The sequence below is a fragment of the Ochotona curzoniae genome, unplaced genomic scaffold, assembly GCF_017591425.1.
Source record: "Ochotona curzoniae isolate NIBS_2020 unplaced genomic scaffold, NIBS_Ocur_1.0 contig_2723, whole genome shotgun sequence".
In the NCBI taxonomy this organism is placed as follows: Eukaryota; Metazoa; Chordata; class Mammalia; order Lagomorpha; family Ochotonidae; genus Ochotona; species Ochotona curzoniae.
The window spans coordinates 13,420,816-13,492,904 of NW_024465573.1; the positions used below are offsets into that span (position 1 = coordinate 13,420,816).

Sequence of the window (72,089 nt, forward strand, 5' to 3'; positions counted from 1 at the left end):
GATTTCAAAGTAACCTCAAGAGGAAGTATAGAATAATACAGATTGTTCTAGTACAGAGCAATCAAATATAGATGATATCAAAATAAATTAGGATGCTAATTGCTTGCAAAGAAGGTATCCCAAGAACCCGCATTGTTAAAAACCAACAAAACTAGCTGGTGTGGTCATGATAGTTGCCTGTGCCAGTTTTTCACTGTGTCTTGCAATTAACTCCTATCATAGTTCTTAAAGCTCATAAAGCCTAATTAAAAATTATTTCTGAATATTTACTTGTCCATATCTTTCCCTTTCATGTTCCAAAATGAGAGTAGCTCCAAAAGTTACTTGTGTTCTAGATAGATCAGGGTAGATTCAAGTTAGGGTTCCCTTTCTCACATGGTCCATGACTTAATGTTAGGAATTAGGGATCTGGACTAGGTTATTAGTCATTGTCTGCCTTCCTGATTTTCCATATTTATAAAATGGGAGTGTTACAATGTCTTTTTTTTTAATCACTTCTCAGTTTTTAATGGCTAAGATCAGTGTACAATGTTTTTCTTAGGGCTCTGAAAAAAAATTGATTAAACTATACTGCTGAAATTTTAGTAATCCTACCATCCAAAAGTCAGCTCATAAGCAGTTAGCAGTTTCTAATGTGTTGTTGCTGTTGTAATCATCTACAAATAAGATATGCATACTTAGGATGGTAGGCTGGAGCTTAGACCCTGTGCTATAAATTCACCAAAGTCCTATTTTTAGCTAATTCTCTTTGTGCTTTCAGAAATTAGACAGTATTTGACACAGCCACAGATTCTAAATGGGTACTTTTTTTTTTTAAAGCAAAATAGAACTACTGTTGAACTTAAAAATACAGTTAAAATAGTAGGCACTTTGAAATAGTTCCAAAGAAGGAAAATGTGATAGATTCAAGATTAGACCAAGTGAAATAGTAGCCAAGATGTATGTTTAGGAGTGACTCACTAACCATTCAGCGGCTCTGGCAAGCTGATGGGCGAGTCTAGGCTTAATATTCCATGTACGTTAAGGTCTGAGTTTTCTCTTGGAGGCACGGAGACTTGCACTACCTCTGCGCCTGAGAGCAGTGGTGCTGGAAGGACGAGCACAGCACATCGCAGCTTGAAGGTTCTAATTTAAATGCTGTGAAATAGTCACAACTGAAGATACTCAAGGTTGCTTTCTGTCACATTTTTAGCCATTTCACTGTCAGTGGTGGGGGTGAAGACGCAGATCCTCATCTCCATAGCCACGGATAAGCAAATGTCTTTCTTTTTGGATGAGAAATTGTCCCTGTTTCTGGAAGAAGCCTCCAGGCAAGTTTGTCTTTTATTTTATGCCAGAAGCAAAAGTGAGGCAATAAATAAGTAAATAAAATAAATAAAACTTCTTTCCCTGGATTGATCTTCACTGTCTACAGCCCAAAATGCCATCAAATCATCCATCAGAATATGGAGTGGAATCTCAAGAAATGGAACTGTATGGAATAACTGACTCCCTCCCTTCTACCTATGTGTTTGCAGAAAAGTTATTTTTCTAGGTCATGATTTTTTTTTGTTCAACTGTAAAATGATAGTAATTATGGCATTCTTCTCACCAAGTTGTTATGAGAAAAAGATAAGCGGTTGTGCTAGATAGGCACTATTTTTTTTTTTGAAAAAAAAAATATATTTGAATTTGAAAGGTAGACTTTTCAGAGAGAGGAGAGACAGAGAGAGGAGTGAATCCATGAGTTCACTCCCCAAATGGCCTCCACAACCAGATCTGAGGAGATCTAAAGCCACAAGTCAGGAACTTCTTCTCAATCTCCTATGTGACTACAGGGGCCCAAGGACTTGAGCCATTCTGTGCTGCTTTCCCGAGCCGTAATCAGGGAGCTGGATTAGCAGTGGAACAGCTGGTGCTAGAACCGGCTTCTCATGCAGGTGTAGGGTTAACTTACTACATCCCCATACCAGCACTTTATGTCAGTATTTTATTTAAAAAGCAGGAAATGGATCTAGCTTTTACTTTCATCAGTAAAAAGACTTTCTGGTACATTGAGTCAGTATCAGCAAGAGGAGCAATGACATAGCTTTCATTGTCCGTACAAACTTCAAAGATGCCAGTAGAACATTAGTAGAATTTAATGAACTCAAGGCATAGTTAACATCAAAACCTTCTCTGGCTTGATTTAATTCTGAGGAAGTGTTCCTGGAATGGGAGTGAAGCAGTTACCAGTTTCTTTCACACATCTACCTTCTTCCAGTTGACAAGGATGACTGAGTGTCAGGGACATGCAGATGACATTGACTCATTGTAACCCACCACCACTTACAGACCTTGAAATAATTCTAGAAACATAGACTCACAAATTGAACAGAGATTTCTGCTCATATTCAGAATTCATTCTTTCAAGAAATGTTTATTTATTTGGATTCCTACTTCGAGCATTCCCTTCCCTTTCCCTTTGAGGGAAAAGGCCGGACATGGGCATTTTAGCCCTTAATCATTGAGTCCATTTATATGCTCCCATTTGCTTGCCCTGAGAAGAATAGCTAAGGGCCACAGGGAACAAAGGAGCTTGCTTCATATGCTTTGCAAAATATGTGGTGCTTTGTCTAACTTAGCCATTGTATCATCATCAAATCTACATGTTTAATTTTAATAGCATCATTCATTAGGAAGCTTTTTTTTTTTGTTCCCAAAATAACATAGCTAATGTGGATATTAGTTTCTGACTTCAATTTCTTCACTTCTGACCTGGCCAGAAAGTCTTCAGGACATCACAATATTTCTATCAAAATCTATGTCAGATCGTAATTGCTGCTTTGGTTCTGAGTAATCTGGCCTTGTAGATGTCAGTGTTGAAGTAATCCAATTCAAATTCAATATGGCACAATGACAAAGAGCATGTTACAAGGTACATAATGCACTTAATCCCTAAATCAATGCAGTCCGGTAAAGAGAAACTGCACACACTCGACATCAAATCAACACAAGTTCCTGCACAGATGACAGTCCTCTAGCCAGAGGAAATGTGGTGGCCCAGATAGTGCAAAGGACATCTTTGGCCTGAGGTGAGCAGGTAGAATGTGCTGTAATTTAGAACACAGACAAGAGGCCGTCCAGTTTTATGCGTTTTTCTAATCTATATTCCTGCATTTTCAGGATGCCAGAACTTATCCCAGGACTACTTTTTCATACTAATATTTTAGAAGAGATAAATTAGGCCATCATATGCCTATTAAATTGGAAAGGAAGATGCTATTGTTCTTTTAAATGTATGTTTATGTTGTCTAAAGATGTATATACCTAATTGATATACTTGCTAACAGAAACTGTTAGTTTCTGATTAAAGTATCACCTACAGGATACATTTACTAACAGGACACCTTGATGTTCCTGATTTTATGTATGTTCACATATTGCTTGAAAGATTCCTCTAACAATGAAATATGATAGACAAGTGATCAAATGAAGATTGCTTTTTTCCCCACTATATATGTAAAAGGTTTATTTTCTGTCATTGAATGTTGTTAATTAAATAATATTTAAGTGGGCTCGGCAGCGTGGCCTAGCAGCTAAAGTCCTCTCATTGAACACGCCTGGAATCCCATATGGGCGCCGGTTCTAATCCCGGCAGCTCCACTTCCCATCCAGCTCCCTGCTAGTGGTCTGGGAAAGCAGTCAAGGACAGCCCAAAGCCTTGGGACCCTGCACCCATGTGGGAGACCCGGAAGAAGTTCCTGGATCCTGGCTTAGGATCGGCATAGCATGGGCTGTTGTGCTCACTTGGGAAGTGAATCATTGGACGGAAGAGCTTCCTTTCTGTTTTTCCTCCTCTCTGTATATTTGACTTTCTAATAAATAAATAGATCTTTAAAAATAAATAAATACATAATATTTAAGTAAATCACTTTGTCAAGCTAATGGGTACCTGTAATGACCACTGAATTATTAGAAGTTAAGAATATGGGTGAATCAAAGGAAATATATGTGTGTATCCTTGTGCTGTCTTGTAAAATACAGAAAAGGCCTTACAATGCATCTCTGTAATTCACAGACACACATTAATGCTTTCTTTTCTCTCTTTTTTTTAAAGATTTATTTATTTTCATTACAAAGTCAGATATACAGAGAGGAGGAGAGACAGAGAGGAAGCTCTTCCGTCCAATGATTCACTCCCCAAGTGAGCACAATGGCCCGTGCTGTGCCAATCCAAAACCGAGAACCAGGAACCTCTTCCAGGTCTCCCACACGGGTGCAGGGTCCCAAGGCTTTGGGCTGTCCTGGACTGCTTTCCCAGGCCACAAGCGGGGAGCTGGATGGGAAGTGGAGCTGCCAGGATTAAAACTGGTGCCCACATGGGATTCCGGTGCGTTCAAGGCCAGGACTTCAGCTGCTAGGCCACGCCGCCAGGCCAATGCTTTCTTTTCTAAACTGCAAAGAGAATGTTTTTTTTTTTTTTAATTATATGTTGGTATTTATGAACATATATCTTATTGGATATATAAAAATAAATACATGTATATTATGGAAATGAACCAATAGATGGAAGATCTCTCATATTCTCTACCATCACCATCTGCACCCCAGCTCTTTGCTTTTTACATAAATTAAATAAAGTATTTAAATTAAAACTCTAACAGTATAGGAAAATGCTAACCTCTAAGTTCTCAAGTTTTTATGAATGGTAACTTGCAAACATCTGTTTTATCCACATGGAAAAATCTGCAACTCTACTTTTTTTTTTAATCTCTGTAGAGATTTTAAAATACAGATTAGAAAAAGATCTGCAGACTTTTAAGAACTGCATTTGGAAAAGAAAACGTATGAAAACCAAGAGGCTTTGACTTTCTTACTTCAATATCCTGGTAATTAATACCAAGGATGAGTCATTGAATATTTGAGCAAATGTACTCATCTGATAAGTGGGTTTCCTTATTTTTAAAATATTAAATTTCTGTAACATATAGATTTACTTGATCATTAAATGAGAGATATGATGAGGTTTAAAAATGCAGAAATGGCCATGGGAAGTACCAAGCATTATTGTCATAATTGAAAATTCAGAGAACTAAATAGCCGCATAACAAGACGGCTTTTAAAGAAAAATCTAGAAAGTTTGTCAATATAACTAAAGTAAGTATGGACAAACAGAATGAGTGTAAAATTCATAAAAGTATTACATTTAAAGAAGACTGTAGAGAATAATTTTTTATGGAAAATATACATTTCCACACATCTGTGTAATAGTTTAAAATTCACAGATGTTTGTGATTTACTATTCCCTAAATAGTAATAGATAAACACTGCTTAGTACTTACATTGTATTGGAAAGGAAAAGAAATCTTGAAATAAGTTAAAGTATATGGACTGATGCGTAAGTTGTATTTAAATATGATATTTGAGGGCCCGGAGCGGTGGCGCAAGTGGTTAAAGGTCCTCGCCTAGCACGCCCGGGATCCCATATGGGCCCCGGTTCTAATCCTGGCAGCCCCGCTTCCCTTCCAGCTCCCTGCCTGTGGCCTGGGAAAGCAGTTGAGGACGGCCCAAAGCTTTGGGAACCTGCACCCGCGTGGGAGACCCAGAAGAGGCTCCTGGCTTCGGATCGGCATAGTATCGGCCCGTTGCGCTCACTTGGGGAGTGAATCATCGGACGGAAGATCTTTCTCTCTGTCTCTCCTCTCTCTGTATATCCGCCTTTCCAATGAAAAAATAATAAAAATAAATCTTTAAATATGATATTTGATATAAACAATCATATTACTATATAAAATTCTGCATTCAAAGAATTGAGTGTCCATGGATTTCTGGAAGTGATTACAAAAAAAAAAAACTAGAGAAACAAATTGTATATAGCTTTTCTTTAAGATTTATTTTTATTTTTATCACAACGTCAGATATGCAGAGAGAGGGTGAGACAGAGAGGAGTATCTTCCGTCTGATGATTCAATCCCCAAGTAACACCACAGCCGGTACTGTGCCACTCTGAAGCCAGGAGCCCAAATCAACTTTTGGGTCTCCCACATGCGTGCGGGCTTCCAAAGCTTTGAGCCATCTCGACTGCTTTTCCAGGCCACAAGCAGGGAGCTGGATGGGAAGTGGAGTAGGGAGGATACAAATCTGTACCCATATGGAATCTTGCGCGTATAAAGCGAGGATGTTAACCATTAGGCTACTGCACTGGGATGCCTAGCTGATGATTCTTTTTCAGACGACTCCCTCTCTGTTACTTCTGGGATAGATGGGATATAAAGTAAACAACCTTCCAGTGACCTTTTGTTATTCTTTAAGATAGATGTTAATAGCTTGCCAGTGCTGTCTGTTCCTGATTAGCCATACTGAATGCTGCAGTGGTAGGAGAGAAATCAGTACTTGTGAGACTTGATCTTCTTAACACTCTAATGGGCACACCCAAAAAATCCAGTGTGTTACTACAGAGACAACCAGTTCTGGCAGCAAAGAGTTTGGAGAATTATAAATGTGCAAGTAAGGAGAAAGTGAAACCTTTATGAAAAAGTAATCCAGAAGCATCCAGTGATAATGCCTGAAATGAAACGTACCCTGATGGATGAAACTCATCACTATTCCGTGTATCCTCCTAACAGGAAGAAACAGGCTCTCATTAGTATCTTTAATCTGTACACTAATCTACATGCTATCTATTTTCTTGGAGATCTTAATCTTAGCTTACATCCAGCTTCAAGAAAAACAAATTGTTCATGCACATAATATGTATAAAACAATGAGTAGCACTCTTTTATAAAGTACATTCTTGTCGAGGATTTATTAATGGTTCTTTATACTCTGAGTAGTGAGCCATTATTTTCTCTCCTTTGTTGTTTCATTTGCATCACAAAGCAGAACACTTTAGACATGTAGAGTTTTCAATTTTGTTTATAATGGTAAGTCACTTTCATATGTTCTTTGTGCATTGATTGCACACACTTATATGGATGTTTTATTCTGTGTGGAGTAGAAAAGTAATTTTATTAATTCATTTGTTATTAATATATTCATCTTTTGGAAACATATTTGTTGAAACTACATTCTGTTCTGCATATTATAATGGCAATTAATCCAGGAATAGGCATCATTTTTCTTATTCTTGTAGTCAAATGTTGAAATACCTGAAATCATTAAATTATTAAAGGAAAACTTCAGCAAACAATGCAAGAACTTGACATAATGAAAGGCTTAGATAAGATCGAAGGAGCATAAGCAACTGAAGCTTGTTGTGTATCAAGCCAAGGAACTTTAGTACAGCAAAGCAAACGCAACAAAGCAATGGAGCAACACACAGAATAGGGGAAAACATTTGAAAACCATGCATCTGACAAAGGATCTATGTCCAGAATATTTAAAGAGCTCTAGAAGTTCAATAGCAACAAAACCACATAATAGTTCAGTTACAAAATGAGCTTATGATAGAATAAAAATAAAACACTAAGGCCCAATAGATACATGGAATATGCTCAGGAACATTAGCCAACAGGGTAACACAAATGAAAACCATTCTAGGTTTCAGGTCACCCCTCATGCAAGGGCTGTCATACAAAAATCAACAAAATCACCAGTTCTGGTGAGGATTTGAAATAAAAGCTACCCAAATATACTTCAGTGCGAATGCAAAATAGTATAATGATCATGCAGGATAAGTCAGAGCATTCAAAAAAATCTGAAAATTAACCTGTCATATGATTCATACACCCTGCTCCTGGAAACTTTCCCAAATGAAATTAGTTAACACATGAAGCCGCTGTTTGTCCTCCCCTGTTAAGAATAGCTCAATTCACAACTAAGATATAGAATGGTGTCCATCAATTGATGACTGGGTAAGACAAATGTGCTAAATCCCATGTTTTGCATACAAATGATTGCACCATAGACTCCTTTGCACTCTCCCCCAAAAGTATCATGTACTTCCTTTGTTGGCAGCTGACATAAGGAGTGTTGAAAAAGGAAATGTATATGAATTGGATTGTCATCCTGTGATTTTATTAGTTTTATAACTTTGTCTATACTGCGGTGAAAGTGATCTTTCTAGTTGCTGAATTCTTTATGGTGGAGGGTTAAACATGTGCTTATGAACTAAATTAAAAATACATTATCCCAAAATTAAATGAAAGCAAGAAAAAAAGGAAGGGTGAGGGAGGGGAGGGGAGGAGGGAGTGTGGATAGGTGGAGAATATCATTATAGTTTGAGATTATATATATAAAATATGGGAATTGTGTTATTTTATGTAAATAAAAGGAAAAAGAGAAATATATACTGCAATGCTAGAGTGTTGCCTTATAAGGACACATACAGAACAAAAGAGACAGAATATCAGCGCCAAATACAGCCATATTTATCGTCAGTTGAAATTTGAAAAAACTTTCTAAGAGTAAAACACAGAGCGTCTATTCAATAAATAATGTTGGGAAAAACTAAAGTTCCATGAGACAGAATGATTTTAGAGTCTACTGAAATAATTTTCAAATAGCAAATCAAAATTGATTAAACACCTAAATATAAGATTTGAAAATATAAAACTAATAGTAAAAAGGAGAAAAATTTAAAAAGTCAGAAATTGTCAGCAGAATAAGTGAAGTGACATTTACAAGCAAAATATACAAGTTATTCCATTTTCATCTGACTCTGCATAGGAAACAAAGCACCAGAGCAAAGGTGGTAGGTATTATTTCAACCCTCCTACTTTTATTATCTGCACGAACAAATCGTATTTCATCTTTTTCTCCAAGTCTTAGAAACTTTATAATTTCAGGAGAATGATTCACTCTTAATTACATTTCACATTTTATTTGGGAATAAAATATCATTTTATCAAATAACAGAAAAAATTCTTTAGCTAATGGTTACCTAGAAATCAAATATGTAAACTTTATCAGCCCACCATAACAACTTATTCATTAAACACCTTATTCATTGATCAATACACAAATATGTATTGATCATGTTATATAGAAGGGAAAAGAACACAAGGAAAAATATAAAAGCTCCAGTTTCGTTGACGTAACATGCAGCATTCACTTCTGAATTTCATTTTTACCTTGCTTCGTGTGTTTCCCCATGTGCGTATTCCATTTTGTTCCAAGTTCTACCATGAAACACATCATTTTCTTTTTTCTTTAATCTCTGTCGACATCTGTTAAAAAAAATCTATGAGTAAATGAATTGCTATTAAAATATATACATAGTTATCATCACATTCAGTTTCACAACACAATTTGGGACTAAATGATCGGAATTATTTGCTAACGGGCAATACTGCATTGTTTTTGACATCGAGATGTCCATTCTATCTGACTAGGAGAGGAAAATCTCAGAAAATCTCTAAGAGAGAGAACAAATGTCTTTATCAATAGTCATTTTACATTGTAAGGGATTCCTCATCCTTGGATCAGTGGGATTGATAACATTTCAGAACTGTTAAAACCACTTTGGCAGAACCCTCGGAGCATGTGCCACATCAGGGACCCTGGGTTGATATTGGTTGACCTTCCCCATCCCTCCGTACTGAGGCAACTGGGAGACTGGGTATGACTTCTGCCCTTGTGTTTCCTCTTTCCCCAGATACATGAAGAAGAAATAGAAAATTTGAAAACAATGTTCACACCCATTTTTCCCTGACCCTAGATTCTTTCTACCTTGATCAACTATATAAACATCATTCCCCCCGAAAATAGTACTTCTTTCCTTTAACTGTTTTTGATCTGTCATATTCTTAGAAAGTTCTAGGAGGGTTATTTATCATGAAACTTATTCATCAGTTGACTCACATCAACATCATTTTTTTTAAATGTATGTGTTCATGTATTTGAAAATGGAATGACAGACACAACAGGACTCATACAGCACAATACACATTCATGCACACACAGAAATCTTCCATTCACTGGCTTACTCCACTGATGGCTGCAATAGCCAGGTCTTATCCAGGTGGAAACGAGAAGGTAGAAACTCTGTCTTGGTCTCACAATGGGTGGCAGGGGCCCAAGTAAGCAAGTAATCTTCCATTGCCTTGTTAGACTTATTAAAAGAAAGCTTGAGTGAAAGCAGAGCTGCCAGGGTTTAGAATCATCCTTCAGATCAGGATGCCAGTGTCACAGTGGTTATATAGCTGTGGCACCATCATGCTGGCCCAATACAATTGTACTTAGTTCTCTGTAAAGTTATGACATGCATAGTAATAATAATAATAATAATAATAATAATAATAATAATAATAATAATAGTTATGTATTCTTTTAATGGTAATCTAACTAAGATAAACCAATATTAAAATAAGTAGATCTGTATAAATAAACTTGAAATTTTCATCTAAGGTAAATACATTTCCTCAATAAACTATATGTTGGAATTAAGTTTCACTTATGTATTTGAAATTCATATTTAAAATTAAAACTTTTTATTCATTTATTCTTAGACAGCAAAGCTCAGGTATCAAATAATTGTATGTGATGCCAACTAACTGGCATGGAGGAATCGCTGAGAAACTGTCTCTCCCACTATCAAGTTTATACCAGCTGCAGTGTAAGACAAGTTCAGTGGCTTTACTTAAATATTGAAAGTTCATTTTCATTTAACATACTCTTTCATTTTATAAACTTGAAATATGAAGGAGAAAAAATAATGACAAAATCATGAGGCTGTTAGTATTTCTGACAAATTTGGAATTCTCCAATTGGCAGGAAAATGCACTTAGTATACACTTGAAATAGATGTCGCTTTAAAGCAACTGCACTTCAAATACTTCTAATACAAACAGAAAAAAAAACAGTATGTCAAAAGTAAATAGAATGGAAACATACTGATAAGGAGCAACGATAACTGCTGTGTTCAAAATTCCTTGTCTATTTTTATCTTTAGGAAATGTGTGCCCTACTGTTCACTATCCTCTCCAGGGACGACAACACTGTATTTTTGACATGCTGGAGCAAAGCTGGGCTCGCCTACTTTGAAGTAACTGATATTTACATTTCATAATAGTGAGGCAGATAGCAAAATAAATTCATATTAAACTAATAGCAATTACACATGAAACTAATATATTTGTTATATTATACCATACAAATTTTGGGGGAAAAGAAAAAAATAATTTGTTTATTATTTTGATTGTTGGCAGTATGCAAGTCTGGGTCATTTTAAGCAGTATTCCTATCCATAACGTGTTATTTGTGATGATTCTCAATTCATGCACTAATTAAGATAAAATAAAAAATACAAAGAGGATAAGCTTTTTCTTTTTTTTGCCCATTTTAAATAATTCTAGATCTATTAAAAATAAAAAAATATATATAATGTGTAAAGAGTTCACAAAAGGTGGCAGAATCAGGAACCTCCAAAATCTGTCTTACAGGAAAAAAAAAAAAAAGAATGTGAGAACTGAAAAAATTTGTCACAGGCAAGATCTTTGGAATTTTGCAAACTGATTAAAAATGTATAGGAACCAGAGAGCTATTAATTAAGAAAAAATGCAGCTGAGTCTTAGGGAGTTTTGGAGAATTTTAAAAAATATTTATTTATTTTTGTTGGTAAGCCTGATTTACGGACAGAGAGGGACAGAAACAATTTCCATCAGCTGATTCACTTCCCAAGTGGTCAAAGTGACCAGAGCTGAACTGATCTAAAGTAAACAGCCAGGAACTTTTTCCAAGTGGATCAGGGTCCCAGGGCCTTGCGCCATTCTCGACTGCTTTCCCAGGCCACAGGCTGGGGAAAGCTGGATGGGAAGTGGAGCAGCTGGAACACAAAAGGCGTACATATGGGATCCTGGCACTTGTAAGGGGAAGATTAGCCAATTGAGTCATCAGGGTCAGAGCCCTGGAGCATTTTTAATTACCTCAGCTTCATTTTTTGATACTCCACTGTGGGTGGTCTTATGACACCAGTCTGCATTTTTAGCAGGTTTCTAATACCATAGCAAGCAAAGTGGGCATTAATTTTTTAAATAGTTGTGGATCTGTCTGGTGGCAACAGAAAAGCATTGTGACAGGGTGAAAAGTTATAAAGTGAGTGTATCCAAGGTCACCAGTTGGGTTAGATTGACCCGCCTCCAGTAGGGAGAACCAGGTCCTGGGAAGGGAGCCCTACAAGAAATGGAACAGTTTCCAGGAAGTTAAACTGTGGCAAGGACTGTAGAATTGCTCATCTTGGCTCTAACTTGTTTGCCGCATCTGTGCCCTTGCTTGCTTACTTGCAAGTGTAAAGGTCACCAGGATATGCGTTTGTTTCCTTTAAAAACCCACTTCCCCAACAGCTCAGGACTGCCTCCCAGCCCCATTCTGAGTGCGGGCAGTCACCAACTAGCTAAATAAAGATTTCAAAAATTCAAAACCAGCTTTGTTGGTCTTTTATACAATGCACCATATAATAGCATTTTCAAAGAGATTGTCTTTATATTGCCTAACAGCAGAATTATTCCTCTGCTGAGTACGCTATCAAGTGACATTTGTCAAAAAGAATTAAAGGCAAATGTAATAGTCATTCCTGCCAAGGCAATCACTACCAGGTGAAGTTAGACTGATTAATTACTTAAACACAGAATTATTATATGACCGATGTTTCTACTTGTCGATATTTTCTAAAGAGTTGAATAATGTATGAGGTTGTTTCAAGAAGTTTTTGTGGAAAATGGAATTGAAAAATGTTTATTGTAATTACATAGAATTTTGAAATTCCTGCATTTCCTTTTTCAAAACATGCATTCTTCGTGAACTTTTGAACGCTTCATGGACGCAATTTCCATTTTTGTCACTAAAAGAAACTTTTTAAATTCCCTTTTCCATAAATTCGTTAAACTACCCTGCTATATTCAGTGTGAAAACACATGTTCAAAGAAACAAGCACTCATATGTGAATGTCCAGATAGCTGCATTTCTTATGTAAACAGCGGAAAAGGGCATCAGTTGCCCCATGATTAAACAATACATGCTTGAAAAGTTTGAGCCTTTGTTGGATGAGAGAAGCCAGCCACAGAAGTACAAGTATTACAAGGTTTCATTCATATGAAGCATCAAACATAGGCAAATCCATAGAGACCGACAGGGTAGGGATCAGGAGATGGGATGAAATGGAAGCAGTGATAACTGGTCAACAACAAGGAGTTACTTCTGTGTGATGAAAATATTCTGAGTTTAAATAGTGTTCATTGCTGCCCAGCACAGCAGGATGCATAAGCTAGAAGTCAGTCATTTCGCACATAACAATCAAGAGTGAATTTTGTGGTAATTGAACTTCAACACAGCTGCATAAATGCCCACACAAGCGTACATGGCAGAGGGCCCAGGCAGAATGTTCAACCTGCTTGCCCATGTCTTCCCCACTGTACTTCAGGTTTATTGGAGACACTGGCCACTCTGCATCTTTGCTGAGCCTGAATTAATGTATAAAGTTTCTTGTCCATAATTTGCCCTTATGGCTCTTGTTATGGCATGTAATTTAAGATTTAGTATCTGAGTGTTGAGTGAAAACTATATTTCTTTGACTGCATTAGAGCAGCATTTGACAAATACAGCACAAACAATTAATTAAGGTTGGGGCGTAGTCCGGGGTGGAAAATTAATACCATCTGAAGTTGAGAAGTTGTGGTTCCATGTGGCTTTCAGTTTCTGGACTTTAGCCCCGTTCTCACTTTCTCACCCAAGTGGTTGCTACATAAGCATTTCTCATAACTATATAATGGAGTTTCCCAGTGTTAATTTTAGCTTGCTATCCAATCATGATGCCTTACTCTTTTTCCATGACATGCTGGTATTTCAACTGGACACTTGCCTCCCTTAAAAGGTTGCAACACCAATACAAATCAAGGAAATTTGGCAATAGCATAGGCCGAAATATAGGTCTTTTAAAACCCATAACAGCTGAACTAAAAAACAAGAATAATTATATTGATGGACTACATTGCTTCAAAATGGATGACCCAATTGTTTTTCTCAATGTCTTCTGGCAATAAGAAATCATGTTGTATTTCCTTTAAAATTTTTTTTTTCTTTTTAACAAAAACTGATCCAATTGTTTTTTGCATCTTCATATTCACTACAAAATTATATGGATTTTAAATGGCTAAAGTAATTGCTTAATCAAGTCAAATATCTGTGTAGGGCACAACACAATATATTTTTAAAGATTTATTTATTTTTATTACAAAGTCAGATATACAGAGAGGAGCAGAGACACAGAAGAAGATCTTCCGTCCAATGATTCAGTCCCCAAGTGACCACAATGGTCAGTGCTGTGCCAATCCACAGCCAGGAGCCAGGGACCTCCTCCAGGTCTCCCACATGAGTGCAGGGTCCCAAGGCTTTGGGCCGTCCTCACCTGCTTTCCTAGGCCACAAGCAGGGATGGGAATTTGAGCTGCCAGGATTATAAGCGGTGCCCATTTGGGATTCCAGGCATGTTCAAGTTGAGGACTTAAGCTGCTAGGCTACGGCACCGGACCCACAACACAATATTTATTATTTAATTTTATTTGTTTAATTTATTCAATGATACAGTTCCATAGCATCTGAAATTTCCCCTCCTATTCCCCTGTACACACTGATTTCCCCTATAGTATTACAATAGTATAGTCCTTCATAAACAGTCATAAGTCCATCATTCTGCTATTTAAGTACATCCTGACATTGTAGATATGGACAATGGCAGAGAGTCCAGTATCCTGTTGTCAAGATATATTTAAGAGTTTCACTCGGAGTCCATCTCTGATTTGGAAGTAGAAATGCATATTGTATTGTATCTTCACATCTGGATATAATAATCTCTATTGCACAGTTACTATACATCCCCTTAAATGAAAAGCCATCTTTAAAAAATGATCAATAGGCAGAAAAATAAAAAATATACAACAGCATGAAGTTAAATAACATGCTACTGAATGACCAATGTGTTGCTGAAAAAATGAAAAAGAAAACAGAAAAAACTCATCTTTTGTCCTTGCTCACTGCTACTTTTGTTAGCAGATTCCTCTCCTTAGGGCTGGTTTCTAAGCTGTGTCGCCCTCCAGTTGATTTTACTGATTGTGTTCAGTAGCTGGTTCTTCATTCTTTCTTTTTTTTCATTTAAAAATATTTTATTTTGCTTTATGATATACTTCCATAGGCTCTGGGGATGTCAGTGTCCTTCCCCAAGGTCCCTCCTCCACCCATTGATTTCCCCCTAGTTTTACAATGGATGTCCTTCATGAACAGTCACAAGTCCATCATGCTGTTATTGAAGTGTTTCCCAACAATGTAGGCATGGCCACTGGCAGAGAGTCCGTCATCTTACTGTTAGGATGTGTTCAGTTCTTTCACTGGGACTCCATCTTTGGTCTGTATGCGTAGAGGTATCCAGCACTCTGTCTCCAAGTCTGAACAGATCAAGTCCCTACCACACTTCCATTATATATGCCGTAAATACAGAAGCAGTGAGCACAGTCACATGTCCCGCTTCCTTCAGACAGTTTCAGTTCCGGGCTTTTGTGCTAGGTTTCTACCACAGTCTTTATAGCCCTAGCCTGAGTCACTACTTCCTACCTGCTGTGATCCTATGCTATAGCCACACTGTTGCCTGTATAGCCTTTCTCCCACTCCTGGTTCAAACAGAGCACAGGATTAGGGAGATGCCAGTTATCCTAAATCACTGGCCTGTCAGTTGTGCTGTTTTTGCTAAAACCCGCTAGCTGTTAGGTTTTACAATGACCCAGACCTATTTTGGGTGGAACTTGTAGGATGTCCTCTGAGACCTGTGCAATGCAGTGAGCTGTAAGTAAGTTCGCTCACATCTCAGCACAGGTGCAGCTTGCTGTTGATTCTGCAGCCCATAGCCTTTACCTCAGTACACAAAATGGCATCCACTGTGGCACTGGTGAGGGTCTGGGTCGTGAAATCCATCCTGTTCCTACAGCTGCCTGCTTGGCTCTGCCACTTTGCTTCTTCCCTCACTAGAGTCAAGCAGATCAGCGAGTGGGCAGTTTCATGTCTGGGTTCACCTCCCGAGCTCTGGGTGAACTCCCCTTACCGGTCATCAGTCGCCAAACCCTGCTAGTGTATGTGGTCACTGAGACACCGCTCTGATGTCTCTGCCTCTTCCCTGTGTCCCTCTGTCATCAGTGTGTCCTCGCCTAACATCCTGGGATGGTAGCCTCTGCTTTACCCTGGCTAATGATTTTCTGCCTGTTTAACTGTGTCCTTATCCTGGTCTGCCATCTTGATTCTACAACTATTTTTTTTTTATTGACACAATTTGCATCGTTTAGATTTCAAAAGCTGCATTTTCACTGTTTCTTTCTGGTGGTAAAAAGAAACAAATGCTGGATTTAGGTAAAGTGGCTTACTGAAATGGCTTATGCGTATCTGTATGCTTAGCAAGGTTTGTAATGAGGTGTAAACTGAGGGATAGGAGATAGCTGGAGAAGAGAAAATATTGTTAACTGGAACCATGGACTCACTCATCCCGAATTTCTATTTTGGCCTATAAAGGAAGCACTCATTTGTACTGACAGGAGGAAACAAAACTAGGAAGGTAACTTCTGTCCATCTTTCTAGCCTTCTGTTAATGTGTCACAATGGGGAGCAGAGTAATTTATCCAATTGGTGAGATTAGTACATATTGCACATAATTAGTTTGGCTTCTTCCTCACCTGTTTTTCAGAGTGGCATGTCCTTTAAAAGAATCCGCATCCCTGCCAGGAAGCAGTATTGTCGCACTGAGGTCTGTGAATACAGCAGAGGAGAGGTAAGGTAGAGTACCTGACTTCTGGGCAAAAATATTCAAAATCCTTTGAGGACACCTATTAGGTGGGAGTAAAGCCGTTATTGTAATTCGTTTTGTCTGAATAGTGTGCAGACTTCTTGGTTGGTTCAGAGCTCCATGAAGAGGAGCCTGATGTAATTAGCAGTAACTAGTCCAGTGAGTGTGCCATGTATGGATTTAACTCCTAGGTAGTTCTCTTAACAGGCATTTCCTTCCAGCAGGCTGTCCTGACATTGGGTGCCCTGCTGTTTAATTTGTTTTTATTATTTTTATTATTTCACAGAGCGTTTTTATGACCTCTGAGATTTGAGGCCATGTACAAAATTATCCTGTTTCAGAAATCAGATGTGCTAACAAAGTCTGCTGTACTCTATGATGAAATAAGCAGCTGCCAACGGAGTTCTTCATGAGCGTTTCTAACTTCTGTTGCAGACATAGGTTATATCATGAATCATAGAAGTAATTGTAAGTCAGGAGTCAGAAAGTATTCTCTCGTTTTAGATTTATTTTATTTCTTTGAAATAGTTACAGAAAGAGGAAAGACAATAAGAAATGTGCTATCCACTGGTCCCCTCACCAAATAACCACATTGGCCACAGCTGGGCCAGATGGATGTCAGGAATCAGGAGCTTCCTCCATGTCTTCTAAGTGAATGACAGAAGCCCAAGAACTCGGAGCATCCTCTTTTGTCTTCCCAGGCACACCAGCAGAGAGCTAAATAGGTAATGCAATGGTACAAACTTTGTTTTTAGAAACACATTCTGGGGGCCCAGCGCCGTGGCCTAGCGGCTAAAGTCCTCACCTTGAACACACCAGGATCCCAAATGGGCGCTGCTTTTAATCCTGGCAGCTCCACTTCCCATGCAGCATCCTGCTTGTGGCCTGGGAAAGCAGTCGAGGACGGTCCAAAGCCTTGGGACCCTGCACTCATGTGGGAGACCCGGAAGAGGCTCCTGGCTTCGGATCGGCATAGTATCGGCCCGTTGTGCTCACTTGGGGAGTGAATCATCGGACGGAAGATCTTCTCTGTCTCTGCTCCTCTCTGTATATCTGACTTTGTAATAAAAATAAAAGAAATCTTTAAAAAATAAAAGAAATACATTCTGGGGTCCAGCGCAATATCCAATTGGCTAATCCTTCATCTCCACGTGCCAGATTCCTTCTCAGTGCTGGTTCGTGTCCCAGCTGTGTGGACGATCACCTCAGCCCCTTTCCTGCTGCCTCGGGGGCGTGGCTTAAGCTTTCAGGCCCGCAGGTGCAGTGTGACCTCCACAGGGCTACGAGGTCAAGGGGAGTATACCTGAACATGACCTCTGACATCACCGGAAAGTCTGGGGAGATGGACATGCCATACAGCCAATTACAGCGTCTTTGGTGGGCGTGGGGTCTGCCGGAAGCTCCCTCCCACCCGCCCCTTCCTTACCCTTTAAACCCTGTAACCTGTGTGTAATAGAGCGGACGGTCCTCGCCAGCTTGTCTCCCGTGGTTCTTGCGGCCCGTCTGCTTCACCTCTGTGACCTCGGGGCCTGCTGGCAGGGCTGAACCCCGAGAACTGGCGCCTGAACGGGGACCCCAGAACTTCAAGACGCAAGACCTCAGGACTTCAGAACAGGGACAACAGAACTTCAAAACGTCGGGACTTCAGGACCTCAGGTAAAATTGGGTTAAGATTTTCCGCACTACCTGTGGGTTCCGAGTTTGCGCCGTAACCAGTAGGCTCTGAGGTTTTTCGCTCCAATTTGTGGGTTCAGACTTCATCCAGAGGCGGACACCCCCAGTTTGTGCTTTTGAGATTTTTACCTTTGGTTTGGTTTCTCTGTTAGAGGATGTTTGCTTGTTTGTGGAGCTCCTAGCACAGGTACTGTTTGCTTGTTTGTGGCCTTGAGGCGTAGGAATTCCAGAATTTTGGAATTGAAAGTGCAGAGTGGAGCTGCCCATTTTGAATTTGAGTGGGAGGAAGTTGAGACGCCACCCATTGGAAGCTTGACTGAATGCTTTGCTCTGGTAGCAATTCTTGGGGTGTTGATTCTGTTACCGGGGCCTTCTATTGCCAACAGCTGGTCGCTCTTGATTCATCCAGACTTAGGTTACCTGACTCTAAGTTTTTTGTTGCCTGTTCGATCATTTTTAAAAAATCTTTATGAAGTGATACAGAAGAAAAATCAAGGGAAAAAGAATGATTTTACAGAACTCTTTCCCTGGGCTTGTGAATTCTACCTTGGAAGGTCTTTTGTTGTGATAAACTTTTAGCAAACTGACTGACTTGACTTGCATGTCCATGGCAACTTTTGGGAATTTTAGAATTCAAAGAAGATATTAGTTTCTTGTAACTCTTAAAGGGTTCATTTGTGACATTTTCAAGAATGTGAAATTTATATTGTAAATAACTTGGTATGCAATTAAACTCTAACGCACTTTTGAATTATTTCAAGGTATAACTTAAAATAATGTGCTATTCATTGTATACAAAGCATTTTTATATGTTGAAGTAATTCTGTGGTTTTGGCAGGTTATCAAATTTCTCACTGCTTTAAGTAGGCAAAGGTTTTGTGTTTGTTTTAAAGGTATTTGAGTGATGATTTCATGGCAATAACTGACTCTAATCTATAATGTGTTATGCTAACAACAACAAAAATCTTGTTTCAGATGTTTTTAGCCATCTTTAAAAAGTTATCCAAGAATTCAAAGGTTTCGAATCCAAGAGCTTCCCTTAGTATTTTTACGAGGTCTCAAGAATGAATAGATTTACCTCCCGTTTTGAAGAGACAGGGGGTCAGGCTGATTGGATTATATTAAGATTTTTTTTATATATATATATATTAGATTATATATATTCTAATATATATTATATATACATATGTTATATCTTTTATATATTCCAATATATTAGAATATATAAGATTATATAGGTATATAAAATATATGTATATATACACACATATGTATATATATATTTTTTGCCAAATGGAGTAAAATTCTGTCATGTCAAAATGTTGTATACATCTATGGAGTTGTGAAGGTTTAATTTTAGTTTGCGAGCTCTTAATGATATAGCATTACAGTTATATCTGATTGCTCACTATGTATTCCTAGGATAGGTATATTACTGGGAAGACTGAAAATCAGATTTTTGCATTAATGGAGGGATTTCATCATGGTGACTCTTTTATCTCAGGGTCTTGGTTAAACCTACACCACCTCAGGGTCCCCGATGGGGGCATGCTCCGAGAGCTCTGCTAAAGAGGCTTTGATAGTTCAACAGTTCTGAATTCTGCCTATCTCACCATCCAAGCATGATGAAATGCCTCTAGAACCCATAGGTTGATGTAGTCCACCTTAGAGTCTTTGTGCAGATTTTCACTGCCAACACTTGGTTAGGGGTAATTTATCAAGTTGTTCTGTCCTCCAACCTCTATTATGGTATTAATGTATCCTCTATAGGCCCCAATGGAATGCTATATTCTCCATGTGCACATGGATATGCTGTCCACTGCTCCATCTAAGCCATTGAGGAGATCCAGCTCTGACACATGCACTCCACAGTCAGACCATGAACCTGCAATTCTCTCAATTGTTGGAGTTCTGTGTCTGAGTCCAGCAGTTCAGTTAGGTGGATTCCCAATGAAACTTCATCTAAGGTGATCCCAGACCTGATTCTTGTGTGTACTTGTCAATTCAGGATCTGTGACCGTTTGTTGCTCATAGCAGCTTAGGTTTGCACTGGTGGTTGCAATTGCTGGGTTAGTTCTATCTCCAGCCCTGTCCTCTACTCAAGCCAGTTGGTGTTACAGTCCAGCCTGATCCCATCCACCACACACTTGGCCATGTAACAAGTGGGGGAGCTGCAGCCCAGTGGGGTGATCTGCAATAACCCCTACCAGGCCCACCCCCTGCCCTGGATTCCATGCTTGCCAGTGTGTTCAGCAGACTGGTTCACTCTATCCCACATCCCATTCAGCTCTTATGCATATCAATGGGCTTTAAAGCCTATTTCAACCCAATCAGCCCCTCTATCCAGCCCACACACATGCCAGCAGGTGCTATTTGGTCTAGCCATGCTACCCCATTCCTGGTTCTCATGCTTACCAGTCAGAGTGGCAACCCAAGAGGGAAGTGGCTACTGTTTCTCTGCTGGGCTCGCTTCTACTTCAGTATCTTCCACACTCCAGGTGGTTCTATAATTTAGCTTGACAGAATTTGCCTCCTGTGGCATTATCTGCTAGCTGATGCTGTGGCAAAGCCCAACCACCCCACACCCACTCTGGCTTATGCATGCAACTGTAGGTACAGTCAACCCAACCTGGCCTTCCCCTGATCCAGTTCACATGAGGCCAGCAGATGTCTTACCTGGCCTGGTCTGCCAGCATTCCAACTCTCACACTTACAGTGGGAGTGGTGGTCAGCAGGGGAGCCTCATGAACCCCCAACTCCTTTCTCTCCCTATCCCCTGGGTTTCACTTGTGCTGATTGGGTGCTGTGGCCTAGTCTGGCATGGCCCTTCTCACCTTGACATTTGCCACTGGATGCTGTAGCCTGGCAAGGCACAGCCCACCCCAGATCCAGCTCACACTGGTTGGGGCTACAGCCTAACCTAGCCCAGCCTAGCACATTTAACTCCATTTCTGGGCCTCATGTGAGCTGGCTTGTGTTGTGTTCCAACCCAGCCAGACCCACATTCCATTCTGGAGCTTGGATTCGCCAGTGAGTGATATGAACTGGTCCATCCTGGTTAACCCCCAACCTGTGCCAAATGTATGCTTGTGGGTACTTTAACCTGGTTTGGTCTGGACTGCTCTCTATCATAGTCCTTGTGCTCACCAGCAGGAACTGTGTCCTGACAAGGAGTTTCCCAAGCTCCTCCATCTGAAACTCTTCAATGTCAGATCTTGTGCTCATCAGTGGGTCCATGGCCCAGCCTGACTTAGTCCATCTCCTGTCCTAGACAGTACAGTAGCCTTTCCAGACTGACCCTCACCCATTTCCAGTTCGGATGTTACTGCCCAGCCAAACCTGATCCATACCCAGACAAAGCTCACATATGGCTCAGCACTGACAGAGACCTAGACCCGTCTGTCCTACACCCTGGTTCTCATGAGCATCAGTGGGTGCTGGAGTCTAGCCTATTCTGGTGCACCTCAGATCCAGTTCACACTTATGCCAAGGGATACTGCAGCCATATCCAGAGCAGAGCACAGTCCCCACTCTGGCACTTGCACTCACCAATGGGAACCACCACTCAGCTGCGGCATTCCATTAGCGCCCCAACCAAGCCTTTTCCCAGGCACAGATTTCATGCCAATAGTTGGAGCTATTTTGCCCCGCCTGCCTAACTCCTAGGCCTGGACCACGTGCTTATCAGCAGGAGCTATGACCTACTAGGGAAGTTTCCAAGTTCCCCTACACTGCTGACTCCCAGGCTCAGATTGCATGCAAGCCATCTGGTCCTAGGCCTTTGCACGGCATAGCCTGCTCCTCCAGCTTGGCTTAGTATGAACTGGTGAATGTTGCAGCCCAGCCAGCCCCACACCCTGTTTTGAGATGCCCATGGAGGTGCTGTAGCCTGGACCTGCCCACATTATTCCTGGTCCCTGTACCCATGAGCTTTGGCAGGTTCCATAATCACACCTAACTCAGCCCATCCCCACCCCAACTCTTAAGCTAACCTGTGGGACTTGTATTTCCACAGGAGTTGGCCCACATATTCTCCACAAAATCTACCCCCCCCCCCCGGACCTGGTTCTCTCGCATGCTGGTTAGTGTCATGGCCCTACATAACGTGATCTGTTCCCTGTTCTGACATTCAGTCAGGTACTGGGAGATAGTCCTGCTAGACAGATCCCTAGCCCTAGCTTTTGGGTGGAGTGGTGTGTGGTGGTCAGCAATGCTCTATGCTAACAGACCCAACTCAGGACTCCCATGTGGGCTGGTACATGAATCTGACCCATACAGATCTTCCAGCCTCTCCCCTCCAAACTACCTGCAAGTACCGTGGCCATATCATTGGGTGTACCTCAGGATTCATTCATTGCCTACATGCAGAGTGGCTTTATCCATGGATATCCCTAGGCAGTAATTCCACACCCCCAAGACCCCAGGGCTCACAACTGGGTGACCAGTCGGACAAGCCCAGGACCCTCCCACCGCCTAGCAGTGGTGGATGGGGGATTTAGGATCCCCAGCAGGAAGCCTGGCCCGGCACTGATTTTCCAAGCCACAGCCAGATGGCTGGAAGATTCACACATCTGTGCCTCTGAACAGACTTACCTGGCAGTAACGCCCATTTTGTATATTACCTGGTATGAGAACACAATATGAACAATGCCATTGACTATCTCATAGGAAAATAAAATACAAGTCCCTTACACTCCCTAATTTCTATGCTGGTCTGTTTTTGATGAAAGCATGACTTCCACCTCTTTTCATCATGAATTTCAAAATATTAAATAATATGAGGTTCCTCAAAATTTTTTGGGAAAAAATTTGTTGCAGAGAAATTTTGAAACCCTGAAATCCATGTGTAGCCTTTTTTTTTCATAATCTGTATTTCCATGAATTTTCTGAAAATCCATTCTATATATTCAATGAAAAATATTTTCAATAATATAAACTTACTTTCCACAGAATATTGTCCTATAGATAGCTTTGGTTTTTTTATCCATCATTGTGGATCTGTAGCTTAATTTTCTTGTGTATAAATTGATCATAGTTGCCCTTCGTGCTTCTATCTCCTCTCGCTTCTAATTATAGCAGGATTTTTTAAAAAAAAAATATTGTGAATACACACACTCATGCATGCATGTGTAATTTAAAAATTGCCACCTTAAGTATTTTAAGTCCCATCCCCTGGGCTATACGTACATGGCATTTTGCAGTGATCAAGACCATCCACTTCCAGAATTTTTCCATATTGTAAAACTGAAACTTTATACTACTGAATATATAGCTCCCTCCCATATGTTGGGTATGATTTGGATGAATTCCATGAAAAGTCAAGTGTTGGAAACTTGGTCTCCGTGGTGGAAAGAAGTAACAGAATCTTTAATGAGATGGGTTCAGTGTAACATAATTAGTTCAGATAGTGCTGCCCTTAAAGAAATTAATGGCAATCTTCAATAACAAGTCAGTTCTCCCATGAGCAGATGGTCAGATATTGAGACTATCACAAATGTTTGGCCAAATCTGCAGTCAGCTAGCTTCATTACTGTTTGTATGCCACTTTGTGATGCCCACAAAGTGACCACTGTAGGGTGTCATTGAAACCATCAATCCATTCTCCAACTCTGTGAATCTGACTACTCTGAATTTATAAGTGGAATTCTATAATTTTTGTTTTTTAGTGACTGGCTTATTCCACTTAGCGTAATGCCCTGAAAGTTCAATCATATTGTGACATATTCCTGGATTTCTTTCCTTTTCAAAATTGAATAATATTCTGCTAGGGGTATTTTATACAAATTGTTAATTCATTTCTCATGGGTGCTTCCATGTTTTAGCTATCATGAATAACACTGGTATGAACAGGGGTCTAAAACTATCTCTTTCAGACTCAACTTTTAATTATTTTTAGTATATATGCAGAAATGAAATTCTGGATCATATAATAGTTATTTGTATGGATATATATATATATAAATTTTTGAATAAATCCTACATTGTTTTCAAAGTGTCTTTATTTTTATTGGAAAGGCAGGTTTACAGAGAGGAGAGACAGAGAGAAAGATCTTTTGTCTGCTGGTTCACTTCCCAGTGGTTGCAATGGCCAGAGCTGAGCCGATCCAAAGCCAGGAGCTTCTTTCAGGTCTTTCATGTGGGTAAAGGTTCCCAACATTTTGGGTCATCCTCTACTGCTTTCCCAGGTAGAAGCAAGGAGCTGGATGGGAAGTGGAGCAGCTGGGACATCTCCCATATCTTGGATTCTGTCGTTTGCAAGGCAAGGAGTTAGCCACTGAGCCATCATGCCAGGACCCTTGTACTGTTGTGTTTTTTATTTTTTTAATGATAGTTAGAACATTTTAAAATTCCTTTCAGTAGTACACAAAGTTTTCAATTTAGTGAACTCCTTACCAGCACTTGTGGTTTTGTTGTTGTTGTTGTTGTTGTTTTAATTTTTTGTTTTGCTAATATTCATCCTAGTGGTATCTCATTTTAATTATGGGCATCATTTTCATTTGATCTGTTTCTGGAGGTGTGTCACAGTGCCCTTGCCTCAGTAAGGTGCAGGTATTACATGAAACATAAAACAAGAAAATTCATTTAACTTATCCCTCTCCATTTATATTCACCCACCATGCTAATTGAAATTTCATTCTCTGTTGTGATGCAGGAAGGACACAGTTAATTTGTACTGCATTATAAAAGAATAAATATGTGAGCATGCTCTGTGCTGGTAATGGTGCTTCTTGAAGTTGACAAAGGAGGACTGGTCTGCCTAGGGCCTCCTGTGGAAAAGAGACAGAAGACAAGGTCATCCTGTTGATGCAGATGGCCTCGCTCTCATGCCCAGTCAGGATTCTTCTCCATCTGCATGTTCTTTTGGCACTTCCCCTTGCCTTCCATCTGTGACCTTTGCACTCCCTTTTTACTAAATAGTGATCTCTATGCAACCTAAGCTATATTACGTTGTTTCTCAAATTGTGCTAAATAATTTCCACATGTTTATTATACAACTATGATAAAGATTTTATAAAAATTTGCTATAATCCTCATTACTAGGCTTGTCACTATTTTTCTTAAATTGCCTGTGTCATTGTCTCGCTAGTTTTCATATACAGTGTCACTGCTTATTCTGTTCCACAATTAGTATCTGCTGTTCCCTGTGCTGGGACACTTTTCTTGCATCCGAGTCACAAAGTACATCCACCCCCCCCCTCACCAAAATCTGTCCTGTCTTTGTTCTGATTTTGTCATTTCAAAGATGCTATTCTTGAATAATCTGTAACAATAGAACATCCATGACCTCTTCTTGGCTTTTTTTCTCTATTTTTTTTCTCAACTCTTACCACTTTCTGATGTATAATATATTTATTTACCTGTTGATATGAGAGTCTGCTTCCATTGACTAGAGAGCATACACTTTATAAGTGCAAACATTCTGTTTACCTGGTTAATAGAATGTGGCACAGGGGTGATAAACATCAGTCAGATAAATACCTCAGTGCCCATACAGAGTCCTATTGGTCGAATTAGGTACTGAAAATGGTCCTGTGGCTAGATCTATACAATTTTACCACTGGATGTCATATACTAAAGATCGCAGGGATAAATATTTGTAATGTCGAGAAAAATCTTACTGTAAAATACAGTTTTATGTGTGTTGCTAAGGAGGTCAATTTCACACTTATGGTACAGGGCAATATAAGGTTTTCATAAATGAGTAAAATAATTATTGGATCTAAACTTAGTGCAGTCATAGAACAAAAGGCGTGACCCTCCATTTTTTTTTGTTGTTGTTTGTGTGTTTATTTCAGAGTCTGATACAGTGTTTCACAATACAGTGTGTGTGTGTGTGTGTGTGTGTGATGTTGTACTCAAGTGAACTGATACACAGGAGTGTCACATACTGAGAAGATTTCAAAGTTCTTTATTGCTGGCGATAGAGAGTGGACTCCTGCCCCAAAGAGCTCTCGACCCTGAACTACAGAGTAGTAGGGTTTATGAATGCAAACAGCACCAACTGGAAAGGGGGCAGGAGAACTGAGCTGCGGCACAACTATCTTTTGTTGTTGAGACAGGTGAGACTCACTTTTCTCCTAGTCATGCTGGAATAGCGTTAGAGTGTGCTTGCCAAGTCGGGTGTGGTTTTCTACGCCTGGTTATAGTCTCACAGGTGGGAGGGGTGCCTTACTAAGCTCAAGCCTGTTATTTCACAAAATTGAGAGAGAGAGAGGAGACACAGAAAAAAGAAGAATGAAATAGAAGTATAATTGGAAACATGTGCATTTCTTTTATACTCCTTCCCACTTTGCTTTTTCATTGCTTATCACTCCTTGGTATAACTATGTCTACTCATTGATTAGCCAGAAAATTCATACACATAGAATAAAAATTAGAGAAATAATTACTAAATTACAACAAAGATTATTATTTTGATCATTTGAGCTTATAATTGGGCCGTACCACCAAAATTACTTCTCCCTTTATTTAACCCACCACCACCAACTCCTGATGCTTACGATTTTTAGTTTCCAGGAAAGAGGTAGAAATATCTTGTCATGGACAATCGCTCAATGGTGGGCATCTGTGCTTTAACACGTGGCTTTTCAAACGACTGTTGGACCTAAAGTGAAAAAGAAACTGTAGTTGGGGACTGGTGTTGGCATAATGTTAGTTAGCCCATATTGGCAATGCTGGCATTCCATTGAGTCCCTGATGCTCCACTTCCAATTCAACATCCTGTTAAGGCATCTGGGAAAGCAGCAGACCAGTTATGTCCTTTGGCCCCTGCACTCGTGGGAGAAACATGTGGTATCCTAAACCAAAATATTCCATAGTGAAGTTGTTCCAAGGGTTGATGAAAACAAACCCATAAGCATTGCAAACTCCCAGAACTTTTACTCTGTATTTCAGAATTTACAACTCATAAAATATGAGATTCTTTGCATCCAAATGCACATGAATGCCTAATCTAAGATATTTCAACCTCTACGTTCTCTTTTTCCTTTGTTATCTCTTCCAAAAACCAGAATTAGGAAGATATTCTACTTTTTTCAAGAAAACTCAAGTGGCAGAATTTTGCTTTCATAAAATTGAACACCGTATAACTTTCAAATGCTTACCACAAAGATGACCTCTTTCAGTTTTTTGTTTTGCTTATCATGAGATGATCAATGATACCCTACTTCTGCTGATTGCATTATTTCTTGTCTTTTCCTAGGGATCCCTTTGAAAGCATAATGTCTAATTTCTGTTGACCCAGCAAGGTGCTTCCATTTAGAATTGGGTGCTTTGTCATTGAAAATGTAACCTAGCCAAAATGCCTAATGTAGATCCCTACCCTGTTTTTCCTGCTGGAGCTTTACTTTTCTGTGCAGTGTGAATTCTAAGATTGCTGTGATTTCCTGTGTTTGAAATTCCGCTAGTATCTCTAAAAAAGAACTTTTTAAAAATTTATGCATCTGCATATTCAGTAAATATTGGTTATCTGTTATATGTCAGGCACATTGTAATGTTGAGCAAATATCTACCTTCATTAAGCTTGCATTTAAGAGAGTGAAGCCAAGTAAAGAACACACACACATAAAACTTATTGTGGATTGCTGGTGATAAGAGATTTGTAGAAAAATGAATGAAGGCCAGGAAATAAGAAATGCCTTGAACTGGGAAAGGTATTCATGTATCCTCTCAAGAACATCCATTTAAAGGATTTTTTTCTCCTTCGTTTTCTTTCTCAGGTCTACATAATTTTATTTGTAACTTTTATTGCTATCAGGAGTCACACATTTGAGGTCTACCAGACAGACCACTTAAAACATGTATTTAATAAATTATTCAGTGAAAGCATTTTGATATACTTTATAATTTCTGCAACTTTCAGCATACAAACTTAAAATTCATGCAGTTTTATTCTGTGTTTCAATCCCACAGGGCATATTCATATCTTATTTTTTTCCCCTAAACCTGATTTGAGTTACCCGAATGACAGAAATCAAGCACCACCCTACTTGGGCTTTCCTGAAGAGTTTGTCATGAACAACTAAGTGAATGATCACAAAAGTGTAGATAATCTTACCTTCCTAAATACTTCCTCTAGATGACAGCACCAGGAATACTTTTGGAAGCAAGAGATGAGCTGTGTGATGAAGAGAGAGCCCTTTCTGACATCTCTCCAGGACACATTATCTGTGAAGACAGAGAGGGCTTTCATGTGTCTTCTGTTACTATTACATGTTTATGTTTTTGAGGCTGTGTATTTGAGGGAACACTATTCAAAAATGTATAATTTAGACACTAACTTGATGTGTTTAGGAAAGTCATGTAAAACCAATCAAACTCACTTTCAACAGAAAGAAAAAAAAACACTGACAAAGGAAAGAAAAGCTAAAGGGGCAATTTGTTAGAATTGCAAACATTTGCATATTGACAGCATTGCTGTTGGAACTGATTCTGTGCTTAAATTCAATCATTTAATTCCAAAGAGGTTTCAAACACAACTGGAAGTATCTCATTTTACAGAAAATGGAATGAAAGCTCACAGGAAGCAGAGAACATCTCCAAACTACATACAATGAGGAAAGAGTAAAAACTAGTCACCTGGTTACAAATTATGTCCAGATATCTTTCACAATCTTAACAAACTGAAGGGACACATAGATTCATAGAAGACCAAAATGTCATAAAGACTTACAATATAATACAGTGTCAACAGTTAATAATATATCATGTACTGAAAAAGGTACTGAAGGGAGGGTTATTTCTCTAGGAGGATTTTATTTCATTTTCCTTTGAAAGAGAGAAGAGTTAGAGAGATCTTGTATCTGGAGGCTCACTCTCTGGATGCCCATGGAACCAGTTTCGAGCCAAGACAAAGACACAGGCCTGCAACTCCTGCCACACTTTCATGTATGTGCCAGAGAGCAAGGGAGCTGAGCTATCCACCTGCTGACCCTCAGGTATACATCAACAGGAAGCTGGCCTCAGAAACGGAGATGGGACATGAATCCGCACTCAGAGAATGTGAGCAGTCAAAGCGGCGTCATAAATGATACACCACACATACACGGGAGACAGATCCTGTGCTGTGTCCTTATCACACAGAGACAAATTGATAATGACAATGATGATGAAGAGGAGGAAGGAGGCAAGGAGGGTTGGAGAAAAGTGAGGAAGGAAGTCACAGTCAAAAAGAAGCAAGAGAATGAAGGAAAAGAGGACTCGTTCAGAAAATAAACATGTTTCTAGGACAATGGTGTTGGTTTCGTATTTATTTTTAAAACATTAATTTGTATAGTTAGTATGTCATGTTTTAAAGTCAGTTTGCAGTCAACAAAGAGATTTGAAAAGTTACAAAATTTGTAAATTAAAAGCAGTCTAATTAAACCTCCTTAAAAATGCCCAAACACCATTAAAGTGCAAACTTTATAATCGAAATATTTTTAACATGTGTGTTTGTGTACCGATAGGACAATACAAATAGATGGACTCAAAATCTGTAGTCTATCTTAGTTTCCTACAATCACTTAAAAATAACACGGGGGCCACAAATCCCTGTCCGGGACTGAGAGATACGTACGTGGCGTGGAAGAGCAGAAGGCAATGAAATCCTTCTCCACGTGGGTCTTGTAAATGGCATCATCCTGCAGGCTCTCGGGTGACTCTGACGAGCTGTCAGCCATGGTGGTTGGAGAGTCACTAACCCAAATTTCTCCACGGTTTGCTGTAGGGACAGCCACCTTTTAAGCACCAATATCCTCTTCTCTACGTGAGTATCAGTTGCTCATCTCATTGCTTTGAAATGCTCATTCTAGTTTCATATACAGCTGCCTTGCCTTTCCTCTAGTGTCATTGAGCAACAGTGCAATTAAGAGCGGGAACATCAGGTCAAGTACAGGCTTTACTATAATACTGGCAGAGGGTCCTGCGTGAGAGCCTAGTGGTTAAAGCCTCATGTTGGACGCCCAGGATCTCATAAGGGCACCGGTTCCTATCCAGCTGTTACACTTCCCATCTAGCTCCCTTTTGTGGCCTGGAAAAGCAATCAAGAATGACCCAAAGCCTTGGGACCCTGCACCCTTGTGGGAGACCTGAAAGAAGCTCCTGGCTTTGGCTTGACTCTTCTCTGGCTGTAGTGGCCATTCAAGAGTGAACCAGTGGATGGAAGATCTTTCTCTTTGTATAACTGCCTTTTCCAATAAAAAATCTAATATATTTATAAATGAAAAAATGTATACATATATAATATTGTATATAAATATAATGTATGTATTTATATATTTCCAATAAATAAATAGATATATATACACACACACATATATATACCAGCAGCACCCTTGTACTTGAAAAGAGGTATAGCCTTAATTTCATAATTTCAGAGCATAGTTAGCATTTATTAGCTAAATTATTTCTGCCTTTTTGCTGAAAATTAAAGTTTTTAATAGCTGCACAGGAATCAAAAATCAGGGGAAAAGGTGAACATTTTGACCTCACTACTTCGGTTCTCTTCATGTCTCCTTTCATCCTTCAATAATGTATGAGACAAAAAGTGTTGTTATTATGATCCAACATTTAAGTAATAAATATCAAAAGGCCTACAAAACTTTTGCAAGTTACAGTCTCATTAAGATAACCCTATTTTAGTGTTTGAATATTTTTGTTTAAGCCTGATGTCAGGATTCTAAACAGTCTCTACTACTGTCATGGATTAAGTTTCTGAGTTGAACTACAACCCTTAGGTTTTGTTTCTTAATAAATCAACTTAATTTTTGTTTATTTTATTTGGATGGGATTAATAGTGCTTGCTGCAGATTCAAATTATCTGTCATACTCGCCCGCCTAACTTTCAGATTTTCGTCTAAAGGACTCACCACCCCTGCAGGCCTGTACAATGATGACCTTGGGTTTGTCCTTCAGATTGACACAGTTGCGGTTGTTGAGTATCTGGAAGATCGTGTCGTAAGGCAGCACATCTTTCTTTTTGTCACTGTGCATAACTCCACAGATGCCATCCAGGATGCCGTGAGACATGAGCACCACAAATGTGCTGTCTGAGGAACTGTGCTCAGGCCGAGCAGCAAACTCCTGCAGCACTGATTTCATATCCTGGAAAAGGCCAAGGCTGTGTCACTTCAGCAGGACAAATGTGAAAATTAGTCCAACCATCCTGGTTCCAATGAGCAACGCAGACAACGTATGTGACATTCTGATCATGCACTTTCATCTGGAGTCTACCTATGATTGCTTTGTCTTTTCTTTCTTGGAAAAGCTGTCTTCTTTTACATGCAATTAGGTCCATCTCATTAGCTTTTCCTATCTAAAACTTCCATTTTTCTCCTTCTAAAATTCTTTCTACTGGGCTTAAAATATAATCAACCTTCTGTTCTCATGCTACTGCACTGTCCAGGATACTCCCTCTTTTCCTTTAAATTTCAGCATTTCTGGTCTTTTTTTTGAGCCCTTCTGTGTGTCATTTCATTTTCAGTGGATCCTATTCACCTGGAATCCCTTCTACTTGGAAGGTGTTGCTGCTCGTCTTAGCCATGTGGTTTATGGCATGTTCCTGTCATCTCTTCACAAACTCTTTTCTTCGTCACACTCTCAAATATTGCTCTCCATCTACAAGGCTAATGTAGACACACATATTTAAAAAAAATCTGAAATTATCCATGTTGCTTATAGTTTGATTATTCTCCATTTTAGCCAGTTCAATGTAAACCTCAGGGAACCATTTCTTGGTATTAAAAACCCCGCCCACACCAAATCAACACTCACTGTTTTATGAGAGCATGTCTGGTCAATGTACACTACTCTAAATTTTTGGGGGGTAATATTCAGGCTGAAATGCCAAACACTGCATCAATCACATTTTGATTGTCTAGTTTCACAGAATTAGATATTTAAATCTTTTTTTAAAAATACAGATTTTATCTATAAAATGCTTTCATTTTTGCAAACATATACACACAAACATACACATTTAATCTGAGATGGTGAAAACATTTGCTTAACAATAGAAACCTGACGTGTTAGTGGAAGATGTGCGTTGGCAGTACGTGAATTTAGGTATATTCGAGGGGCTCATACCTTGGCTGTGAGTTTCTCTTTAACATCCACAGAATAGTCCAGGTCCTCAAGCAATTTCTTCATCCCTGCGATGTCATGATTAGCCCCAGTTCTCCGAGGAAGGCGGTCAAACTCTGTGTTGCATATGATGAGAGCCAGGCGAGTGCGATCCTTTCTCTCCTTTATTGGGTAGATCTAAAGGAAATGTGTATGAAGTGAATTTGGCTTATGTATTACAATCCCATGCATGCTTCATCATTGCCGTGCTATAATCACACATGCATGCCTTTTCCCTTAACCTCTGCCAGAAGATAATAAAGAACCAGGAGATATTTGAGATGGTTAGTCAAGAATCTTGAAAAGCGATAACGATTCCCAACCTCTCTTCCCTTTTCTTCTCAACCTTGTCAGATCTACATAGAGCTTCCAAATTTTAGATCAAATTTGTCACTTAATCTATGATAAGGGAATGCAATTAAGACCATATGCTCTAGATAGCATTGTTACACCATTTTGATAAACATCAATTTATGGTGATATAAGACTAATTATATTTTGAAATATGCTTAGTGTCAAGAATTTAGAAGTAGAATCAAATGATTACTATATTTGTGCATAATCTTTTTTTGATTCTTTGACTATCGCCAAAATTGTCATGGATCTCAAATAGACAAGAGGTTGAATAAATAAATAAATAAATTGATTTGAATTGTAATATAGGATTGGAAGAGGATTAGAATCTCCATGAAGACGCATGATTTTTTTTTAATCCAAATGGTTATCACTATTACTTGACTTGACCGCTTTAAGAAATTTTACATTTAGCAAAAGCACTTATTTCTCTCCTTTCTCTGTTCCAAGCAAAGAGAACCGTACCTCTTCAGCTTTTTCTTTACGCAGTTTCAGAAAGTCTTCAGAAGGACAGAGCTTGAGAGTATCTGTAGATTCTTCTAAGTTTTCTGGTATAGTCTTGGTTTCTGGAAAAACTGAAAGATACAACACAAAATGTAAAGTATCTTTTTGCCTCTATGATCCAATCTATTATCTGTGAGTATTAAGAGGGATGAAACTACTGGAAATAAAACTTTTGTTTTAGCATAAAATACTTGTAATCTAACTTCTACCCTTAGCAGGCACATTGTCTCTAGGAGGGCAGAGAGCTTGTAGTTTTTGCTGGAGAATCAGACCCACCCAAAAGAACAAAAATATCCTGTGATAACTATGGAGAAGATACCGTGATTATTTGTGTCAAATTTGTCCTTTCCAAACTTGTTATAAATAATTTGATTCTCATTATTGATTTTACTCTAGAATTTTCATTCTGCCGTGATGACTTTCAGTTATCTGAGTAAGAGTATTTTGAGATATTTATCAGAAGTATATTCATCTGAAATATCCTAAGACTTGAATGTGTGTTTTAAAGTTTCCTGCTATTGACATTAAAATTAAAATAAGCAAGGTATATTATTTTTGATGATACATTTTATTTACCATAATAAATCCAAAATAAGCTACAACTGAAATACTTAACAGATATATGTATGGAGTTAGTGGCTGACATAGTAAATGATACATTCTCATTTGATGGACTTTTTTCCTTTATCCAAAGTTCCATTTGTTTTGGATTTATTAGCATGCTTGGAGGATTTTCTAACTCAAAATAAGAGTATATGACTCCTTTAAGTAGCAGACATTAGGGATAATTGAAGCCCATTGCTACAAAAATGGTTAACCATTTAGATGGATATAGGTGAAAAATATAATACTTGATGGCACGGGTTTAAAGATTCTATTAATTATAATGATGCTTACGCCAAGGCCCAAGAATGTAAATGCATAATTAACTCATTTTGGAAAAGTCTGTTTCTGTGTCATAATGGTCTAATCACTAGAAAATTACTCACAAAATATTTTTTCCAACATTGTTTGACCTCGTTTGTCTGAGATTGGCAAGAGACTGTGAAATTAAAGAACTCTTCTCCAAAAGAGAAAAGGAGGGCTCACAAATAGAAGTGTACTGAGATCTAATTTAACATGGTTTCTGTTCACGGACGATGTAGAAAATCATGTTTTTCATATCAGTTATACGGACCTACCAATATATTCTCTGACTTTATTTAAATGGGTAAAATAATATTACCCTCTATGAAATTTTTAGTTCAGTGTTTAATTTTTTTTCCTAGGTTACTCATTTTCATTAGGATTTCAATAACTACCTTTCTGGAAAGTGTGACATAAACTTAAGCTGCAAAGAAGGAGCATGCTGAAGAATATGTGTGAGGATGTCAAACCTTTTGAGAATTTGTTCTGAATGCCATGCAGGGACAACAAGCTCTCCTTTCCAGATTCCAAGAAATTCAGCCCCTCGGGAGATCTCCAGAATCCTAGGACATTCTCTGTTGAGAAAGTATAATTTTTAATACAAAGTTTCTATGTACAGGTTTGGAGAAATTCCTAACATACAATACTGAGGCAAAAAAAAAAAAAAAGTTAGCATTTCTGTCTTACAGCCAGGAGTCAAAGTAGTATGAAGACAGCTCCCTTTGTCACAACATGTTATATATATGGAAAGGGGGCTTCTGCCCAAAGACAGTCCCCGAGTCTGGCAGTACAACAGAAACAAATACTAGATCTGCAAGTTTAGTCAATTAGGTCAGCTTCGCAGCTGAAAGTTCTGGAATTCCTTTGAAATGATGGGAAAAGGAGAAGTCTGGTATACAGTGGAATCAGCTGTCTCATCAGGTGAAAATCCAAGTGATTACTTTTGATTAGCAGTTTTGGCACATGATATATATGTGAATATCTTAAATGTAGTAAATACATATTTGGACTCATCATATCCCCCCCCAGTACTTTTGTCGAGGAATCTTAAAGGTACATCCTAGTCCAAGTGCTTTTCTACTCCAGCTCACTCAGTTGGCACAGAGTACTCAAAGTGGACTGCAGAAATGCTAAATCCAGGTAGAACGCAGGGAGCTGTTTGGTCCTTCAGGAAAGCTTCCACACACGCCCCATTTTGGTTGCCAGGTTTGCTGAGCGCATCGATTGTTTCCTTTTAATGCCTGTTAGGTTCCTGGATGGTCACTGACCTCCGCAGGCCGCATTATCTTTGATTTTGTTTAAACTAAGATTATTTTGATGTCATTTCAATTTTGAAATAAAACACTTAAAAGATGTCAGCTTAAATATTAGTATGAATGACAAGGTGAGCTGTAACGTGGCTGTGATCGATTTAGGGAAAATGAAACAGCAGAAATGGAAGGATAGCCCATCCTAGAGGACATTGAGTGGGTCTTACAGCTGAAATGTCATAGTGAGTGAGTGCAGTCTTACCTTGGAGTTCAGTGGAGTATTGACCAAAGTTTAAAAGGGTTTGTTGCAACTTTTGACTGTTTTCATGGTGCTTATCCCGCATAGAAGACATCAAGATCTGGGCCTTTTCATGAGTCTTGGCATTATAAAACTTTTCCTTTTCTGCTTTATCTAATTTCACCACATTTTTTTCCACCAAATTATCCATAAAATTAGTCGCAACAGTTTTGCCCACAGATTCCAGCACCTTAAGTGTATTTTTGAAATTGTTGTCTTCTGTTGGAAATAGAAGACAGTTTTAACTTTGGCACTGTTTAACTTTTCTCCCTCACTTTAAACCCGGCTTTGGATAATGTGAAACAGCTGTGAAAATGCTTTCTATTTCATCATGTCCTCCATGAATAACAACTCTTTCATTGTAGAGTTTCCTTATCTCAATAAATTTACACCAGATTTTGTTGAATGATTCACTGCGACCTAAGGTTTTCCAAACTTTTCACTTCCCTTCTGTGGCATTAGGTTTAATGCTGAGCTGCTGACGACTGTTGCTTAATATCTCTTTTTCTTATGCTCTCAGCCTGGGATCACAATGACTCATCTAGAATGTATTCTTTGAGGGAAGTCCATGGTCTTGGCTAAACTACAAATTCTTTCCACTCAACGCAAACATTTTTCTTCTCCCATGTACTTAAGGTTTGGTTTTCTTATTTTTTTTTTTTTTTTTTTTTTTTTTTGGTTAAAATACATTAACTGGTAGACGAAATGTTTACTCCAGGCTGACTGCAGTTGTTGTTTTTTTTTTTTTTTCACCATGTTACTGGAATCCCAAGCTGGAACAATTAAATAGAGAAACAAAAAGAACTATAATTGAAAGCAAGGCATTAATTGTCCACATTTATAGACAACGTGATCTTTTATATGTAGAAATTTCTAAAGACTATACCAAAAGCCTGTTTAGAACTAGTGAATGAGTTAAATAAAGTTTCAGAATACAAAATCAACATCTAAAAATAATGTTTCTATACACTTTAAAACTATCTACAAGATTGATACAATTTGAGAATTTTTCTAATAAATAAAAAAATTAAATGTAAGTTTATCCAGACAAATGAAAGATGTTTACACTAAAATCTATGAAACATTTATGTTAGAGAATGAATAAAATACATAAATAAAAAGGTACTCTATGTTCATAGTCTGGGAGAATTTAAAATATTAAAATGGTTATACTACACAAAACAGCCTATAGTTTCAATGCGATTTCTATAAAAATGCCAATGACACTTTCTGCAGAAATAGGAGAAAACAACCCTAAGATTTGTTTAGAAATCTGAGAAGTTCTTCAAGTTCTTCATAACCAAAGCAATCGTAAGCAAATAGAATAGAACTGCAGTTATCTCATTATTTCATTATAAAACATGCTGGAAAGCTATTGTAACCAAGTATGCATGTTACTAGCATAGAATCATAGAAATAGAAAATGGTACAGTATAAAAATTCCAGAAATAAACCCAAGTATTTACAGGCAGCTGAATTTTAACAGTGATGTGAAGAACGTGTATTGGAGACAAAAAGAGTCTCTTTAAGTGCCATTAAGCAAAACTGACACATGCAAAAGAATGAAGACACACTTTTATTTCATTCACATAAAAAATAATTAGAATGTGTTACATACTCAAATACAGCACTTTAATACTAATAACAGAACCATAGGACATGCTCTATGATGTTGATGTGGGCGACAATGTTTTGAATATTGTGACAAAAATACAGACCACAAAATTGAAGATTAAAAAATGAGATAGCTCAAGCTTTCACATAACAAAGCAGAGGAAATTTACAAAAATTCAATATCAGGAAATCAAATAAACCATTTAAAATTAGACTCAGGACCAGAACAGAGAGTGTACATAAAGATGGCTAGAAGATACCCGAAAATACTCAATATTTGTAATAATCAGGAAAATGCAAATTAGAACCTCAATGATGGATCACATCATACCTGTGAGAATGTCTAGTATCAAAAGCACAAAAACAAGTACTGCACCCTGGCACTGTACCCTAGTGGCTAGAGTCCTCGCCTTGTTAAGATGTCTGTGGCTCACATTGGAGTGTCTGGGTTTACTTCATGGCTCCAGCACCTTCCTTTAACTTCCTGTTGCTGCTGAGCTGTGGTTATGTTTCTAGTACTCCTGCGTGAGGCCTCTATTACATTCCTGACTCCTGGATCTGGTCCCAGCACAGCTCGGGCCCTTGTGAAGAATTTGGTGAATAAATCAACAGGACACCCCTGCCCCCTGCCGCCACTCAAATGAATAAATACTGCTGAGATTATATTTCAGTCGCTTTCATCACACAAAAATGATAAACATATAAGGTCATGGTAATTAATACTAAGCAAACATTATTTTAATCTGTAAAAATTTACAGCATTGATTATAGGTAATGAGCAAGTGACTAAAATATTTAGATTCAATCTAGATGTATGTTGCAGTATTAAAACTCATACATTCAAGCCCAGCACAGTGGCCTAGCGGCTAAAGTCCTCACGTTAAGCGTGCCAGGATCACATATTGACACCAGTTCTAATCCCGGCAGGTCCACTTCACATCCAGTTCCTTGCTTGTGGCCTGGGAAAGGCAGTCGAGGACGGCCCAAAGCCTTGGGACCCTGTACCATGTGGGAGACCTGGAAGAGGCTCCTGGCTTTGGATTGGCGCAGAACCAACCATTGTGCTCCCTTGGGGGTGAATATCGGATGGAAGATCTTCTTCTCTGTCTCTCTTCCTCTCTATATATCTGACTTTGTAATAAAAATGAATAAATCATCCATTCAACAGTTAATAAGCCATATTTTTCCATATCTCACAAACTTATTATATTTAATGTTTACAAATAAATGGTTTATTTTAAACTTTTATTCTCTAGCAAATGATATTTAACTCCCATGTACAGGAAAATATCAAAGCCTGTTGAGATTACATCTCTTCTGGCTCCTTGTGCATCACTCTAGGGCCCAGTGTTTTGAATGAGTCAGTTAAGCAACTGTTCTGGAGCCTCAAATGAGCACCAGTTTGAGTCTCAGCTACTCTATTTCTGAACCATTAGGCAAGAGAACCAGCAGATAGAAAATCTTTTTCTTTATGCCATTCAAATAAAGTCTCTACCTCAATTTAAATTTTGATTTTTATCTGCTAAATATTTTCAAATCTGATCACTTATCTCAATTCTGGTTATTACTTCCGATTTGTTAAAAATCCTCCCTTTATCAATCAGTCCAAAAATCTTATAATTATGCTTTTATTTTTCTCATAGATTCTTTATAATGAAATAGGAGTGTTCGCTATCTAGATTTATACATTGAAGTTTCAGTTTAATCCAACCTAGATCTCATTCAGTCTCATCTTCTAGTTCTGTTCCTGCCTTGCTAACATGTTTTTCTAAATTGATTTGTTTTTACTGAAAACCAAGATATACAGAATAGAGGAGAGACAGAGAGGAAGATCATCTGTCTGCTGATTCACTCCCCAAGCGACCACATCAGCCGGAGCTGAGCCTAGCTAAAGCCAGGAGCCAGGAGCCTCTTCTGGGTCTCCTACAGAGTCCCAAGTCTTTGGGCCATCCTCAACTGCTTTCCCAGGCTGCAAACAGGGAGCTAGATGGGAAGTGAGGCCACCATAATTAGAACCTGCACCCATATGGGATCCTGGCAGCCAGGACTTTAGCCGTGTTACTACACTAGGCTTGCTGATCACATTTTATATATTCTACCCTTCAGTTTCTTCAAAGGCTTTGAGATCGCTATACTCAGCTCCTCTTTCTTATCCAGTCCTGGGGACCTTCCTGCTATCATGATTCTTCTTAGTCTGTGATTAGATGGAACTTTCTTAAGCAGATTGTCCTTTATCCATCCATTCCTGTGAGCATGTCAGAAATATGTGTTCCTGAAAAAGCCAATCTTTCCCTAGGTTATCAGTTTTTCCACGTGATTTTGATGTCTAGTCCATCTACGAGTATCTCACCGTTAGATTTTCTGCTCCATGAATCCTGCTGTCAGTAAATAGACAGGTGCGACTTTTGGCATTCAGGGGATGGTTGAGAATTTTCTACTGCATCAATAATCACATGAATGTAGGGATGGATGAGAGAACAACATGCAAACATAACCTGAGTCTTGGAGAATGCTTAAGTATAAGTAAGTAGATGTGATGTTAGTTAGCTGGTAATAGGAGCATTTGGAAAGTTCTTCAGCTAGAAAGAAGGCACATATATTCTCCCATTTATTCAGGAATACTGAATGAACAAAGTTTGTAAAAATATTTTGTTAGTACTCAGGATAACATTTTGTAATGCTAGACTCCAATGCTTCCTGGGAAATACTGTAGTCATTTAAATAATGGGCACAGACACAAGAAATGCATGAAATAGATCAGCATGGAATAGAATATGGCTGCACAACAGAGGGAGGGAACAACACAAATGAGAAGGATTAGTGGGAATATGCCCCTTGGACAAGCTGAGGCCTTATCTCCAGGCAGACGAAGGCTTTAGGATGTCTGTCTGTGAAGAACACCACTAGAACAAGTACAGGTGTATAACAACCATTGAGGTGGGAGTTTCCAGACACCAGGAACAAGTTAAAGACTTTTATAGAAGACTGCAGTGCTGCCTCAGTATTAAATGTAAGAACCAGGCCAGGGCCAAGTGTGATGGTTCAACAGGCTGATCCTCTGCTTTGCAGTGCCAGCATCCTACGTGGTCACTGGTTCTAGTCCCGGCTTCTCCACTTCCAGTCCAGCTCCTTGCTTATGGCTTGAGAAGTCAGCAGAGGATAACCCAAGTCCTTACGTCCATGCACCTATGTGGGAGGCCTGGAAGAAGCTCCTGACTCTAGGGTTGGATTTGCTCAACTCCAGCCATCGCAGCCATTTGAGGACTGAACCAGCAGCTGGAAAATCTCTCTCTCTGTCCCTGTGTGTGTGTGTCCTTCTCTCTGTAAATCTGCCTTTCAAATAAAAATAAATAAATCATTAAAGAGAGAGAGAGCGAGGTGAACAAGGGCTCACTCTACTTAACAGACATTTGACCTAAGGCAACATAAGGCAACATATGTAACTCTTACAAATATTTTATCCATCAACACAATGGTATTACTAATACAACTTTAGCTAGGCAGTTTCAGAAATTCATTCAGAGTCAATGCAAGGAAAATCTGTCATATAAAAAGTGTTGAAGAAAAACAATTGTCCCCAATTATTTACTGAGATTGTAGTTGTTAAGTATGCAGTGGTAATAAAAAACAGAGTGAACAAATTGGAGTACAAAAGTAATCAAGTGCACAGTTTTGGTCTGAGGCAAGCTGATGTTAGGAATCTTTTTCTGAGCTTTAGTTCATACTAGCAAGTGAAGTTCACATTTTTTTGAGCCACATTACTTGTTTGCATCTAGTGCCTTTCAGTCTCTCTGATCTAGTAACAGATTCTAATCCAAAACAATGACGCCAACCTGATCAAAGAGGCAGCCAGGGGTGTGATTTTAAGACTGCGCCTCACAGATGATGTTTCTTAATGGACTGTGCAGGATGAGCTGAAGGATTTATTTCCAGAGGTGGGGAAGCTAGCCAACAAGGAAAACAACAACCTGTAGCAGCGCGCTGTGCTTTACAAGAGCAGCTGGAAAACAAAGGTGCGAGAGAAATAGAAACACTTGAAAAAGATCAGGGAAGATAACAGCCTGGAATTTCAAAATCTGTAGTTTCTTATTCTTGGAACAGTTATAACCTGGAAAACTTTTGGAATCAAGAGGAAGTAAAGAACATTTCAAAGTGCATTTAGAAACATTCAGATGTGTAGGTTAAACAAGTCATTTTCTTTCTACATTCCTTTTTTTATCAGAAGGTGAAAGTAACCAATTTGTTTCTTTTTCAAAAGCATCTGGATATTCTTTCCATAAGCTTCTCTAAATTTAGCCCTGTGGGCTTGCAAACAACTAGTAAGGAAAGGATTTTTTCTTACGGAGCAATGAATAAGGCATTTCTAAAACCCAGATTTTAGCTTCTATTCAGAAAAGGACCCAAACTCACCAGCCATCAGGAACAGCTTCAGTGCCTTACTGAGTTGAAGAAACAGAACTGAAAATGAAAGTCACCAAGTCTTTCCTGAATCTGGAGGGCGGTGCATCTAACCAGAAATTGTTAAACTGCTGATCAAAACTTCCACACCCATTTTCAGGAAATTCCCTGTGTTTTGTCAAATTGGTTACATACTTCTGAACTTCAGCCTCTTCCTTTGTTATAGAAATCTCAAAACATTGTCTTCCAGCTTTACACCTGATTCTTAGCTAATCTCTCTCCACATTCCCACACCATCTCGTTTCCATTCTTGTTGTGATTTTTCAGATCCTTGTTTCTGCTTAAGCGTAAACACAGAACCTCAGGAAGTTGTCTCACAGATTTCCTTTTTTGCGCAGGTAAGAATTAGTCGAATATCTTGTTTCCTGTACAAGTCATTTCTACCAATATAGTGTTTTCCCTCCCAAATATAATTAAAAATCAGCTTATTTTCTTATACAGAAGACCAATTTCATGTATTTCACATGTAAGCCTTTAAGAACATATGTTGCTATTGCTTCTCAGTCTTTTGGCTAAGATCAAGGGAATGAATACCCTTACCACTTCTATCCCCCTCCCTCCTCCTTTTCTTATTTTTCCTTTAATTTTTGTAATATTTTAACTTACTTTTTGAACTTAAGCATTATCATCTACTAAATAAACAATTCAACAAGTAGAAAGTGTAAATACCACTGTTCTTTAGGAGTGTACACCTGGTCATATGAAATTCTATTATTTTTTTATAGTCCCTATTATCTTGATCTGCTGCTGGGGATAGTTTTAAAGGACGGCTGCTCAACTTCCCCGCTTACTTTTCCTTTACCATTCCGGTTACCTGAACATTTAATTTTCACTCTGGGTGAATGTTCACCTTTGTTTTTTGGTATCCTCTGCACAAAGATTGATCAGAGGAGCAGTCATTGCCTGTAGGAGAATGACTGCATGTTTGCACAAAACAGATACCTGCAGAAGAACAGCAGCAAAGCAGGAAACAGGCAGACAATGACCAATTTAACCTTGATGTTTTCCAAAGGTCATAAATTTACCTTCACTTCAAATGAGATCATGATCATAAAGGACTCACACTTTCGGGAGTGGGAGGAGTATTTTTTCCAGTCTGCCCTAAACCTAGCATTGCTGAGTGAATGATTTAACACCAAATGTCTTTTCACTGCTCTGCACAAGAGCATCGTGTCCTAGTGTTTTTTCCAGTGTGTGATAGACACACTGTCTTTTAACAGCTTCCTATTTGTTCATTTTCTTATCTTCCCAATGAGACTCTGAGTTACTAAAGGAATAAAGATGAACCAAATATAAATTTTACTATCGAAATACCTTAACCAGTAAGATAAATGCACAGGTTCTGGTCAAAATTTTTTAGTAAAAACTTGTGGGATTTGGTGTAGCTCAGTACACTGTGCTGTCACCTTCACGGCCATCCTTTCCTGCACCCCTCCTGCTCAGTTCTGTAGTCTTTAAAATCAGTTATCCACTGCTCTTTGCATCTGCCCTTGAAGCAGAAAGCCCAACACTTTTTTCTTTGAAAGAAAGAATGATGATATTATCCAGCTCAGCTTTTGTAAGTAAAGTCTTAGGCCGCCAAATTTATTGCTGAGTTTCACTTCCTGTCTCTCCAGTGTGAAAATAAACCAGGACAACATTTCATTTTCAAATTTCAGATTTATTATATTACTGAAAGAAATATCTATTTCCAGCCAACGTATTCCAAAAGCAGGTATAGAATTACAAAACTCTTAGATTGCTACGGGAAAAGGAAGGAAAACAAAGAATGGGTCTGCTAAAAGCTACTGAAGTTATAAGGTCAGTCACCCCGCAAGTGGGGTCATGCACACTCATGAAGAGGCAATCCCATGCTGAGCCAGAGAGCAGAAACATCCGTTGAGTCTTCCTGTCTTACGGTTATCTCTTCATCTGTGCCCACTCTTCATGAGAGCAAGGCTTCTAACGCCACAGGACTGTAGCTATAGCACATTGTGCTTTTTAGTCAAGAGGAGAAATTCATCTGTATCCATATTTGATTATCGCAGGTCTAGAAAACTTAATCAGCATTACTGAGTTTCAGTGCTCTTCCTTCAGTTTCCCTGCGCGCCTCCCCAACAGCTTCCATACCCACACACCCACCACAAACACACACACATACACACACACCTAGAGGTAGACATTGATAAAACTCACATATCTTAGTGTCCTGGGAAGAGATAGAAACGTCTTGTCAAAGTCACTCTTTCAGTGGTGGGCATCTGCACCCTACCTTCAGTCAGTTCAAATGAAAATCTAACCTGAAAGAGAAGGGGTGCCTATAAATCTCTGTTGGAGTGAAGGATCTTGACTGAAATAGAAAACTGTCATAGAGTATGACAAAATAATAAAAACAAAACCATGTACTTCTCTATGAATCAGCAGTACGTGTTGAAATATGGCCTGAGCTCCCAGACATATCTACCCAGCTATGTATGACACTTGTTCTACCCACAGGTAAGTCAAAGTCCAAGCAGCTGTTTACCCAGAGCAGGAAGGGGTGTAAACATGATGGTATTCCAGGTATTACAAGTCATAGTTTGTTCTGGCTGCCTGGTTTGTTAACTCACTAAAGATCCTCCACGCTCCTTCATTAAGAATGGGATTACTACAAGGTACAACTTCCCAGAACTGCTCCCTAAATAGTTCATCTGGAAGAACCCAAATCCTATGGATTAGAGTGAAAGGAACATCCGTGGTCCTACCTTACGGAATATTTCCTCCAGATCACAAGACCAGGCATATTCTTGCATGATTTCGACGAGTCTCATAATGAAAAGTGATCCACGAATGGGATGTCGCCAAGAAACATTGTCTGTAAATAAGGCACATTCCGAATGTCACATCAGGCTCTTGCCTGGACACAGAGAGAGCTTCTGTCTTCCCACTGCACTTGGGGTGTGTTTTTGAGGTCATTCTGCATTTTAAACTCTGCCTTCCATTTATTAGCAAATATCCTAAATGGAGTCCGTTTTTCCTGATATACAGCAATGGTGTTGGTTATGCTGCAGATATTAAGATAGCCTCATCCCTGAACTCAAAGAGCTTCCATTACATGAAGAGGACAAGGTAGAATGTTGTAAGAGGAAATGGTTGGGCCCTTAGGAAAAACATATCTCTGTGTGCATCATAGGAGTACTACTTACTGTCTCCGAGTTAAACAATTACACTATCTAAAATGCAGTTGTAATAGGGGCACACTGATGATTCTTGCCATAAAAATATATTTGAGGATTAGATGTGATGCATCACAGATATCTGCAAGAATATGGGATACAGAATATTCAGACTATTCAGATTAATTACATTAATTTTTACATGTGAACTTTGCTGGTAATTTAATTAAATTCAAGTAATATCAACCATGTGTTTGTATGAAGAAAACGTTACCTAAATATAAAATTGGTGAAAAATAAACTGTTGCACGATCGCTAGTTGAGGGCCTTTACTGTGCAGAGGTGGACTCCACCAAACTGCAGTGCACATTCCATTCTGTTTACCTCTGTCTCATTTCCTAGAGATTCAGGGAGAATATTTTCTGCCACTTAGGAGTATCAGTGAAAAGATACTTAGATGAGATCTCTCTAAAGACAGGGAGTTCAATAAGCAACTGTGAGGGAAGCACGAGTTGATTTCAATAATGTCATATAAAGAGGGGGCCACTTTAATGCATGGGTGTAGATGTCTGTGTCAGTGTCTCCCACAAAGATACCCTACCAGGAATCCCATTACCTGGAGTTGAAGAACAGAAAGCAATAAAATCCTTTTCTATATGGGCTTTCCTAATGGCATCATCCTCAAAATCATCTGGAGCCAGTAAGGAAGTACATCCAGAATCTGCTCCTGAATCCTTTAGCCATACCACTCCTTGGTTCTCTGGAAAGAAAAGCAGTGTATGTGTGTGTTTTTACTATCACCTGTCAAATTTGGCCTCTAAAGTTTTGTTGAACTGCATTACTTTCTTATTTGTTTTTTTTGTACACATACACACGTGTTACTTTAAAATTTCACAGAACATTGAATTAAGAGATAACGTATGCTTCTATAAATTGTTCATACATGCCTTTACCTTAAGAACCATCTTATTTTTTAAGATTTAATTAATTTGTATTGCAAAGTTAGATATACAGAGAGGAGGAGAGACAGAGCGGATGATCTTCCATCTGTTGATTTACTCTCCAAGCAGCCACAACAGCCAGAGCTGAGCTGATCCGATACCAGGGGCATGGAGCCCCTTCCAGGTCTCCCACGCAAGTTCAGGGTCCCAAAGCTTTGAACTGTCCTCTACTGCTTTCCCAGGTCACAAGCATGGAGCTGGATGGGAAGCCGTGCCGCTGGGATTAGAACTAGTACCAATATAGGATTCTGGCCCATGCAAGGCGAGGACTTTGGCCACTAGGCTACCACGCTGGGCCCAAGAACCGTCTTTTTAACAACCCTTTTGTTCCCCAACACTCAAATAAATTCCAAAGAGTTCAAACTGTATCAATTTCTGAAGAGTAAATGCCATCATTTTTGTTGAAAATGGAAGCAATCTCTACCAATTAGCCATACAATTCAGTAAAAATTATAATCTTGACAGGGGAGAATTTGCGCTATTTATTATGAAGCTAAACTGAAAAACAGCAGATATGCACAGATGATAGAGGCAGTATTCTGTCTTTTGCTCTAGTAGATGTCCTCACTCACCACCACGACAGGCTTGAATGATGATCACCTTGGGTTTGTCCTTCAAATTCGGACAATTCCTGGTGTTTAACTTCTCAAAGATCGTGTTGAGATTTAGTATGTCTGCACATTGCTCAGAGTAATTCTTCCCGCAAATGCCAGCCCTAGTTCCGTGGGACATGAAGACTAGGAAAGTACTGTCAGAAGAGCAGTGTTCCGGGCGGTCAGCAAATGCCTTCAGCTCTGTAGCCATGTCCTGAAAACAAAACAAAACAAAATGCTAATTTGCACCTTGGGATTTACCAAGGGAAATCATTATACCTGGAAAGTTGAAAAAGAGAGACATTTATGGAATTGCATAAGGAATTTTGGAAAAACCAGTGGACTGGAAAAGAATATGTAAGTCTCAATTCAGAGAATGTTGGGGAAGCATACTCTTTTTTTTTTTTTAATTTGTTTTATTTTTATTGCAAAGTCAGATATACAGAGAGGAGGAGAGACAGAGAGAAATATCTTCCATCTGATGATTCACTCCCCAAGTGACGGCAACGGCTGGTACTGCGCCCATTCAAAGCCGGGAGCCTGGAGCTGTTCTGCGTCTCCCATGTGTGTGCAGTATCCTAAGGCTTTGGGCCATCCTTGACTTCTCTCCCAGGACACAAGCAGGGAGTTGGATGGGAAGTGGGGCTGCCGGGATTAGAACCAGTGACCATATGGGATCCTGGCATGTTCAAGGCGAGGACTTCAGCAGCTAGGCACCACACTGGGCCCTGGAAGCATACTCTTAAACGAAGCTGGTCAGAGGTTATTCATAGAGGGAAGGAGCACTATTAAATTAATAAACTATATCCAAATGCTGGGCTATCAATAAAGCTTCTTGCATTCAAAGGAGATTTAAAGCATTTAACCACCATCCCATGGCACATGTAGATTTTAAAGGATCAGAATATTAAGTTTCCTGGTGCTGTAACCAAGCTTCCTAGCATTAGGTAGGAGGATGAAGAACATGACCATTGCCTCTTCAGTATTATAACCTTACCAAAGCATTGAGCTTTTCTCTCACATCCACACTGTAGCCCAGACCTGTTAGCAGCATCTTCATATTTCTGATATCAGCCTCAGCTCCACTCCTTCTGGGTAGATTGTCAAAATCTGTGTTGCAGATAATGAGGGCAAGACGAGTACGAGCTGGACTTTTCATTATCATTGGATAAATCTGCAGGAAATATAGATTGGGTTAGCAACCAGGATGGCTCTCATTAAAAATTCATGTTACAGTTTTAATGTGGCTTCCTCTTCTTTGGTATCAAGAAACCACATTCCACAGATCATACATTAAGAAAAATTTGCCTCCTACTACTATGATGGGAGCTAGAAATACCCATATGATAGCAGAACATCTGATTATTGTCAGCGAGAATTATTTTTATGGATTCATTTTAATAATTTATACATTATTTATAAACATGTAATTTATAAATAATTTATAATTTTTTAAAGATTTATTTTGTATTTGAAGGGCAGATTTACTTATGAAGAGAGACAGAAAAAATGTTCCACCTGTTAGTTCATTCTCTAAATGGACACAGTGGCCATGGTTGGTTAAACTAATCTAAAATTGGGAGCCAGGAGCTTTTTCTGGATCTTTCATGTGGGTCTAAGAATCCAAAGAATTGAGCCATTCTCCACTGCTTTATCAGGCCATAAGCAAGGACTACACCAGCCAGAATATGAATTGGCAACTCTATTGGATACTGGTGCCAAACGCAGAGGTATAGCCTGTGGGCCACAGTACCAGCCCCTAGTAGCTAGAATTTTAAAATATACATGCATTGAAGCCCAAATGATTGAATTTTAAAACTGAAGCATCCACTTCCTGGTTGTTTGAATTTGGGTGACATCTTTAACAGCCATGTGCTTTAGTTTTGTGATCTCTAAAGTGCTAGCTTTTATGAAAAACACTTAGAACAATGGCTCATAGAGAGTATGCAGTAGCTGTCATGGTTGTTATTACTATTTGCACAGGGAGTTGGAGTAAACTTAACATGCACTAAAATCAGGACTGTAGAGGACAGGAATCTTTGATGTAAGACAAGCAACAGGGTGATTTTAGAAAACCACTCCACAGAATTGCCTCTGAGATCCACTGTCCTTCAGTAACCACCAGGTCTGAGCACAGCACCTCTTCTGACTTGTCTTTCCACATCTTCTGAAATGTCTCCAATGGGCAGAGTTTGAGGCGCCCTACTGGACCCGAGAATGTGAGAACTCCAGTGTCCTGCATAGCTTGTGGAGCTGAAAGAGGCAGGAAGCAATGTGAGAGGTTACATCCTCTTTTTACCTTTGTCACAACATCCTCTATGCGGGAAGTTAAAGAGGAGGACACACACCCTAGGAGAGCAGCCCTGTTACAAAGACAATTAAAATACAAATTTATTTCAAGAGATTGACTTCGGAATTAAAGTGAATGTAGCAAATTTTTAGATGGCTCATCTAATTGCTTAATATATTAAATAGGCATAATGGTTGGTATGAGAGGTTACTTTTAAAATGTATGAGCATTTATTTTGTCTTGTGCGATGCCTTTCTCCTGGGCACACTTATCACAAGGAGGAGTAATATTTATCAAATGAAATACAATGACTCTAATAAAAAGAGTAAATGAGAAAATAAGTATGCATACTAGAAGGTTTTATGTGGATAAATCTTTTTATGAGCTACAATTTATGAGCCAGAATTTTCAAAGTAGTTTGATTGAAAAGAAAATTTGACTGTTATTTGATCAAAAGTTTTACATCATCTGAAAATGAGACAATTTTGCTAAAGAAATTAATTATTTTTAAGGTGGAAATTAATTTATGTAGATAATAGAAAATTGTGAATGAAAAACTATTCCAGGAAAAATAGGCATTGATTAGTTGGTAAGAAAGAGGCCACAATCTTTGAAAGAAGAAAAAAAGTAGAATTTGCTAACAAGGAATCTAGTGCACATTAACTATGATAGGACTCAGTATTTTATAACATTGCTCATCCAGGACGTATGCACTTACTATGATACTTCTGTGTCCAGTGAAAGATTTTGTGGTTAATTATTGTGGCAAAAACTAGATAAATGCTGATCATACTCAGAGTTTACCAAAAACTTCCCTCTTCCTACAGTATGGTTGTAACGATTGTTTGGGTGTTCTATGTAGCAAATATCAGAGTCCTTCTTTGTGTCTGATTTGGGAGAGAACTCTCCCTTATAAAAACTGACATTTTAGACAGGATTTACATGAGTGATGTTTCAATAATGTGTGAGCAATTATAAAAACTCAACATTATACAAGACCTGTAGGATATTTATCTGACACTGGTGAGTACTGTGCCAGTTCCATGCCTACTGTTTTGCATAACTTTGAGTTGCTGATGGAGATTCTTAATTCATACATTAATGCAAATCCAATATAATTAGGAAATCTGTTTTTCTTGCTAATTATTATGTAATCAGTTCATAGAACAAGTCTTGGAACTCAGATGACATGTAATGCATATTTTTTTTTCTAATGACTTTGTAGATGATGGCTATTTTGATCAACTTATCAATGAACTGGTCTAGTAGATTATGATCGCATGCCTATTGTATGATGACGGGAGCAACATACTTAAGAGTGAGTCACACATTTTTACGTTTGTCAGAAAGTTTTAAATCCTCTGAGATGAAACAATGGATTTGTAAAATTCTATAGGAAAAAATGAATGTAAATTTAGGCTAGAGAACATAGGGATTGTAAGAATAGCTGTGACACATGGTGTTAGAGTTAGAAATGAAGATACAGAACCATTGTGGAGGAAGAAATAAACAATTTTAGTCCCTGTCTGAGTGTTGGAAGTCAGAAAGAAGAAAGAGTTGAAGAGAAGAGGTGTTGGGAGAGAAGGCGAGGCAACCAGGGCACCGTGCATGTAAATATATCTGCGAAAGACATGAGCGCATATCATCACTAGGCACTTGCAAACTGTTTGACACTCCAGAGGGAAGTTTGTTTGAGACCCAGATTTAGAATCTGTTAGTTTAGATACAGAGAGGGCAATGAAGAACAACTTGTACTCAAGAAGAATTAATTAAAAGAATAAAAAAACACAGTACCAGTCTGTCAGAATCCTCTAACTCCCTAGCCCCATCACCATGGGCACACTTTGTTGAATGAATGACTGGGAATATGGGGTTCAAAGAACATTACTCACTTGTACACAAAATTACCTGAAGGGGCAGAAGATATCGCTAGAGAATCTTGTGTATTAAGGTGATTTTCACATTGAACACCTGTAGAAAAATGAAGAGCGTTCAAAGTCACTAATCGTCTCCAAGACCCCACTCCACATATATTGGATACTCTTAGCAAAAAAATTCCTGCTACAGAGCTCACTGTGTTTGGTTACTGTGTTCAGATTGCCACTCCCTTGGATGCACACGCCTCAGTGGGGAGCATCACTTGTGAATAGCCTAGCTGGGCAGCCTCTTCATATCTGAAGTAAGAGAGCATTTAACCAGTGCCCTCTACATTTGCTTTTGAAGATGGAAATGGAAATGAGACATCATCGGTCACAGAATCTCTAATTCTCATCAGCCACCTATGTCAAGATGGGGGCAACGCTATTTTTTAACAGCTGTGTAAATAAGGAAATGGTCTAAACACAAAGGTGTCTGCTTTGGAGGAGATGACATTAAAGAGGAATTTGTGCTTGGACACCTGGCCTGCTCACTTATCACAGTAGAAAATGGTGGTGACCTGATTAGTTGGATAAAGCTTGTGAATAAAAAAAATTCAAGTCCCAAGCCTGAGACATATGAGTAAGGGGATCGCTTTTGATCCTGGAAAAGATGGAAGATGCATGTCAGAAAATTACTAAGGATCACAAAATGTTTTAGCCTGCCTGTCGGAAGGAAAGGTGATGGAAAAAACGCGTGTATGAAGTCAGTACAATCCCTTCATAAAGTTCTGGAAAGTGTTTTAAATTTATTTCACACAAATATTAATAATCTCTCAGATGAGCTAGCAAAATCTTCATGATCCAGAGACACTCCTGACATGTGGGTTAGACAATAAATTCAATGTGAAGTTATAGAAGAGAATTATAAGGAAAATATAACACAGCCTATTCTAAAGGAATTTCATTCTGCAATCCTTCTCTATCCACTATGCTATGATCTCTCTTCTGCGCTGTACCTACATTGTTTTTATAACATCACTGTTACCAAAGATAGTAATACAATGACTAACAATATAAGTATTTTTATTTCCTGGATGGGTCCTTTAAACATTAGCTCATTAGCGAAAATTTCAAAAGACCAAGAAAATTTCATAAGTACCACTGAGTAGGAAATGTAGGGAACTGGTATATGATCATAAATATTCACATTTATTTATTGGAACAGGAACACCAACCACAGTTCCTGCACTCTCCTGAGTAAAGGTCATTTACTGTTTATGTTAGAAGGCATAACCTGAAAACATTGGGAATTCTAAAGTACATGCTTTGGTTGTATAAAATACCTTAAATATGTTGTCCATATTAAAGTCATGATCTAAAGTATTGGTAATTCCTAGAGAAAGGGTTGCATTTAATAATACTTACAGTTTTATAAGATCTCAAAATAATGCCCACATAAGAAATATATACAAGAAACACAAAGAATTTACATGAACTTAAAAATGAGAATTATGGGTCCGGTGTGGTAGCCTAGTGGCTAAAATCCTCACCTTACATGTGCCTAGATCCCTTAAGGGCGCTGGTTCCCATCCAGTAGCCCCCGCTTCTCATCTAGCTCACTGCTTGTGGCCTGACAAAGCAGTTGAGGTCGGCCCAAAGCTTTGGGACCCTGACCTGCATGGGAGACCTGGAAGAGGCTCTGGGATCCTGACTTTGAATCGGCATGGCTTTGCCCCTTGCAGCCACTTAGGGAGTGAATCATCAGAAGGAAGATCTTCCTCTTTGTCTCTCTTCCTCCCTGTATATCTGATTTTGCAATAAAAATAGATAGATCTTTAAAAAATGAGAAATACTCCAAACCTTCATTTCATAGCATTTATTGAAGGTAAGATTTCTACAGGAAAATATGTTTGATGTCCCTCTTCTGAGTAGAGTGACAGTCACAGGCTGCCCCACAGAGCTTCCACCCAGGGAAATAGGCTACATTTTGCCCCACCATTCCGAATGAATGCTGGGCTGTTTTCTTTGATAAACCCAAGAGCATCGTTGGACAAAACTTCGATGTAACAGAAATGGAATACTTTTTACATGCTTCCTTTTAGAAAACCCGTTTCCACTGGAGCACATTCCTATATTCTATGTAATTGGTATGTGTTATGACCCTGGGGTTTAACCTGGTAACTGAGAGACAGACAGCAGATGCTGGATCTAGCAGTGAGTGGATTGTGCATCCCCACCTCCAGGATAGTTTACACTGAAGGAAATGGGAAAGCCAAGAAAACACCTTATCTATGACTGACTGACTGACTTTCTTCCTTTCCTTCCTTCCTTCCTTCCTTCCTTCCTTCCTTCCTTCCTTCCTTCCTTCCTCCCTCCCTCCCTCCCTCCCTCCCTCCCTTCCTTCCTTCCTTCCTTCCTTCCTTCCTTCCTTCCTTCCTTCCTTCCTTCCTTCATTTATTTTTCTTGGTAACACAGATTTACAGAGAGAAGTAGGAACAAAGAGAAAGCTCTCCGTCTCCTGCTTCACTCCCCAATTGGCTGCAGTGGCCAGATCTATGCCAATCTGATGCCAGGAGCTGGGAGGTTCTTTTAGGTCTCCCATGTGATGCAGGGTCCCAAGGTTTGAGCCATCTTCTACTGCTTTCTCGGGCCACAAGCAGGGAGTTGGATGGAAATGGGGCACCCATATGGGATCCCAGCTCATACACGATGAGGACTATAGCCACTAAGCTACTGTGCCAGGCCCTTCTGCTGCTTTCTTAGGAGTATTACAGGCAGCCTGGATTGAAAGTGGAGCATCAACAACTTTAACTGCTCATATGGGTTGACTAAATCACAGGCAGTGGTTTAACCCACTGCCCCACAACACTGACCCTATGACAATCATGTTTGACCTTTGTTGTTATTGCGGAAGACATAAAATGAAAAAGTGATATGAAAATGTTGAAATGGATTACAAGCAAAGTTTAGACAGGCATATGTTTTCACTAAGCCCCCAAAGAAAAAGGAAGCTTTCTGTTTCAAAGGAAGTAACTCCTGTCTTCGTGATCGCTCTCAGTAAAAGTGAAAGTGCTCTATCTCACAGCATGGTCCACAACCTGGCACTGAACTAGCACATATCTTTCCTCAAAACGAAAACAAAATCAAAAGCAAGCAAACAAACAAAAATGGAAATCAAGAGACAAACTAGAATAGTTCAATTAAAATCCTTCCTTTTTGTTTTGCTTTTCTAAGATTTGATTGATTGATTGATTGATTGATGCTTGAAAGGCATATTTGCAGAGAGAGGAGAAAAAGACTGGTTGGAGCTGGCTCTGCCTGAAGCCAAGAGTCTGGAGTTTATTTTTGGTCTCCCATGTGGATGCAGGGACCCAACTATTTAGGCTGTACTCCTTGCTTTCCCAGGCACATTGGCAGGGAACTGCCTTGGAAGTGGAGCAACTTAACACTCATTCTGAGAGGGTGTTGGCACCGATAGTGGAGGCTTACCTTGCTACCCTATGTACCAACAACCAACTCTCCACTTTAAAAAAAAATTCAGCTCATTCTCTGAGTGTTCCACCATCACTGAAATAAAATCTTCACAAATAGCAAAATGTTGCATAGATATTTTAAAATATTTCTCATGACACATTTTAAATCTTCATTTCAGATAGTTATTGATGCATTTCATTCTTTTTACTTAACAAAGCTAATTAGTTGGTTAATGATACTAATAAAGGACTTTGCTAAGAGAACTGAAACCCATAGTGTGTAAATTGTCAGGCAGTTCTAATGGACTTCAATAAAGGAATCACCCCATAATCTGGATAGAAATTGAGTTTCAGCCAAAAGAAACACATTGACATGAATAGAACATAAACAAAGAGAATTGTCGGGCAGCACTCACATTGAAAACTGGACCCCAGAAATGAAGCATAAGGAAGATTTCTGCAAATGAATGTGACCCACAAAGCAGTGAGATGCTGGGCACAGAGACAGAGGCAGGTGTGAGCTCTGGGTCGCTCATCCTTACCCGAGGACAGCCCCAGCAGTCCAGCGAGATGATAGTCATTTTCACAAATGTGATTGATGCAAATTTGGCATGCTTCCGGCCCTTTTGGAATGACAGAAGATAGCAAAGCTCGCGCCTTATCCTTTGCTGTTACATTTTCAACTCTTATTTTCTCCATTTCTTCCTGGTTCAGCACTCTTTTCTCCAGCAGCTCATCCAGCAAGCCATTTGTTGTGCCTGTGCCCATTGAACGGATAAATTGGCTCCATTTCTCCTTCAGAATCCTGTCTGGTTAGAGAACAGGGACTTTTCAAATCATGGAAACAGCCTCATGTTGCTCTGCTGTCATCCACAGGAAATGGCATCCTTAAATTTTACCAGCAAGACATCCTTGTCTACACAGTTCCTTCTCTTGTTCTAGTGGTACCCCCAACCTTCATTTTAAAAATCTATATTGCTCTAGATGCTGACACAGTAGTCTGAAAACTGTGATTTTTTGATCTTCAAATTACTATGAGCAAAGTAGAGATAATCCTTTCTTGAGTATTTTTATCCATCTTCAAACAATAAAATAATGAAAAGACAGTAGCTCTTTTTCTTGGAGGACAATGGCTACTCTTATTCATTTTATGCCAGCTCTGTATGCTCTGCCAGACTCCTAATATTAAGAATTCAGTTAAGATTGCAAAATAACAGCAGGCTTCCAGCACAGTGCCAGCTCCCCTTTGGCCCTGACCTCTCCTTTCTAAAAGCTCTCCCTCCCTTGCTTCTTCCCCAACCTCTCCCTCGAGTCTGCTAAATGCCCAGCTTCCAGAAGAGACAGGCTCTTGTGAAAGATTTCTTCCATAAAATCTGTCTTTTTAACAGGAAAAAAAAACTCACCAGCCATGGCTTTTCTCTTCTACTCTCGAGTGTGGTAAGAAACCGAAAGCACTTCCCTCTTTGTGTTTTTGTTGGGGTGTGTACATATATTGAGAAATACCACCTGCACGTACATTTGTGTGCCTATATATATTTTTGCTCCAAAGAAATGATATGATTTCTTGAGTCTGAAGTTCTCAATCAGTGTATTCTTGGAAATTTACTTTAAGGGAATTTGTAATAGATTAGGGTAGGTGGGTAGTGGATTTGGAGAACAAGAAATGAGTAAGGAAATCCATCATTGAGCATCCGGAGGTAAAGTCCAAGACAGGAGAGGGGATATGGCCGGCTGGGTCGGAGCAGCACTGGTATACACAAGGTCTGTGCCTGGGAAAAGGCTTGGGTGGGGAGCTAACGTGACGCCCTGACTAAGTGGTGGTTCCCACTGGTGAACATGAAGGCTGGGGTTGGGGGCTGAGATCTGGTCTGGACATCACTGAAGTTTCCCTTGGCAATGGTATGAATTGGTTCTGGGGTGTGCCAGACTGGGCTAGATTTCAACACCCACTGGTGTTTGTGAGAATGAGGGTGGGTGTAGGAAAGGCTGGACTAGGTCTCTGTCCCTGCTGAGCCATGTGTTAGCTGTGTCTGGGTGTTGATCATGCCTGGCTAAGCTGTAACACTCAATAGTAAGAAATGGAATGGGTGAAGGCCGGTTAGGAAAGGCCACTGTTCCTGCTAGGACAGGAGGTAGACTAAATCAGGCTGGGCCATGAACCCATCGGTGTGAGCAAGATCTGGTATTGGAAGAGTTTCAGATGGAGGAGCTTGGGGAACACTGCTTTGGGACGTAATCCCTGCAGGTAAGCACAAGAACCAAGGCTGGAAGCAGCCCAACCAAAGCCAGGTTATAGTATCCATCAATATACATTTGGCTCAGGTTGGGGGTGAGTCAGACTCGGCCAGTTCCTATCACTTGCTGGAAAATCCAAGAAACAGAATGATGTGTGGGGCAACCTGGGTCAGGCCACATCACCAGCTAGTTCACATTAGGGTCAGGACTGGTGGCTACATGGGCTGGGTTGGGCTAGACTGTAGCACCAACCAGAGTGAGCTGGAACTGAGGTTGGGCCAGACCGGGTTGCAGCACCTACTGGCAAATACTGGGTTGAGGCAGGCCAGGCCAGACTGGCCCAAAGAGCCCAACCAGCATAAATGAAACCCTGGGAGGAGGGTTACCCCTTACGAGCCTGGCAGGGGGCAGCAGAGGGCTCCCTTGCTGGACCATTGTTGTGGGCTAAGGAGTTGATTAGCGCTCATTGGTCTGGGCAGAAACAGGAACTGGGTTTGTAGACTAATGGGACTCATCTGTATCTAATATCCTGGCTAAATTAGGACGTAAGGGGAAGAGTATATAAGGAGAGGTGAAGGAGCAATAAAGAGAGACTTAGCAAACTTCTACCATCACTGGTCTCCTGTCGGTGCTTCATTCCCAGACCCTCTCCCTGTCTATGTTACTGACTCTGATGGTCGGAGAAGGCCATTACTCCCACTGGTGAGTGTGAGAGCTAGGATCAGCAGCAGATCAGGCCAGGCAGTGCTACAACACGTGTTGGCCTCATGTGAGCTGGATTAGAAGAAGTCCAGGCTGGGTTGACTGTACCCACAGTTGACATGCACGAGAGCTAAATAGGATGTGGCATAGACTGGACCAGTCTGCTGTACATACTGGCAAGCATGGAAACCAGGGCTGGGAGCGGGCCTGGTAGGAGTTACTGGGGGTCATTCTGACTAGGCTGCAACTCCTACTGTTTTACGTGAAGGCTGAGTGTGTGGTGTGCAGGATCAGGCTGAGTTACAACACCCATTGGTTTGCATAGGAGACCAGGCTGGAAGTAGAAGTCACCCAGCAATTGTAACCACCTGTGTGTGTGTAGGCTGATATGGGTGACAGACTGAGCCAGACCCTGTATTGGCAAGCACATACAACAATCAGGTCTGGGATCACCTACGATGAGGTTCCTTTGCGGATTCCTCAACTGCTGGAACCACTGGACTCAAAATTCCAACCACGGGGAGAATTGCAGGTTCCATGCTGTGACTGTGGTGTGTATGTGTCAGAGCTGGGCCTCCTCAGTGGCTTAGACAGAGCAGTGGATGTCCACTGGAGTCTGCAGAGGACACCTGGTATCGTGACCGAGGACAGAGGACAGTACAAATCGATCACCTCCCCCAGCCAAGTATTGGCAGTGATATGATGTCATATTCATGTAGAAATGGAGGATATGGCATTCCATTGGAGCCTGCTGAGGATACCTGGCACTATAACAGAGGGCAGAACAAATTGATTGACTCATGTTGTTGATCAACCAGCCAGGAGTTGGCATGGATACCTGGGCAAACAGACTTTAAGGTGGACTATATAGGCCAATGGATCACAGAGGTATCTCATCATGTTTGGAGGGGCAAGTTTGACAGCATTTCAGATATATTCTATCAAAACCATTTGAGCAGGACCTTTTGAGCATGCCCCATATCAGGGACCCTGGGATGGTATCAGGTGGCCGTTTCCCATCCTTGGGTATGGAGGCAGAGATTGGGAGACTTGGTCTGGTTTCTCTGCTTAAGACAAAACAAGAATGTGGAAATACTGATCTCACCCACTTTTTTCTTGCCCTTGACCCTTCACATCCTAACCAACAATGTAATCATCAGAGATAAATTTAAAAAAATAAAAAAAGAGGAAGCATTGCTTCTCAAAATCCCATATTCAACAGATTATCTGGAAACAAATTCAATGTGTCCAATGTATTGATAAATTTGTTTGGATTTGAACTAATAACACTGTATAGAGGTACTTCATAAAAAATGTATTTACAAAACAAATTTATGGGATTTCATACCTCAATTAAATATTGATTGCTGTTATTATTTGGAACTATAAAATCATAATATTGTATGGCATGTACAGTGTTTCAAAGCCAACATCTTTCAATATTAAAGCCATCAGTTTTACTTCCTCTTACTTAGCTGGAATGGAATCCATTGGTAGCAGGATAGCCGTATGGATTTTAGTCATAGGAATTCCTCAGCATGTTTTCATCTTTATCACTTGGGCAGTCTGTTCCAGCACAGTGTCATACTTTTTTTCACAGTGATGATGTATAGCATAAATAAAAGCAAATGCTGCATGTACAATGTTTGTTTCATTCCTTTATCTGTTTTCCTAAATGCTCTAAAGATTTCATGTGAATTTCCCTAACTGCCAAACCCACACACTAATGTGTAAACATGAAAGGGTGGTCAGTTTTTTGGCTTGGGATGTAGTAGCAAAAATACAATTCCTGCTTCTAGGGAAGATAAACAGAGAGCCATTAGAAAGCAGGATGCAAAATTAAGATACCTGAGGCTGCCCAAGTAGTCCAGGGGAGTGCGGAGAGCAGTGTTTGAGACCCTGACCCCCTCATAAACGCCAAAATACACCTCCTGGCTTCCTGCTTTGGCTTGGGCCAACCGTGGCTGTTGTAATCTTAGGCAAATAAAACAGCAGATGGAAGTTTCCTATATTTTTCTGTTTATTTATCTCTCTATCATTCTGTCCCTTTATCTTTCCCTCCCTCCCTCCCTCTATTGATTTACTCTTACAATAAATAAATACATCTTTAAGAAATTAGGATGACAGCTAATATGGATGCATATGTAAATCAATTGTGAAATATATATATATAGATTTACATGTGTGAATATATATATGTATGGTATGTGCACAGATGCACATACAAATATATAATACCACCCAAACGTAAAAAGGGACCAAATTACTGATACATGCCATAGTGCAAAGGAAAAGCCTGTGCTTTCATTGTGAGTGAATGCTTTCAGCAGAGAACACACACTATCATCACAATCGTATGCATTGCTAGGATAGGAAAAACTGATGTGTTGTGATGGAAATGGGATTACCGATTGTTCGAGTGGCAGATGGAGGTAACCTGAAAGCAAAGGGTGTGGGAAACCTTGTGGGATTCTGGAATCGTTCTGTATCCGGAATCGGAAAATGTACCAGAAGACACATGTAGCCCTAATAATCAAACTGTAAAACACTAAAGGAGGTGCGTTCTATTGATGTAGATGATACTATAATAAGAATACATATAAAAGTAAAGAATTATTGATTAAATATACCTCAGTAAAATGATGCTGGACTTTCAGCCTTTGTACCTACAATGCCATGGTTTATGCAGGCAGCAGAATGTTGAACTTGTAACTGTTGCTGGAAGACAATGTTGCTGTAATGCTCTGTGGGGTCAGTAAAAAGGGGAAGGAGAAAGCAGAGAGAAATGATGGGAATTCCTACAGATGCAGAAATGTACTGTGGAAGATAATGAAAGTGATTTTAAAAAATCATTTGGAGAAGCTTTCCTTTTTGAGTTTCTACAATGAAACCTGAAATAAGAAAAAAAAATGTGGTAAGAGGAAAAGGATCCTTAGAAACCAAAATGAAAATATCTAATACTCTACAGTTTGGTAGGGCTTTAGGTAGAACATAGCTTGAAAATCTCTGAAGAAAGCTGAAGATTCCTGCACTTTGGTTCAGGCTGTGTCATTTCAAACATTAGTATGTTACTTGCTGTCTCAAGCTATCCATCTTACATCATTCATATTTTTTTTAGCTGTACAGATATTTTAATTAATACAATGTAGAATATTAACTCTAACATTTTAAAATTTTCTTCCTAAATTCTTCCCTTCTATCTAACTTACACACATGGACTTTGGAGTCTTTGAGTGTTAAGTTGTTTCCATTTCTTAGTTGCATATCTTGGGCAACTTAATTAACCCAAGACTATATGTCCCTATCTGTGTGAAGGGACATCTTTCTTGGATATAAGATCATAGTAAAGCATCTCCCACCTGTGGTTACCCGGTCCTAACCCAGAAACCATGGGATATCACAATATACTTCTTTGAAAGTGCTTCTCAATAGTTCTGAAGTCTAACCTCGGGGCCTGTCAAAATAATTACTTAAGTCATACATGTTATACACACATTAATTTTCTATTATTCATAAGAGGATCAAGTATAAATTGGTTCAAATATTTGACAAATAAAAGGTCCCAAACATGGGAGTAAGGAGTCCAATGTTCCTGTCCCATGATACTTGCTCTCGTTAATGTGTTTTTCTCACTGGGGACTATGAACTATTCAAGAGACATTTGAAGTTTTTTGAAAAAACAAAACAAAAAAAGGGCCTGGTGCGGTGGCCTATGGCTCAGGTCCTCACCTTGGACGCACAGGGATACTATATGTGTGCCAGTTATGGTTCTGGCAGCCCCACTTCCCATCCAACTCCCTGCTTGTGGCCTGGGAAAGCAGTTGAGGATGGCCCACAGCCTTGGGACCCTGCACCCATGTGGGAGACCTGGAGGAGATTCCTGGATTCTGACTTGGGATCGGCACAGCATCGTTGCTGTGGTCACTTAAGGAATGAATCATTGGATGGAGGATCTTCATCTCTGTCTCTCCTCCTCTCTGTATATCTGACTTTCCAATAAAAATAAATCTTAAAAAAAAAGAAAACCAAAACACATTACTTGGGTGCAAAAAATTGAAGCACACTCATAATTTTTTTACAATGTGTATGCACATGAACCTTTTAAAAACTCAGATAATCAGAGGTTGAGACAGTCTATTTCCTCTATGGAATTAAAGATAGTATGGATGGGGATAAATTGCGTGCGTGGCAATAAAAAAAGTTACAGATAAAGTGCTGTGAGCCATCAGACGCAAGTCGAGCATTGTGGGCTTGAAAAAGTTGGAAGACTTCTGCAGACTGCCTAAACAATTTGCGATGCAGGAAGACAGTGTCTGGATTATAATGAGAAAAGAGGAAACTCACTTCTTGAGGCATTCCTGTGTTTAAGGCTCTGAGGTAGTTCCTCTGACCCATTCAGCAATGTTTGCACGTTAGGATTACAGTTTTCAAGTTCAGGAAATTGAGATTCAGTGTGTATCTCTCTTCCTCCATAGCACTATTTATGATGAGTACAAAGTCTAAGTTTCCTGCTTCACTTTCAAGTCCTGATTTTATGATTGTTTTATCTATTTGAATCTATAGAGAAAAGGACTCATGAGATTGGTGCAATCTACAACCTGAACACAATGCAGAGAGTAGACTCAGAGGAGAGAGAAAAAAACCTTCAAAATAATTTTGTTTGATTCAAAAGGAGCTAGCTTGGGATCAGTGGGAATTAAGTTTCTCAAAAACTTAATAGCCTGGCTTCAGAACATGATTGTTTCTGACAGCTTCAGTGAGGAATTTCCACAAATGGGACAGACACTGAGGGGCTAATTTGCTGCCTTGTGTAAGAGATTCACATTGGTGAAAGTTTTAGGTAACTGTTAGACTTCTTCATCTCATATAGGGTTACACAATTTCAGCTCCTGATACTCCAGTTTGTCCAGATGTTTTACTAATCTGTATCTATTTTCCTGTTTTTCAAATAATATAAATATGAAATATTTAAAAACAAACAAACAAACTAAGGCCAAGGATAGTAGCTCAGTAACTAAATCCCTGCCTTGCTTGCACTGGGAACCCATATGGTCTCTGGTTCATGTCCTGGCTGCTCCACTTACCACCCAGCCCACTGCTTCTGGTGTGGGAAAGCAATAGAAGATGGCCCAAAGCTTTGGGGCCTTGCACCCATGTGGGAGACCTGGAAGAAGCTTCTGGCTCCTGGCATCAGGTTGGCTCAACTCCAGCCATTGTAGCCACTTGGGCAGTGAACCAGTAGATATAAAATGTTTGTTTCTGTCTCTTCTATGTCTGCCTTCCTGGTAAAAATAAATAAATCTTTAAAAACTGAAGTAAAAATTTTGGGCCAGGCATGGTAGCCTGGAACTAAAATCCTTACCTTGAATGTGCTGGGGTTCTGTATGGGCCCCACTTCCCATCCAGCTCCCCACTTGGCCTGGGAAAGCAGTTGAGGATGACCCAAAGCCTTGGGACCCTGCACCCATGTGGGAAACCTGGCTTCCTGGCTTTGGATTGGCTCAGTTCCAGCCATTGCAGCCACTTGAAGAGTGAATCAACAGATGGAAGATATTCCTCTCTGTTTGTCTTCCTCTCTGTATATCTGACTTTATAATAAAAATAAATACATCTTTTAAAAATAAAATAAAATAAAATAAAAATTTAAAAAAAGGAAAATTCTCTTAACATGCCTCTGAAGCAGCATTTTAAATTGAGTATTTAGTGAGAGTCAGGCATGGAATAAGTACTTACCCACATTGCCTCTCTTTGTCAAAACTTTCAAAATTATTAATACTCAGGTTAGCTTCAGCTGCTCAGAATAAAATTCCTAAAGATACTGGTGTTTTGGTGTAGCTAGTGAACTGCCATGTGGAACCTTAGCATTCCATATGTGTGCCTGCTCATGTCCTAGATGCTTGGGGCTTCAGCTCAGGATGGTTGAATACATGGGGTAGGCAACTCTACAGAGTTAGTAGGACCCAGGGAAGTATTGTCCTTCAGATCATTTATTGTAACAAGACTAAAGATGAAAATTAACTCATAGCGATGGTGAAGCATGTCAAAGAGCATCTCTGTGTACAGTTTAGAATTAATCCCTGTCAAATCATCATTTTTCTCTTTATCACAAATTAACATGAATCAGTGTGTAGTTTCAAATACAGAATCCAAAGTATATGCAAGCTTTGAAAACACCATTTATTACTATCAGGGGAAGATTCACTGTTTGGGAGCCTTCTACACAGCGATAATTTCTAGAAGGTAATAATAAAAGACAATGAAGTTTTTAAAATATTTGTTTCAGTCATGAGGCTTATCTTCCTCAATACACCGGATATTTGTCAATGACTATCTTTCAAAGTCTGACTATCCATTTCAAGGTGTATCTTTCTAGAAAAAGAATATTTTATGATGACATTGAATCTGAGCAATTCTGAAGATGTATCTGTGACTGGAGTCTCTGCTGCCATGGGGTTAAAAAAAAAACAGAGAGAAATAATGAAAGTTATCTTCACTGGAATTCAGCTTTGCAAAGAATTAGTACAGAAGCTATTAACTAAGTAATCCTCTTGTTTTCATCCTTAAAAATGGTGCAAAATGTGTAACATGAATGGGTGAGTCCTTCAGAGTGAAATTTTAGAGATTTGGAGGGCCAGATATCATAAAATTACTGCAAGTCATACAGCCTTTTACTTTGTTTTGGGGGATAAGAAATTAATAGAAATGCTTCCTTCACCTAAGAATCACTGCCTGAGGTTTGAACCACTCTCATGCCCAGATAAACTTCATGAGGGTTTTTTTTTTTTACTATTATGTTTTGGTTGTTTATGTAATTCACACCATTTATAGAGTTTTAAAAAAAGATATGTTATCCCACAATTATAATGGCTTAGATTTCTTACTCTTTGACTTCATATTCTTTACACAATATCATGATTCTAAGAACTAGCAATAAAATACTTATACTTGTAAACTGCTTTATTGTTCACTAGATTGCCAATGTGAGGTCTGGCACTTTACAACTTGATTTAGCTCTTCCAAGGTCTAATGGATAGTGTTGTTAATTTCATTTTACCTTAGAGGAAACAGTGCTATAGAAGCAAAAGATATTTTCCAAATTATCAGCGAGTTTATGACAGACATATGTTGAACTCGACCTGCTCTTCTTCACCAGGCACATTGCCAATTCCTTCTACATTCAAGATCCCTCAAGAAATTGTGTGGTGGCCAGTATTTTTACATAGCAAGTAAAACTGCCATCTGTGCGGCCGGCATCTCATACCGGTATTTGTTACTGTCTGTAAGGCTCCATTTCTGATCCAACTTAAGGCTAATGGCCTGGTGTAGCACTGCAAGGTGGTTCAAGTGTTTGGACCCCTGACATCGATGTGAGGAACCAAGCTGAAGTTCCTGGATTCAGTGTAACTCGACCCTCGCTACTGTAGCCATTTGGGGCATGAACCAACAGATGGATGATTCTCTGTCTCTTTCCCTACCTTACTCTTTATAACTCAGACTTTGAAAATAAATAAGTTTTAAAAGAGGAAATTCTCTAATTACATATTATGAGTTCAGTTGCATATATCTTCTTTGTGAAGGAAAACACTGGAAATCCTCACTAGCGTTTGTATCAAAAAGTAATGGTTTTCTCCAACAATCTATGAATGACCATTTCTTTTCCTTAACAAAACAGTATGCAATTTATTTTCATGTAAAGCTTTATCTATTAAGGAAATGAAGACTTCCCCCAAGAACAATTAGGCCTGTGTTCAAATATCTGTGGTAGCTTTGATGAGATATGGAGAATCATGAAATATGATTGGACATAAAAGGTAATTAATGGTAATAAACTAGGGAAAAATTAACAAGGCCTGTTTGTGCAGATTCTTCAGTTATATGTTCCAGTTATATGAATGTTATCAAGCTATACCAAGTCCACAGGTCTTTTTTTGCAGGCAATAAATCATATCTTGCTATATCTTCTCAATTTAAAATTGAAAGGTTACTTTTGGTACTTTCTCAAACTTTTTAGGGGGACAGAGGTGGGATGCAATTGAATCTCTGACAATAGAATGACTGTGTTTTTGCATTTTTGGTCATCTTACATAGTTGATTAGGACTCAAAGGGTCAAGAGCTAGAAAAAAGTGGGTAAGACGATTGTTTCCACATTCTCTTTTTTCCTTCCTGTATCTGGGAGTAGATGAGAAATAAGGGGAGAGGTCCCACCTAGCCACTCAGCCATCCCAGGGTCCCTGATGTAGGGCATGCTCTAAGAGCACTGCTCCAGTAGTTTTGATAGTTCAACAGTTCTGAATTACTGCAGATCTTGCCACTCAAAGCACGATGAAATCTCTCCAAGATCCACTGGCTGATGTCGTACACCTTAAAGTTTCCATTTGCCAAGATTTTCACTGCCAACACTTGGCTGCGGGAGTTGATCGATTTGTTCTGTCCTCTGTATTCTGTTGTACAAGGTGTCCTCTGCAGACTCTAATGGACAGCAATGCTGTCCAGTGCTCTAAGTCACATTTGGACCATGGACCCTACAATTTTATCCAAGGTTGGAGTTCTGAGTCAAGTGGTTCTGGCAGTTGGGGAATCCCCAAAGGAACCTCACTCAGGTGATCCCAGACTTGATTCTTGTGTGTGCTTGCTAACGGGGTCTGGCACAGTCTGTCGCCCCAATCAGCCTACGCGCACACTGGTTGTTGCAATTGCTGAGTAAGTTCTGTCTCTAGCCCTGTCCTCTACTAAAACCAATTGGTGCTGGAGTCCAGCCGGATCCCACCCACTGCACACTTGGCCATGTACAGCAGCAGGAGCTGTGTCCTAGTCATAGTGACCCCCAATAACTCTTACCAGGCCAGCCCTTACCCTGGTCCCCATGCTTGCCAATATGTACAGCAGAGAGTTCCAGTCTGTCCCACATCCCAGTAAGCTCTCAATGGGTATTGAAGCCTTGTTCAACCCAACAAAACCCACTATCCAGCCCACAGATATGCTGCTGAGTGCTAACCATGTCTGCCCCTGTCCCTGGTTCTCATGCTCATCATTGGGAGTGGCAACCCAAGAGGGAGGTGCCTACCCCCACTCCTGGATTTGCACTCTCCGGGTGATTTCTGGATTTTAGCTTAACAGAATTTGCCACCCCCATGCCAACACTGCCAGCTGATGCTGCTTCAAAGCCCAACCAATCTGTACTCATTCTGGCTTATGCATGTTCAGCCTGGCTTTCCTCTGATGCAGCTCACCTGAGGCCAACAGGTGTTGTAGCCCTACCTGGTCTGGTCTGCCCCCAGTCCCAGCTTTCATGCTGACCAGTGGGAGTGGCCCAGCAGGGGAGCCCCATAAAGTCCCCTACTGTCTTTGCTCCCTACCTACCCCCCGGTATCACTTGTACTGGTTGAGTGTTGCAGCCTATTTTTTCTGGCATGACCTGCTTCACCTCAGCATTTGCTGCTGGACATTGTAGCTGTGCTGGGTTGGCCCACCCCCAATTTCAACTCAAGGTGGTGGGGGCTACAGCCTAACCCAGCCCCGCCCAAGCATCCCCAGTCCTGGCCCTAATGTAAACTGGCTGGTTGTTGCAGCCTAACTTGGCCTGACCCACACACCATTCTGATCCTTGGATATACCAACAGGTGATATTAACTGGCCTAGCCTGGATCATCCCTGACCTGAGTGAAATGTATGTCGGTAGGTACTGTTAACCTGGCCTGGTCTGGGCTGCTCCCTGTCCTGGTTTCTTTATCTAAATTTTTACTTAGATTTAATGGCATTGTGACTTTTTAGTATAATATCTGCACAATCATTGTCTGGACATTTTCAAACATGAATACTATATTGTAGTAGCACAGTTTTAAAGGAAGGCATCTGGTATCTTGTGTTTCTTTGCAAAGTGCTAATAGAATTATTTGTGTTAAATAAAAAAGAATATTATGAGGATGTATTTTATGAAGGTTAATGCTAAATATTAATTGCTCAGAAATTTGAATGGCATAAGGGTTCTCTGTTTTGGGTTCTGTGTGGTACTTTGGTGGCTCCTCATCCTAGCCCTGTGATATAATGTATCTACATCAGAAATTAAGATGGGACTTAGACCCTACTTTTATGAAGTCTAGGATAAGGGCTGGAACTATGGTGTAGTAAGTTAAACCTTTGCCTACAATGCTGGCCATCCACATGGGTGACAGTTTGAATGCCAGTTGCTCTACTTCTTATCCAGATCCATTATGATAGCCTGGGAACGCAGCAGTGCATGGCTCAAGATCATAGGCCCCTACATGTTCATGGGAAACCAGACAGAAGCTTCAGCTTAGCTCAGCTCCAGCCATTGTTGTCATTTAGGGAGTGAACCAATGGATCAAAGTTTCATTAGACTGAACGATGATACAAAGACTCATAAGAAGAAATATCATATACAGGATGAATAAATACGATGTGGAGCAAGCATACAGATTACACAGATAACAAAAATATTCCCAGAACCTGTAAAGTGAGTTTTTGTTTAGTTTATGTCTGGGAAAGGTTAATAATTTGCTAAGGGAATATCCTGGTCTAGAAGCTGATACAACTTAATAACACTGGGAATTTGACATTTGCACCCCACCTTTATAAATGAGGCATTGCAGACATCCAGAAAACAAATCTCTTTCCCAAGATGACAGTCAGTGAATACTAAATGTGTGGTAGGATTGCTCACATCTAAAGACCACAACTTTGTATCTATATTCAGCCGATCTGAGAAATCAAGGCATTTCAGAGACTAATATGTACACGCTCAAAGGATTGGAATCATATGGTGGAGGAAATACACAAAAATGCTTTTGACTTGAGAAGTATGCTTGGTTTGGACTCTGTGGGCAATACTTTTTGAGAGGCTAGATCCAAACAGAAGAGGATTAGGAGATTTCTAGTGAATGTGTATTTTAAAATACAAGTAAATTGTCGTTGGCAATGAGTGTTACTGCTTCAGTACAGTAGCCACATCTTATTTCACTGAGTTGATACCAAATGCTTCATTTCTGTTCCATACTGAAATAAGCATTTGTTCCAAGTCTAACCTGGTAATATTTCCTAAAAGTATTGAGAAATCCCTAAAACACTGAATCTACATTTTCAAGGATGGGAGTTAGGTTGCTGCAATGTTATCATGTAGAATTTTAAGTACATGCTTATGCTACAGTTAAAGATTCTGGGGGACTCCTTCCTTCATGTTCCATAAAATACACATGCTGATTCTTTCTTTCTTTTTAATTGCTGGTATCTGAAAGGGCAGGAATTGGTTCTTCGTTGTTGAGGCATTAGAGCTAGGGAACAGAGAGACCAATGCACAGGGGAGGAAACTACAGAGATTGGTGAACAGGTAAACCAGCCGTGGCATTGCCTGACCTGGCAGACAGCCAGGAGGTGTAGGGACTTCCAGAGGCTAATTACTATCCTGATGTTGCTGGAAGATGCTGAACTATGAAACCTCAGGAAGGAACTTATATCCATGAGAGGAAGCAACTGACTGATAATGAACCTAATGTGTTACTTGGCTGTTTGGCAGCAACAGAAGCAAACAGGTTATCAGGTTCATTGGTATATCAAGATATTTATTCAAGGATATTTCACACTGAAACCACACTACAAAGCAAACTGCCTATTGGGGAGGTAGTCAACAGAAACAAGAAAGCAGAAATTCAAAGGCAGAAAGATTCACTGATGTTAGAAGAGTTGAATAAAGAGTTTACAGGAGCTATGAATGAAGTGCCCAAATAAATTTGTGGAGAAATAAGCAAATTATTAATGGCAACATCTTTTAAACAGATTTTAAATGTTGGAATTCCTGGAAATACAAACTGCAAACATGGAAATAAAAACTCAAACGATAGGTTGAATATCAATACATTTGATGAGAAAATTAGTGAATTTAATGATATGTAAATAAGTTATCCATAATTCAGGAAAAAGAGATTGTAGAGGAAAACTATCCAACAGGTGTAGATATGAAAGTTAGAAAATGAAAATCTGTCAATTATTGATCACAAATCACCAAAAATGTACTGACTTAAAGCAATAACACGATATGCCTTGATTTAAGGTGGATTCTAACTGAGATCTTGCTTTAAAACTAAGGTTTGAGACTGGCATTGGCTTGTATCAATATTTACCCCTGCCTGTGATGCCAGCAACCCACACTGGCATACTGTTTCGAGCTCCAGCTAAACTGCTTGCAATCCATCTCCCTGCTGATGTCCCTGGGAGAGCAGCAGAAGATAGCCCAAGTTTCTGGTCCCCTGCTCTACATGTGGCAGATCTGGATGGAATTCCTGGCTTCTGAATCCACATTCGCAAGCCATGGGCCAAGCAGCCATTCAGGGAGTAAACCGGCTGATGGAAGATTTCTATTTCTGTTCCTCTGTGTCACTCTGTCCTTCCAATAAATAAAATAAGTCACTTAAAAATAAAAATATATATCATGTGCCAGCTGGGCTATATTCCATACTAGAGATCTGGTTCATTCTGGTTGTTGGCTGAACTCAGCTCTTTTTATTCATAGGAATGGGGTTTAGAGTCCCTTCCTTGAGGTCTACTTGCAGTTACTTGAATTTACTATTGGCCTCTCCCTGTTCTTTATACAAGGTTCACTATGTCTCAGAACCTGAAAAAGCTTGTCAAGTCCTACTCATTCTTGGAATATCTCTGACATCCTCTTCTGCTGCATCTCTGGTGCTTCCAGGTTTAAAGAATACTCTGGTTTTAAGGAACTTTGACCTATCTGGATAACTCAAGAAAGTGTTCTCTATCTTACAGCCAATGGAAAAATAATTTTGTTTCAGCCTCCTCAAAACCTTTTGCCATGTAGTGCAACATATTAGCAGTTGTGACCTTACAGTTGAATGTCACAGGTATCAAAATTCAGTTCATTACATTTCAGATAGACATATAAAGCCTGGAGAGAAACATGAATTTAAAATTTTCAGAATTTTCTCAGAATTCAGAGCATGAGTTCTGACGTACACAGATCCAGAGTTCCAAGAAGCGAAATTCATTCAACAGGATAATAAGAAGGCTTTTGCCCTGTGTGATAAAAATCATTGTTCTCTTTTGAAGATGAGAATACAGAATTCAGAGACCCATTTGTTAAAGGTTACCAGAGTTGATCTGATTCAGGTCATGAATAGCATAATAGGCATCCCTTTGTACCTCTCTCTTTTTGAAACCAGTTGTGTATGAAGAAAATTCAAACTCCAAAGCTGGTTCTATGTTTACAAAGCATACAGACTATAGCTTCTAGCTGGTTCTGGCTGGGGTTCACTCACAGATGATTGGAACCACTTGAGCTATTTAGGAAATAATGTGTAACTATGCATAAGAGACAGCTACAAGGTGACTCATGTCCGGATACATCTAGCCTTATGTAATGTCCTCTTCCTTTAGTTTGTACTGAGCCAAGTGCTTCGATTCTGATAAGTAAAATATGGCAGATGTAATTTTTACAGTTAGGTAATCAGAAGGATTTGTTGTCCTCTTGTTCACTTCTCATGCCATGTGGTCACTCTGATGCAATGTTGCTGAAAATGGGGAAAAACCCTGTTGGAGAGATTATCATGTTAAGGAACTGAGCCAGGTTTCTTCCTCAACAACCAATGGGGAACTGAAAACTGGCTGTATTTAAGATTCAGTTCAACATATGAGTGGGCTTCCAGTTCTTCCACTAAACCTTCAGCCATGGGAAGACAATCTTGGTGTCACCTTTGTCATAACAAAGTACATACTGGATTTTTACTACACAGTGATAAAGTGATTATTACTATTATTATTATTTTGCTATTTTAAGCCACAAAATTTGGGTAGAATGTGTTACACAGAAATGGATAATTCATACATGATATGTGCATAGAATTCTTCATAATATGAAATGGAATTTCCATTCCATAAAGTAATTATAGTTTGATTTGTTCTTAAATTCTTAAGCTATTTTAAATTTTTAGTATTGAGAATATCACATGGCTGCTACATTGGAAATGCCAAGTAAATGGCTCAACTCCATTCCTACACTTTGAGATGTTAGAAATAATTAAAACAGGAAACCATCAACAGAGAAATAGCATGGAATAGAAGAAATTATTTCTATGTTAGCCTCATGTCACTGATTTTGGACTGCACAACCCAATACAAGAACATTAACAGAATTGTAATTTAATTAATGAAATTCATTCAGCTTATTCTCATGCTTTTTCCTGATTCTCCCGATACTATCCTTCTCATGGTAAAATTGTTTCTCTTTTTCTCTCTCTCCTCTCTCTCTCTCTCTCTCACACACACACACACACACAGAAACCGTCAATACCTATAAGTTAGTTTCATTTTTACATTTAATTTAAATCAATAGAATTCTCTAAAACCACACTAGATTGTTTAGTTATCTTTAGAAAGCTGACATGCAGAAATGTCTCTCCTGACTTCCTTTGGAAGAGAGAAAGAAGAGTATTTGTGAGAGCGATGATTCAAGAATAGTATCTGTAACAATGAACATTTTCAGCATTATTAGGGGAGTTTACCATCCCCAAACACAGCTCTCATAGTTCAAGAATGACCAAGAATTCAAGGAGGAGTCTGCAGTGGTTGATAACCATAAGCTTGTGATTACACAATTCTAAGCCTTGAAAGTTTAAATATCTTCAAAAGAAGAATGCAGTTTATTGTCTGGAACTGACCATATCTATGTTTAAGTCATTTGTGTAGTAGAAATAAAAATAACAATTTGGGTAGATGTAATCATTGAATTTAATTTATAACATCATTTTGAAATGTAATGTTATATATTCACACAAACTAAAATGCCTCTTTTGCTCAATATAATATACATTGTTGTTATAAATAAGTGACTGTTTGATTCAATTTATCAAATGCATTTGGGACAGTTTAGACCAGAAAAAATTAAATGTGTTGGCTTCAGT

The 72,089-nt window shown here is 39.3% G+C and overlaps 1 protein-coding gene across 1 annotated transcript; it reads right to left on the reverse strand.

Annotated features, from left to right (window-relative positions):
• Positions 1–24,542: 24,542 nt before the first annotated feature.
• On the reverse strand, positions 24,543–55,679 carry LOC121153965. Its single transcript, XM_040976718.1, has 19 exons — positions 55,628–55,679; positions 54,767–55,033; positions 50,801–50,863; positions 48,743–48,855; positions 47,600–47,776; positions 46,582–46,816; positions 45,625–45,768; positions 44,598–44,707; positions 44,058–44,153; positions 42,725–42,816; positions 41,827–41,855; positions 35,767–36,021; positions 33,310–33,419; positions 32,455–32,628; positions 31,239–31,473; positions 29,948–30,091; positions 28,448–28,557; positions 26,892–26,995; positions 24,543–25,157 (listed from the first exon to the last, which is right to left on the reverse strand). Exons 1-18 carry the CDS (start codon positions 55,632–55,634, stop codon positions 26,897–26,899), a joined length of 2,460 nt encoding a protein of 819 aa, XP_040832652.1. The 5' UTR covers positions 55,635–55,679; the 3' UTR covers positions 24,543–25,157; positions 26,892–26,896.
• Between the last annotated feature and the right edge of the window lie 16,410 nt (positions 55,680–72,089).

What these genes read in the sequence shown, in the direction of transcription:
- LOC121153965 (XM_040976718.1), bottom strand. An exon ending in GGAAAGACAAGTCAGAAGAG is followed by an intron (nt 47,777 to 48,742) that starts GTGCTGTGCTCA and finishes TATTTCCTGCAG; the next exon opens with ATTTATCCAATGATAATGAA. An exon ending in GAGGATACCAAAAAACAAAG is followed by an intron (nt 41,856 to 42,724) that starts GTGAACATTCAC and finishes TCTTCAACTCAG; the next exon opens with TAAGGCACTGAAGCTGTTCC.